The sequence below is a fragment of the Arvicola amphibius genome, chromosome 11 (genome assembly GCF_903992535.2).
Source record: "Arvicola amphibius chromosome 11, mArvAmp1.2, whole genome shotgun sequence".
Taxonomy (NCBI): domain Eukaryota; kingdom Metazoa; phylum Chordata; class Mammalia; order Rodentia; family Cricetidae; genus Arvicola; species Arvicola amphibius.
Window position 1 is genome coordinate 69,868,363 of NC_052057.2, and position 72,089 is coordinate 69,940,451.

The window sequence follows — 72,089 nt, forward strand, 5'->3', positions numbered from 1 at the left end:
AGCTGTAATATTGATCCTTAGAATGAACAGCACCTCACATAATTAAGCGTGACTATAAAAGTCACACAGCCTGCTGAACGAGAAGAGTTCTTTTGGTGTTTGTGCCTCAGCAACAGCAGAAGCAGGATATTACCATCCATGGATAAAGGTAAGCATGTTTTGGTGGCGGTGGCTCTCTTTTTTTTTTTTTTTTTTTTTTTGAAGGACAATGAAAATATCTCAGTTGTCAAACAGCATGAGGTTTCTGACATATAAAATAAGTATAATTACTGCTGTCTTAACATATATAACAAAATGCAAGTTTCAGTTTCAACTCTAAATTCATAGTTTCCCATCTTATATTTACTGTCATTTGGTTTCAGGGTTATTTAGATTCTAGTGTAATTTAGACAAGATAAAAATGTTGCTATAAACTTGCTTCTATTTGAATTGTTTGAGTTATTATGGTGTAAAATATTTTTAAAGGGTTTTATACAAACTGGGACAAACCCAGATATTGGATAAGGAGAATTTGAAGTAGTTCAACCAGAAAGTCTCTTTCGACTGCGGACAGACTTTGAACTCTAGAGAATATGGTGTTAGCAACTGAAGACAAACCCAGTAAGACATGTCCCTGTGATGTTTAACCAGCTCTGTGGCAAGTACTCCTTTCGAGGAACAGCACCGGGGTAGATGCCAAGAAAGAGCTCCTCTTTCCAAGCAGACTTCGCAGTTGATATTCTGTGACTATGGATTATATGAAGAACTAATAACATTGCCATGCAGAGGAGGTTTATAATCAATGGGTGTCTCCAATTGTGCTTTCCAATACTATCAAGCAATACTGGAATTAGTAGATAACATTCATATAACAGTTGCTGAAAAACATTATTAAAACATATTTCCAACATAAAGATAAATGTCAAAGTCTGATTAATGAAATGTTTGCATTTATAAGCATTAACATCAATAAACTAGATTTATTTGTCTTAGTTCATTCTAAAACTTGATATGCTATCAGCTTTTCAGTGTCTGGAGGCCAACTTAATTAACTTTTTTTTTTAATGCCTCACATTTGAAATGAGCTGACCAGATTTGCATTGTTATTGACTGTTGTAGTAGTCGTTCGGAGCACCGATTGAGTGTTGTAGTAGTCGTTTGGAGCCCCGTAGCTAAGGGACAGGCTGCTGGCACTGGCTTGGATAATCTGTATCGCTTAGGTTTTTGTGAAGTAAAAAGAGGGCAAGATTTGCGTATGTTTTCTCTGGGATAGGTACTAAATGTTTCTCTGCCCCTTGGTAGAAAAAGGGAGTGGTTGTGTCACCGTGATTTTGTGTCTGAGCACTGTGTGTGTGTGTGTGTGTGTGTGTGTGTATTTGTTCATGTTTACCCACAGTGAGCAGAATTTTCCAATCGGCACTCAGTTTTTACTAAACTACAGACATAGCTTGAAGACTTACAGACTCTCAATGAACCTTATTCTCTGCTCCCTTTTGTTTGGTTTTCTGTTTGTTTGTTTGTTTGTTTGTTTGTTTTTAAGACAAGGTTTCTCTGTAGCACCTGTCCTAGAACTAGCTCTAGTAGACCAAGTTGGCCTCGAACTCACAGAGATCCACCTGCCTCTTCCTCCCAAGTGCTGGAATTAAAGGTGTGTGCCACCACTGCCCGGCCTTCTCTGCTCCCTTTCTGACCTCCCTCAAACACTAAAAGGGCAGCAGCATATAAAGTATTTCTCTAGTTCCTATCATTTTTCAGAAACAGAACAGATTTTTTTTTTAACTGTATAGAAGCCAAGAAAGCACAGCTGGCTAGAGACGGTGGTCTGAACACACAGGACCATCACAGATCTCATCCCAAAGTCTGTGACAATCCTGAAAAAAAAAAAAAAACAAAAACATTGTTTTTAAGAGCCTGTAAATCTAACCCAGAACAGGAAAAAAACTGTTAATGTGCGGAGCCATCAATCATCAGGAAATGTCTAAGAATTACAGAAACAGATGATGATAAAATAATGTTCATAAAGTTATTAAATGAGGCAAAAGCCAAGTTAAACATAGAGCAAAGATAACTGTGTTTAGAAGATAGGAAGGAAGGCCCGGCCACAGCGCCAGTGGCTTTAAGTGTTTGTTAGAAATTCTTCCTTGGGGAGAGGCAGTCAGAGCTGATGGGTCAATACCACGCTCCTTAATGGTGGGCATGAAACGATGCTGGGTGCTGTTGGTCTGTGGGCTGAGGGAGCTTCTGGGCCAATTGATATCTGCAAGGAGTCAGTGCTCCAGGCTGATGAAAACAGGGTAGAGACTACCTGGATAGGAAGCTTCTGCGCGCTGAACGGCCCCCAGCATCACCTAGGTCTCCCTCCCCCACACACCAGAATCTGACCCTAGTAATAGATGAGGCAAGAGAATAGAATGTAAGGCACTCAAATATGCAGATGGATTACTCAACTTCTGAAGGAAGCCAGTACATTAGAAAGAGAAAGGGGAACGTGAGTGCAGAGGAAAAGCAGGGACAGGAAGTGAAGTGGGTGGGAGAACAGAGCCAACCAGAAGGCTCTGTGGCTAAGAGGACTTGACATTAAGTCTGTCCGTGTGTGTTTGATCACTGGGACACACAGAAAGAGTGGGGCACAAGTGTCCTAATGCCAGCACTCCTGACACAACAGCAGGACAACCACGGTGAAGAGAAGAGGCAGAGACAGCAGAATTACCCTGGAGTCCCCGGTTCCAGTGCTGTTAAAAACAACATTAGAGACCTGCCTCAGTAAGATGGAGGCAGTGTCACCTGACACACGCATACACATAGACACACACACACACAGACACACACATACACACACAGGGACACAGACAGAGAGACAGAGAGAAAGACAAACATGCACACACGTACACACGCACAGATACACACAGAAGACAGACACACACACAGAGAGACAGACAAACATGCACATATGTACACACGCAGAGACACAGACAGAGAGACAGAGAGAAAGATAAACATGCACACATGTACACACGCACAGATACACACAGAAGACAGACACACACACAGAGAGACAGACAAACATGCACATATGTACACACACAGAGACACAGACAGAGAGACAGAGAGAAAGACAAACATGCACACATGTACACACGCAGATACACACAGAAGACAGACACACACAGAGAGACAGACAGACAAACATGTACATATGTACACACACAGAGACACAGACAGAGAGACAGAGAGAAAGACAAACATGCACACATGTACACACGCAGATACACACAGAAGACAGACACACACACACAGAGACAGACAGACAAACATGCACATATGTACACACACAAAGATACACACAGAAGACACTCACACCCACACACATGCACACACACAGACACATAGGCACACAGTGCACACATACACACATACAGAGAGACAGACAGACAAACGTGTACACATACACACAGCAAATAAAAATTTAAAAATGTGAAAACATATCACCCTTGTAGACACTGGATAAAAGCCTTTGAAATAAAATTTTTCATAAAATGAAAAGATACAGATATTTGGTAGATGAAGATTAACTAAAAAATGAAGCTGTCCGCTACATGATCAAATTAAAACAGCTTCCTATAATACAGTACAAAAGGACAACCATGTTCAGAAACTCCACGATGGTAATCTCTAAGTGCAAGAAAAATGGGCTAATAATTTTTAGAAAAAAATTCAGTATAAAATTTAAAATAATTGAAAAAAAAAAAACTCTGAGAAGCAGCAGCAGTGGCAGAGTCTTTAAGGATGAGCTTAATTCCAGAAAAGTTAAATCCCGGCTCTAAAATGGATGGCAGCTGAAACAGGCTGCACCAGAGAGTCTAAAATGCCCAGTGAAACTCAAAACTGCCCAGATAAAGATGCAACAAAATGCAAATTATACTCCCAAAGAGAAAACTGTGGGGAAAAAGAGACATAGTCTGTGAGTGTGTAGACATTAGATTCGACAGTTAAATATTTCAAGTTAACTAATATGAAATTTCTAGAAGATTGAAAAAAACATATCTAAAAAGTAAGGGAAAATATGGTATGGTATCAAAACGTGATTTTAATAGAGAAAAGAAGAGTAGAACAAAAATCCAAAAATGATATTTTTAGAGTTGAAAAAAGTTCTAAATGTTATTTTCACTAGTAGACTCAATGGACAGCAAGACGGAAGGAGAATCCATGAACCAGGAAATAGCTCAGTGAAAACCATCTAAAACAAAAAAAGAGATATTAAAAGTTGATGACAGACTCGTGAGGCAACAGTAAGTTTGCTAACACATATCACAGAAGTGCTGAAAAGGGAAGAAGAGAGAGAAGGGGAAAGAAAAACAATTTGAAGGAACAATGCTGAAAAGTTCAAATTTTATTTAGCAGTATTACTCTGCAAACTCAAGATATTATGAACGTGTCTCAGACAAAACACAGAGATCCACACTTAAGCATGTTCTTTACAGTCAAGATGATGAAAAAGAAAGACATGGTTAAGGGGAAAAAAATCTCATTTGTTGTAAGACAGAAGGATAGAACACTTTAGCATTTCTTTAGAAACAGTGATGGTCAGAAGGCAGCATGGTGGTACTTTAAGTGTAGGGAGAAAGAAAGAAAAGAAGCAAGAGAAAAAGAGAAAGTCACCTAATCTGCCAAATGAAACCTTGATATCAAGCACATAAATAGTGTTTATAAGAAATCTGGAGAGGGCTCAGCTAAGAACACAGGGGGACCCTCGGAGAAGTGGGTACTGACAAACTTCAAGGAGGAGAGCAATTTTCACAACCATAGTGAGAATTCGAGTAACCAAGCACAGTATAGAAAATGACCAGGGATATTGGAAACATGAACACCCTTAGTCATCTTCACCTGAATAATGTGTTTGGGGTCTTATCCAAACAACAGCGGAACACGTGTTCTTCTCACATTCACACTGACTAATCTCCAGGATAGACCACAAGCTAGCCATGAAGCAGAAATTTATAAACTGATATTTAAGTTTATGTCCATTTAAATTGTACTAAGTGTATCCTCTGACCAAAAGGATACTAGATTAAAAATTAACAACAGAAAGAAATGTGCGGAAATCTTATATACTTGGAAATCAAACAACACACTCCAAACAGTAATTTATGAGTCAGTGAAGAAACCACAAACGAAAGCATACTAAGCAGGATTGATGGCTGCAGCTGTGCAGTGCTCGGCCTCTGTTTTGTAAGTGGGTTTTCTTCTTCCAGAACCTCCTGCATGGCAGGCAAGTTCTCTAATGGTGAGTTACACTCCCAGACCATAGTCTATGATAATATTGTTATATCGGAAAAGATCAGAAAGGAAAAAACTAAGTAGGAAAATAGTATGAGAAAAAGAAACTTAGTAGTCTGTCCTTTGAAAAGATAAAATAAAAAAAAATGATAGTTAGCTAGAAAAGAGAAGCTACATATTATTTTTGTTTTTAAAAAAGAAAGCCACAAGAGCCATTTTTACAGAACTTAGATCCTGGAAAATTTTGTAAACAGGTTTATGTCAAAAATAAGCAAATTTCTCAAAAACATATTACCAAAATTCGCACAAACATAAACCAAACTAATTGTATAAAAGTTAAGAAAATAGAATTTGTGATTTATACATTATTTTTCTTATTGCTATGGCCAAATACTAGACAAGCAACAGAGGAAGACAAGTTTATCTGGAGTGGACCTAGGATCACAGTGTGGAAAGCATGCCAGCCAGCAGCAGCTTGATATGGGGCTGGTCACATCGCATCCATAGTCAGGAAGCAGGAACAGACAGGAAGTGGGGCTGGCTTATGAAATCTCAGCATGTGAATCTCATAAAACCTCAGGCCCACAGCCTGTGAGTCACTTCCTCCATCACGACTCAGCCTCCCATTACTAATATACTATGGAACCTTCCAAAACAGCACCAGGACTCTAACTGTTCAAACTCTGGACCCTAATCTTCATGTCTTCTCAAGTGTGCCAGTGTGTGTATAGATTAGTTAGAGGTATAGAAGCGAGTATCATCATAGGATATAACAGTTGGTTTCTGTTTGGTTTTTCTTTTTTATAGACAGGGTCTCACCATGTAATTCAGGCTGGCCTCGAACTCCATATGCATCCAAGCCTGGCCTCAAACTACCAAACCTGCTGCCAATGCCTCCTGATCACCTACTAGGATCACAGGTGTGTGGCACCATTCCTAGCTCAGGCAAAGGCGGCATGTGAATTATCATCATCATCATCATCATCATCATCATCATCATCATCATCATCATCATCATCAATTGTGTATAAGCTCATGGGTGTGTATGCTTGCAGATGCTTCTATTATGGGATCTGGGAATGTCTAATTCAGATCATCAACTATCAAGCACTTTTACCCTCACTGGCTTTCGGTGTCCATTTATATGCATAAATTTCCTGAGATTTTTTTAAAAGAAACTACTAGGATTGATGAATAAAACTTGTGGTGTGTAATCAAGACTTGTATGAAAATTCCATTTTAATTCTCTATAATGACTTCAGACCATCTCAGAGAAAAGGTGACAAAACTATTCTATTCCAAGTCATTCAAAGCTAATAAAGTATTAGGAACACATCAGACAGAAATGCTCATGACTAACAGATACAACACTAAAACCTGATGCTGAGAGACTTGAGATGTATCTGTATATATAGGGAAAATCTCATGGATCAGAACACCCAACATTCAAACATGGCATTTTCATTAATAAGATCGATCCATAAATTCAAACATAATCACTTAAAAATTTTAGCATTTTTATGGCAACTGAGAAGCTGACCTTTGAATTTATATAGAAACAAAAAGGATTTAGAATATTGAAATCTAGATGGAAATGAAGAAGAAATCTGGGTGATTCAGATCATCTAACTTCAAATTTTACTATTATGAAGCTACAAAATCAAGGCCAAGTAATACTGTGTTAAACACAGACTTATTGTATTGATATATGCAATCGAATAAAGTAGAAATAAACCATAAAATTTATGATTAATTAATATTCTAACAATATTTCCCAGGAAATTCTATGTAAGTATAGTTATTTTCAACAAATAGTATCAGTTGTGCATCTAACTTAACAGAAAGAGCATAGGGCTATACCAAACAACATGCTAAAAATGGATTTACAACAGTGCTAAAACTATATACACTTTCAGAAGGAAATATTGCAGACAACTTGGAATCAGCATAAGCAGACATAGCTACATATGACATCCAAAGAACAATCCATTAAAGACTCACTAATTAGAATTCTACCACAATTTAAAATTTTGATATTGAGAAGATATCACTGAGAAAATAAGAGTCATATATTCTGAAAGCATTTACCTAAGAAGAATCATATCTAGAATGAGGGCCTCTATAACTCAATAGTAAGAAGGCAATTTAATTTTCAAAGAGAGACAAATTTAATAAGTGTTTCATCAAGAAGACTAATGAATGACTGATAAATATGTGATAACATGGACAGCATTATAAACCAATGGGGGAAAATGCTAATTAAATGGTGATGTCACCACATGCAATGCTATTAACATGACTATAATAAAAGTTGATAATGCTAAGTTTTGAGAACATGGAGTAATTGGAATACTTCTGCAGTGCTAGGAGCTGTATGACGTGGCTTAGCCACTTAGTAAAAAACAATCTGTCAACTTCATGAGACTAAACATATATCGTACAAATAGATAATATCATTACTATGTGTCCAACCAAGTAAATGAAAATGTTTTTCTGCAAGAAGTTCTGTAAAATGGTATTCAGAAATAATCAAATGACCATTAACTACCAAATAGATCAAGAAAGATAAGAGGGAGCCCCACAGTAGGGTACAACTGAGAGTAGGAATGAAGACTCTTTATACTCAGGGCTCCTTTTGGGGATCCCAAGTAGTTTACCCTAAGCAGAAGCCATAGGAAAAGCCTTCATCCGTAGCGTGTGATTCCATGTGTCTGACGTGTCTAGCAAAGAAACAGCTTTAAAGACGGAAGCCATCGGGGACAGCCAGGTCAAAAGTTGGTGAGAAGGAGGGCCAACTGCCTTTGGAGTCAGGGACTGTTTGTATTGATGGGGGCATTCTAAAACTGGAGCACGGTTGTTGTGCAATTGTACAAAAATACATCAAACTGTACACTTACCACAAGGAGATTTTAGGTATTTTTTAAAGATGCAATAAAAATTTTGCATTCCTCAGTAAGTTGGTTATGTTTAGATTAAAGTAGCCAGATTTACTTTTAATTGTGGGTACTAACAAAATAGATTTGAAGGTAATTTCTGAAAAATAGAAATATTTTTTGTAATTGGCCAAGTGAAGCAACTTCGTTGGAACAAAATAAAGACAATTTTGGATGATCTTGTTAGTTGTTTTACAGTTACCTTTCATCTGAAATAGCCAGGGTTTTCCTGGGAATTTAAGTAAAATCATTTAGCTTTCTTTTTTGAATAAGGCATTATCTAATGTCAAAGCATAATTTGCTAATAAAATACACCTTCTGGAAGCATCTACAAAGTTTTTTCTGCTAATAACTATAATTATTTTGAAATTATCACTGGTAAAATAATTCTATTTATTTATACTCATCAATAATTAAATTTCAAATGAAATAAGAGCCTAATTGTAAGTGGCCAGCTAATGTCTTAGTCTGGCCGTATTATGTGTCTTAAAAGTTCAGTATTTTGCAGGAAAGGAAGCTCCATTTATGAAAAGAGGATTCTTGTTTTGCTAGACAGGAAATAATGTACCAATTAGTAAGAAATGGCCACAGAAATTCCTGATTGAAAAAGACATGAAGTAGACAAGTCCTGCAGAAGATAAAAAGGGAGATTACTAAATATTTTGATTTCCTAGCAGGAAGGAGGAGATTAGTCCTATCATGCTAACCAGCTGTCTTTCAGCATTAAACCAGGAATGGGCAAGACCCAGTCTTTGGAGGACCTTGTCTGACTTTGAGGATAGGTGTGTATAAATGGGGAGTGCCAGCAGAAGGTGTCATTCTATAGGAATTTTGTCACCAAGGGATACAATAAAAAAATGATGGTGGCTGTTGGTGACCATTTCTCCAGCATCATTCCTTTGCTGGAGTTCCTTGGCTCCACATTTTTCTCTTAGGCTGATAGCTCTCTGATTTTTCTTACCACCCTCCCTCTGCCTCACCACCACGACCACCACAACCACCACCACCACCACCACCACCACCACCACCACCACCACCACCACCACCACCACCACCACCACCAACCACCACCACCACAACCTACTAAGCTACATTCCTTTGTTCTCTTTGAACTTCTGTTACACTTTATGCCTTGGGATAGAAACAACTAACCATGGTCATTCATAATAACAGACAATCTTGTTCGCTCAGAGAGTGGACCCTGTATGCATACGTTTTCCTTAGTTGGGTTTTCCATATAAATTTTGTTTATCACCTACTTCAGATAGATCCCTCCTGTGCTGTTAGCAGATGCTGGTGTGAAGCTGGGCATGGTGAGGTTCAACACCTGCATCCTCCACCCTTTTCCCAGCAATCATCATCCCCAATGCAGGGATGGAACTGGTCATAACTTGCTGTGTGAATGAAAAGACTTGGAGAACAAGCCTTTTCATGATTCCTCAATGTCATTAAACCTATTAGACTCATCACTAAATTCAGTCCAATAGAACTAGGTCAAACAGACGACCTTTCCTGGGTGTAGCTTTGTGTTGTGGCTGGCCCTGCTTCCTCTGGGTTTTGGGATTAGGTGGTAGTGAACTATGCTGGTGTGAATCAGATGCTCCGAAATCTTGAAGTAACTGAGTGTGTTAAAGCAAAAGCCAGTTAAAGCAAAATTCTGTCCTAGACAAACTCAGCTCACTTTGACAAGATGTTATCATGCCTTCTCGCCTTGGGCAAGCGGCAGCAGCGGTCGCACAGACTCCCTGTGTAATGTCTACTACAAAACGAGCCTCTTTGATGGGGCAGACACCCTTCTTTGTCCACAGTTTACACCTACGCTGTGGATGAGTGAATTCAGGGCAGACCCATGAACACAAAGCCCTCGAACAATGCTGCTGACAAACCCTCTCCGCAGATCAATAGCAGCTTATAATTAACCTGACATTTTTATTAACCAGTCTTAAACGTCAAAACCGCAAAGCATAAGGTGGCTTTAGTACTGTTACCTACAGGAAATGAGATCTGAGTTCCGAGTTTAGTACCAATTCTAAAATGTAATCACCTTTCTAGGAAGAGAAATTTTGCTGGAAATCTTACTTCCCAAAATTCCGGAGCCCTTTCCTTCACTAGAAGGTGGGGGGGGGGAGGTATGGGAGAGCCCCAGAAGCTTTGTTGTACTGAGACAATCTCATGTAGCCTAGACTGACTCCAAACTTGCTAGGCAGTCCAGGGTGACCTTGAACTTCAGAACTTTCTGCCTCCATCTTCCTAGTAGTGAGACTATATACAGGTGGTAGGATTGCGAGGGGAACTGCACCATCATGCCGCTTTTATGCCCAACTGGGATGACACCCAGGACTTCCTGAAGGTTAGGCAAGCGCCTCACCCATTCGGCAACATCCCAAATCCAACTCCAGACGTTTAATTGGGGGAACTTTTTCCTACAAGTTCGGGATTACGTTCTCTCTCTCTCTTCTTCCCCACGCTTTCCTGTCCCATGATTTCTTCTCCACTCCCCGCCACTTCTTTGATGGGTTGTTTCATTTTTTTTTTTAAACAATTTCACTGGATTCGCACCGATTTGGAATCTCACTGTGTTCCTCCAAAGACGCAAGTCCTGGGCAGATGCTCACGTGGTTCATTTCTGGATTCCTGAGCCCCGCCTAAGCTGCTTGCTCTACAAGTAGCCCTGCCGGGGAGAAAACTCTTTACAGAAGTTTCCTCCTAGCCTGCAGCAGAGCTGGGCTTTGGGTGCTGAGATCTCCCAAACAGAACCCCAGCGCAGGTCCCAAGCTTGGCTCCAACTCACAGTGCCCTGTCACCAGGTGTCGCCTTGTGGGGAGCAGCTGCACCAGCTGGCGTCCAGGTGGAGTCAATGAAGTGCAGCCTGCGGAGGATGCTGCGCCCAGAGGAGAGGAAGGAGATCCAGGGTGTTGCCTATTGCGGCGTGAAGGAAGACACGGACTGCTTTAAGGACTCCTTTAAGGTACTGGGAAATCAGTCGGCGGTCTGGAGAGTGCTAGGGCAGTGTGGGAGGAGGGAGGCTGGGGCTTTCCTTGCCTGAAGTATTTTGATTTATTGGCTATACAAGTTCAGGAAGCAGTGAGTGTGGACAGCGCAGGAGACCATTGTATCAGGTACTGAGCCCCATGGTAAGTGATGCTTAAGATTGTGGACCCTGGAGTCATACTAGGAAAGTGCCAGTCACCACGCTGCCAGATGGTCCTTTGTTTTGCTTACTTGTTTGCTTAACCCCATCTTGCCAGGAGATTGATTGATGCCAGATACGTTTCCCTGAAGTACTTTTGATATGTAACAGAATTAGAATCCCGGGACGGCATGAAGCCAGGACAAATGTGGAGGGTGTCCCGTTCCACTTGGACGTTTAAGCGGAGTTTTCCTTTGAACTGAGGTGAATGCTACAGCTGAGGATCTGGTAGTCAGTGATCCAACAAGTGTCTTGGGGTGGAGAGGCAGTTTTGTCTAAAAATGAAACAGAACTCAGCGCATAGCAGTGGGTGTGTCTGGGTTCTCCTCACGGGGGAGACCTAGTGAGGATAGCTGTGATGGGGGCTTCAAAGAGTTTTCAGTTCGCTGGATGCTCTGACTTACAAGAAAGTCACACACGACCGACCAAGCTGATGCTGAAGCCGCCACTCTGCGCTGAAGGGTAGAGGCTGGCTGTCCGCTGCCCAGAAAAACCAGTAGATTTCCATAGCTTGATAGCAAGGAAGGAAGGGGTGCTTTTGAAATGTCAAGATATTAACTGTGGTTTTTCAGCACCCATTGCGAATTCCTCTTCACCGGGGAGCCATGGGGAGCCATGTTAATGATTCCTTTTGCATTATTCAGGGGAAAACGAAATGCTTGTGCAAACACAAACTTTCACAAAGCTTTCTTTAGCTTTCAAAGGTATGAGCTCACAGACACTGGACTTTAATTCACATTAAGTAAATTTTAGAATACTTTTCAATTCAGTACTTAGAAAGTTGCTTTAAAAAAAATAACCACTTTACAACATTCAATTGTGGGAGGATCGCATCATGTTTTATTTAACTACTTATATACTGATATGTACTTCAGTCATTTTGTTTGTTTTGCTGTTTTATTTGGCTTTGATTTTTTTTAAATCTATGACTGTAGATGTGGTTTCTCAATCTGTATGTTTGTCCATTGACAGTTTTGCCCTAACAGAGGCAAGAGTGTCAAAACAGATTTAGTTTCAGCAGACATTGCCCGACTGGGGTCTAGGATTCATAACCTCCAAGTCAGAGGCGTCCTACCTCACTGAAACTTATACGCAAGGCTTCCAGATTGAACACAGCTCCCCATCCCACGTAAACTTAGCATGCCAACCAAGGCCTTTTGCTTTAGTAGGAGGAACCACATCATGGGTGAATTTCAGTAGTAAGATGTTATCATTGCAATTAATGTGGGGCAGGAAGGAATTTTAAGATTTCAAAAAATCCTTTATGTAAGTTCAGTTTTCTGGAGATCTGTAGAGGAATTTCTGCCATCCAGTCCCGATATTTTCTTTATGTTTTTATTTTAGTATCTTTAGGTTCATTGATTAGCTCAATGGATTAACTCAAGTTAATGCTTTTTCCCGGTTTATTTTACAGTCCAACCAGAGTTCTCTCTCCCCCTCCTCCTCCAGCCCAACCCCCATCCACTCCTCCCAATGGGGAGACAATAAAGCCTGGAACACTAAGTTGGGCCTGGACCAAGCCCTTCCCCTACCCTCCTGCATTAAGGCTGAGCATGGCATCCCACCATAGGGAATGGGCTGCACCAAGCTACCAGGGGCTTAAAAAAATATTTTGGCATTTAACCATGCTATATATAGTTTCTCACTTTAATTTTCTTCCCCTTTTGGTTTATTTTGATTAGATATATTTCATTCAAGCAGACTAAAATAGATGGACCTGACGTCTCTAATTTGAAGGGCTTGACTTCGAACTGATTTCTGTAAAAATAATGTAGTGCCTAGTGTCTTGAGTATAATCATAGAAATCAGAATTCAAGAGCCTAAGAGCTTAGGGAGTACTCAAGACAGGAAACTATACTAGATTAATTATTATATGTAATCCACCAGAGGCTTAACTATATAAACTAGGAAGAAATAATGAAACCACATGGCAGTTCTGGGATAACACTGAGATTAAAAGGATTTCTTAGTGTGCTTTCCAGATTTGAAAATATGCATATTTTTTTCAAAGCTATCTCTTAATAAATAAATAGCCTGTTACAAAAAGCAAAAGCAAAATGTACTACAAGTCAGTAGCATTAAACGGTTTTATTTTATATAATAATTTATCTATGAGTATCTCAGGTGTGTCTTACAAACTTTCTTAAGGAATTTCCTGATGACAGTTTAGGTTCTGAATAGAGAGGGTTTAATACACTTCATGAATTCCTGTGACATGTTTGTAGACTGTTTTGTCACTGTGAACTCAACAGTATCTTTAGAACCTTTGAAGCTAGTCCTTCCTCTAAAGAGTGTGGAGACTTATATCAGTTACTAACCACACAACAGACTTGGAAACTGCTCTTTTCAGCACTGGTGATGGGCCATAATATCCCATATTAGCATTCAAAGAAATCTAATTCAAGCACTAAAATACTTTCAAATTGATTTAGGTGAGCAACTTCTTTGAGAAGGCAAGGCATTAAGGGGAGGAGGCTCCATTTCTTCAAGAACCTCAGTTTAATTATTGATTATGTGTAAATCTGAGAATGGCTGGATGTCTCTGGACTATTCTATAGTCACTAAGAGCACTGGAACTGGTTTTCAGTTGGAAAATGCCACATTTTTGTTCAAGATACTGCCAATATAAAGTGTTTTTGTTGTTTGTTTCTTTAGGTTCTATCATGTGACTAGACGAATAAAAAAGTGGGAACTGTAGATATTTTAGGTTCTTCAGTCCTTACATTTAGTGAATTAATCTTAACATGCCAAATCCATCACTGCTCTATTTGATAATTTTTCTTTGCAATAGTGAAGTGTTGCAATTTTCTTTAAAATTACAAATTATATTTGACAGCTGTCTTATGAGGCAAAGGTGACCAGTCATAACCACAGGAAGAATTCTAAGCAACTTTCTTGATCTTCTGTTTGGGGACTATTTCTGTGGTTTGAGAAACATTTATCATGCTATTTTGGTTCTCTGCAAAGCTGCTGCCTTGTGGTTCATTTGGGTCTTTGTAATGAAGTAGCTATTGAGAAAGAGCTTCGGAAACAACTTAGGCATATTTTCCTTCTTTCATAATTACATCACAGCCTCAGTTTCCCTCCTTGCACTCTGCCCAGTCTTTCCCCCACCTCCCCTGTCCCCCAGATCCACTCTTCCTCCTTTTCCCTTCAGAAAAGAGCAGTCCTCCAAGGACATCGACTGAACATGGCATAGCAAGTTATAATATGACTGGGCACAGACCCTCATATCAAGGCTGGATGAGGCAACCCAGTAGGAGGAAAGGGTCCCAAGCATGGCAAAAGAAGGCAAATGTTTTTACTTGGCAGTGTGATTATAAATCATTTGAATCTTGGTGTTGCTCCAGAACTACAATGGACTTCTGTGAGTTCTTCCTGTTTTTTTTTTTTTTTTTTTGCATTTAAACCTCTAGGAAACTAAAACTCACCAAGTAACCCAGTCTGCACAAAAGTATGTATTGAGCTGAGGTGTAGCCCCTAGAGTACTTGCCTCATGTGGATGTAGACGTGGGTTTGCATCTGAGCCTAGAAAAGAGTTAAGTGGTTGTACAAGCCTGCAATGCTAGTGCCCAAGAAGGAGGAACAGGACAATCAGAAGTCCAAGGTCAGCCTCAGTTATATAGCAAGTTTGAGGCCAAACCTGTCTTACATGATACCTGTCTTAAAAAACAAGCAAAAGTCTTTATGTCCCTCTATGTTCTTTGTGAAGGCTCCTCTCTTCCTCCATTCCTCTCTGGAAAAGAAAATTACGCATATGACTATATCATGGAAAATGAAGCATACGATTGTGTGGCCAACACTGAGCACGGTGAACAAAATAAAAGAGGAGGAAAGAATAAGAGAGCTTCTCAAACCTTTGTCTTAGAAGCCGTTTGAGTTTGAACACTGTCTGGGAGAGAGCCTGGTTGTGTGAGCTACAGCTACTGTGTATTAGAAAGTGGATACAACCTTAAAACATGCCCTGTGTGGTGGCTCACATTTACAGTCTGAATGCTGTGTAGATAGAAGGGGATCAGGAATTTTCTGTCTTCCTCAGTGACAGAGCAGGTTCAAGGCCTCAACAAAGGAAGGAGGGTGTCATCATTCACTTGCAAATACCTCAGTAATTCTAGATGCAACTTTGAATGGAAATCTTGTTCAAACAATCGGGGAAAGTTAAATATTTCTGTAATTATATGGATTTTTAAAGTCCTCCATATTCTGTGACAGGCAGATGTTTACAAATTTCAAGAAGCCAAATAAGACAACTGCTTGTTGTCGTTATGGATATATGGTGGAAAATCTTGAATTTGGGCAGGAATTGCTTGTGCTCAGGAGTAGCGCTGCTCTTTTAGATCCCTGAACAAGTCCTTAGGCAACACTGCCTCGGGATGATCCTAGCTTCAGAGTGTAAGGAAGGAAGGGTTTGTTGGAGACTGACTGCCGGCAGGAGGAGCCAACAAGGATGAAATACTTTAGATTCCCAGACTTTACAACCCTCACATTCCTAGACTCCCCTTCTTGTTACTTTAGTCAGGGTCTACTGAGTACAAAATAAGGACTTTCAGATACCACTTCCACACATGCTTCACTATGCTACGATCACTCTCAGCCCCGCCAGTTCTTGATTCCTCTTGTTGGAACTGAAATACATTTTGCCCAGCAACGCAAAACCCTCTGTAGTTTGTAATATATTATTTCTCAGCACATTTTGTAAATTTCCTTCAAAACTTCTCTTGAGGCCTTTGTTTCTAGAACATACGTAAGATTATGGTTGGAAAAATAGAGCATTTGTTTAATGTATTTATCAATGCATAGGCATTTACCTACTTTATATCTATATGTACTGTGTTCTTTAAGAAAGCTATTTGCTATAAGCATGGCAGTTTGAATATTAGTAAAGTCACAAGGATATTACAAGACTGATTTTATATTTTAAAGTTTTGTACATGACTGTTTGAGGTAATGGACTTTTTATGCTCCTCTAGGTGGACATGGAAGGAGATACGTATAGACTAGAAGACTTCATGAAGAACCGAAGAAAACTAAGCAAATTTGAAGATGAAAATATCTCCCCTTTGCATCACGCAGCAGCAGAAGGGCAAATTGAGCTCATGAAGATGATTATCCATGGGTCTTCTTGTGAAGGTAACCAAGTGCCGCAGTGTGGGTCGGTAAAGCGGTCAACTTTTTAGGTGGGTGGACGACTAGGAAATTTGGCCCCGGGACGTCGACTGTGCTTATGAGTAGACTGAAGGTGAAGAGCAGGTGCGTGGAAGCCAGAAGTGGACTCTGTGAGTTCGATTTTAAGAGATCAGGTGAACAACTTGACCAACCAGACCAAACAGGAACAAAATCACTGTGACTGTGTGAGATTTAATTACTCTGAAGTTGCATATTCTGGGTGTGTCCTCTTAGAAATGTTATATGCAATCAGAACTGCAGAGGATGGAGTCATCGCTCTAGGATCTTGCTTTGAAAAGACTGATGAGATTGAGGACATACATGGACATCGTTTAGGACCAGGAATTGTGAATAAGAGGTAGCTAGGGGGACTGACAAGGAGACCAATGGCAGAGGTAGAGCAGAGTGGACAAGAGGGTGGTGGGACACAGGCAGGAGAGAAAGTCACCCAGATGATAAGTTTGGGAGATCAGTTGTGACAAAGACATCAAGTAGAAAGGCGGTCACAGGAAAGTCCTGCTTTAGAAAGCCCCCATGGTTACAGGAAAATAAACTGTGAAAAGGAGTCAAGCTAAAATCTCTTCCAAGTTGTGTATTGGCGAATGAAGCTGTTTAACTGTTTGGTGCTGAAAAAAAATTGTCCTGCTTAAGCAGAGTGGGAGTCTAAGGTGTATTGGGGGAGGAGTGGGTTGAGAATTAAAAACTCAGATGAATGAAAGGAATAGAGAAAGGAAATTTTAGAAGAGAGAAATAGGAAACTTGGCTGCCTCGTGGTTCCTACTGCTGTTGATTGTTACCAAGTTCGATTCATGAGTGAGCACCTTTCGTTTCTTCATACTTACTGTTATACCACCATGACTACTTTATCACAGTCACGGGGCAATGCAGGATGAGGAACAGTCTATTCTCACACGGCGTTCACAAGGCGAGTCACACCACGTGTCTACCTGTACAAAGACATGGAAAGTGTGTCCACCACTAGGGGCTCAAAAGCTAGCTCGGCAGTTTAGTAACAACCTGCCACTCTTCTCATGAATATATTTGAAATCCTTGCCATAGGCCACACACTCTAAGATATTTATAGACATGACCCAATATTATTCTCCCCACAGCTTTGTAAGGAATGTGTGTTTCTATACTTACAGATATATATTTGGATATATGCTTATATGCTTTACCAAGCTTGGCTGACATAGTTGGGTGATTTATATAATTCCTTAGTAGCAGTGTGCTTCTTTCAGTTCCTCTAGGTTTCAGCATCTCCATCTTTTTGCCTATTTGTCTTGGGGACATCTTTGGGACAATTGTAAACTTGATTGAAATCATAGTCACATGGCACCTAGTTAGGATATGCTCTGATATAATTTCAGAATTTTGTTACAGTTATAAAACCAATATACAGATAAGAATTTAGCAATACGAGAATCTGTTTTTATAATTATTACATAAAAATTAAACCCAATTTGTAATATCTGTACAAACTTTCATATATTCTCCAACAGTGTCCATTGGATAATTTTGAGAATTAAAACTATATCCTATTTCTACATTTCAAGACAATGTAGCTGGTTTTATAAACACTCAACAGTGAGTTTTGAAGTGGGTAGTTACCCGGGAGGTGTTAAAAAAACATTCCAAACACAATCTGATGCCTATTTTGTTATTTCTTTAGTACTGAATATAATGGATAGTTGTGGAAATACCCCACTACACTGGGCTGCAGAAAAAAACCAAGTCGAAAGTGTGAAGTTTCTTCTTAGTCAAGGAGCCAATCCAAACCTCCGAAACAACACCATGATGGCACCCCTTCACATAGCCGTGCAGTACACGTACAACGAAATGATCAAGGTGAGGCTACTGGCCAACTGGGAGGAGGGCTGATCTGACTTGTTTCAGAATAACCAACTTCGAGTGTCATGCAATGGCAAATGGAACATAACAACAATGATGCTATTTCTCACCAATGACGGTGAGGAGGAGGAGACGGAGAATCCTAATGGAGACGCTGTGCTGATGATGACGGCCATAGGGAGGAGAATGGTGACGGTGACAGGAGTGAGTGGGGGAGAACGGAGAACGGTGCTCATAGCGGTCATAGTTCAGCTTTGCTTGAGTTTACGTTTATGAGACATTTAAAAAAAGAGCTTTAACTTCTCATTAAAAAGTATAAGTTAAGACTATTAGTATCTCTATTCCATAGCTGAGTAAGAGGCTCAGAGAGAATTCAATAACTTGCCTGCAATTGCACAACTCCAGGTCTAGGCTTGGCTGTTTGGGTCTCTTTTATTCCCTGACTGAAATGCAAAGGATGACTGGAGACTGAGCGAAGGCAGGACTCATAGCTAGGACATGCCAGTTTTGTTAGACAAACAGTCTGTAAAAGACAGGTCAGCAACACGTACAGAGATCGTAGGTGGAAATTTTTGATTATCAAGACTTTAGTTGCATGAATTAGAGGAATCCCTGATGACTACTTGGGTAGGATTAAGCCCATCACTTTTCGATTATACTTCATAGATTCGCAGGTGCATTGGAAAGCCAATCTGCCTCCTCAAACAGGAATGTTATAAACAGATCGGTTATGTTCTAGAAAAGTTGTTATCAGGTTGGAGCCCCTTTGTGAGGTCACATATCAGATATCCTGCATATCAGAGATTTACATTATGATTCACAACAGTAGCAAAATCACAATTATGAAGTAGCAACCAAATCATTTTATGGTTGGGGGCACCGCAACACGAGGGACTATATTAAAGGGAAAAGTTGAGAACCACTGTTCTAGAAGGTGGTTTTGAAGTTAGGCTGTTTGGAACTTAGCAATAGATGTTTCTGTGGACAGAAACATCACTGAAGTGATGTTTCTAGCTAACGTGCTAACCTATGCCCAAGCCAATTGTTAATAAACCACGAAAGAGAGTCCAAGGCTCCTCTATCATAGAGCTTTCTCAGCTCTTGGCAAGGTCTGAAGTCTAGCGCGTGGAGTGAAGGGGAGTCCCTTTCATCATGCCCACTGTGATTTGGTTTTGAAGTCCTACCTTAATTTTTTGTGACATGACAGTATCATTAAATGTTGGTGTGCCTGTTTCCCAGCCGGCTAGTTATTTCTGAAGGAACGACAATGTCTTATTTGTCTGAACAAAATTGTAATTCTTGACACTGTCCTGATAAATGGTGATTATTTGAGTGAAATAGAAAAATGAATGAGCAGAGGAGGTGGCTGAAGCATTGGTTATTGTGAAGACTGGGCAGGACCCCTGAGAAGGGGCTGGAAAATGTCCATGGAAACAGCTCTTTGCCTTCTTCCTCATGCTTGCATCAGCCAAAAGCCAGATGCTGCTCCCATTATTAGTAGCTGCAGGGCCCGCCCGGTGGTGCCTTCTATTTTCTCACAGAGCGCTGGTGCATTCCCTGAAGACTCTTTCCATGAATCATTTCCATGGTCATTAGCTTCATTTGTCTTGTCTTTCAAAGTGTGTTTTGGGAGTTTGAAGGCAGGTAGTTGTTGAGAAACTACTGTTAATGAGGAAACTCCTCAGACCAGTTGTAGAAATAAAAGTTCAGAAACAAAGCCCACAGCTAATTTGTGAAGTCAGTGTATAGATAAAACAAAACAAAACAGCAAAAACTAGTTGTCCTGAACAATACAAAATCAAGAGAGCTAGAGAGTGGGGTCGTTTCTGCCTTAGACGGCCTTTGTTTTCCCAACCATAACCACACATTAGAGTGTTCTTATCTGCCTATATCGTGACAATAGGAGGAAGAGGAGAAGATTTGCTCATAGACAGTAATGCTGTCCCCAGCCTACCTTCTCTAGCCTTGCCTATGGTCTAGCCTAACCTATGCAACCTTTCCCAGTCCAAAAGGCTTTTTCGCTGTTTGCTCTACCAGCTTTCCCCTAGAACATCCACCATTATCTATAAAGTAAAGAAGTTTTAAAAAACCAAAACCATCATCTATGAATCAACTTGAGTTCTTCCATAGGCAGTATTCTTAGGGACCATTCACCAAGAGGCTTGGACATTGCCTTATTTCTTTATGGTCTTTGTCCTTGGGGCTTAATTTGTCTCAGTAGCTTAAGCCTTTTCTTAGATTTTCTTCCTTCTTATCAAAGGACCCGGGAGAGTCCTGTAGAGCTTCTCTACACATGTCTGGTCATGACTGAACGGGAGAAGGTACATAGTTAGGTTGTTCTCTCTGTGACTACTGCCTCCTAGAATTTAACTCAACCTTTGAAAGATTATGCTTATGACGGTATAGTAATTACATGCTGCGGATATGTGGTCTGCAAACGTGAGGGCAAGGATGGGGAGGATGCTGCTAGCAGACCTTGGTGGGTTCCTTTGCATGTGAAACTGGATTTGAAGAACAGCCCCTGACGGTGCCTGAAATCTGTGGAGAGATCCTTCGCTTCTATTTTCTCTTCACCTAAAAAGAGCTCCCTGTTTGTTCTTATTCACCAAACCGCAGCTCAAGCTTTCTCCTATGGACTCTTTGGTTAGCTAATTCATCTGCTGAGGGTCACGTTGGAGTACACCCTGTCAGAAAGGAGTTCTGATAGGAAGCTGATGGTTTTGAAGAAGTAGAGATTTTAGGGAACAGCTGGTTTAACAGCTTTAACACGTAAACCAACAACAATACCAAATCCAATTTAACTGCTAGGCCAACAACATGGGTTTGCCATCCAGCGGTCCAGGGGTTAATGAAGAATGGTAGGAAATTCAAGCCTTTGCCTAACTTTGCCTAACACTGCAAAGTAAAGACAATCATGGGCAATCCCTGTCTCAATCTTGAAAATAAATCCACAATTAAGGCTGGGGGAAATGACTCAGTAGTTGAACATTGTCCAACAAGCATGAACAACTAGGCTTAGTTACCAAAACTGGAAGAAAAAGATTATTTCGAATTTTAACATAGTATTCTATATATTATGAATTTTGTGGAAGAGGAATTGGAAAAGACGAGTCAGACATGGTGTTGGGCAGTCATGTCTATGGAGGGATGTGATCCTATTTGAAAGCTAGCTGTCTGGCTCTTTAACAGTGTTATTTTCCTCTTGTACAGGTCTTGACGGAGCACAGCACCACTAACATCAACTTAGAAGGAGAGAATGGAAACACAGCGTTGATGTCTACATGTGCCAAAGACAACAGTGAAGCCTTGCAGATTTTGGTTGGTAAATCTATCACACCCTGTGGCTTTCTTTCTGTAAACTGGTCATAAACTGTTATTTAAGAAGCGTTTCCCGGTATGTGCTTAGCAGAATAGAAAACATAGAAGGCAGGTCTAAAGAATTTAGATCTCACTACTTTTTATGTGGATACAGCTCTAGGGTCCAGTGCAAACCCTAGATTGTACATAGAAGACTAAAAACAGAGCATGAAAAAATAAACAGAAAAATCAAGGTATAAAGAAAATCTAGGCAGGGATTAAGATGGATCTGGTAGTAGGGCTAGAATATAAAACCAAAATACGGCAACCTGCATGACACTAGAGACGTTTGATCATGGGGTTGAAGAGATGACTCAGTGGTAAGAGCCCTGGCTCTTCTTCCAGGGAACTCGGGTTTGGCTGCCACACCCACAAAGTGGATTACAATCTTCTGTAACCACAGGAGATCTAACACCCCTTCTAGTCCGTGTGTATCAGGCACACACATTGTTTACAGACATTCGTATAAATAAAAACATCCATATACATAAATTGTTAAAAATTAAACCATTTGATTTTGAGCTTTTAAGTGTTCAAAGAGAAAAAAATTAATACAGTCAGTTATAGAGTTATTTGACTCCTAAGGTGGAAGCAGAGGAAAAGCACTGCATTTCCATTCTATGGCACTGTTGCCATGGTTTCTCCAAAGCCTGAATCCAGAAAGTCAGGCATCTCTCTGTAAAGTCACACCAAGATACTGAAGATACCTGTCTGGGGGATGGTTTCTGTCCAGGGCAGTGCCCCTGTTGACGGCATTACAGGAATTTCACCAAATTAGCTTTTTCAACTGTTTCTGAGTTACTTACCTGCTATTCAGAACTAAAAGGATATGCAAATATGTCCTGATACGTACATATGCAAATATGTGTTCCTATTTTGCTTTTATTTGAATATTGGGTACTAACAACTTAGAGCAACAAAACACTGTAGGAAGTGAAGGCATATAGAGTATTCCAGTCTTTGAAATTTTAACATAGTGGGTCATCATGCTTCAGACTTTCCCATAAGTGATGGCATCTAAACCGCCCTTACTCATCACTCTAGGTACTTCTGCTGGCCACAAGCAGCTATTTTACAATGGAAAATATCTCTAGGACTCAAATAACCTGCGTTTTAAAAATTAAATATTTCACATAAAATGGAAAAAATGTATCTTGAACTTGTTAGGAGATTAAGACTGATATTTTTGTGCATGTGTATCTTCATCTTTTTAAGACATAAGGTGTGTCTATTGTAGTTTTACCCGGTTCTGTATTGTATTCTTGCCCAGACTGCGTGTCTACAGAGCTTTCTGCGTCGTCTCCCACAGGCTCTGCTAGCTGGAATGGCCTGCTAGGAGCACAGAACGTCCGGCCTATCTCTGTCACTGAATTAGTGTCCCTGATTTTTTTTTTCCTCCTTTACCTCCAGTTAGAAAAAGAAGCTAAACTGTGTAAATCCAATAAATGGGGAGACTACCCTGTCCACCAGGCTGCATTTTCGGGTGCCAAAAAATGCATGGAATTAATACTAACGTATGGTGAGTTGATGTTTTTTATATTCTCCATAGTAAAGAAACCTTTATACCGTCATCTGAAAAAGGATTGACTTTCTACGTGGGTCTTTATATAGTTCTAAATGTCCGGTCTTCAGAATTCTATTTTTTCATTATTCATCTTAAATGGTGTTTTCTTCTAAAGGCGAAAAGTGCGGCTACAGCAGGGCGACTCACATCAACTTCGTGAATCATAAGAAAGTCAGCCCGCTCCACCTCGCAGTTCAAAGCGGTGATCTGGACATGATTCAGATGTGCCTGGACAACGGCGCACACATCGACATGATAGAGGCCAGTGTTCCATCTGTGTGGCGCCATGACTTGAGAATTCCCATCTAGTATTTCCCACATGTTTTGTGGCTCCTTTATACTCGGGCAAGATTGGGAATACATATAGCACAAAGAAATTTTGTTCCTCTGTCCATTCTGAGTATAATATTCCAGAACTTTACAAACGTCAACACTCCAAAGCAAATGACAAAGCAGATGCGGTAATAGCTCACCCTTCTTAACTGCACGAGCTGTAGTAAGGCCTAACCTCAATAATAGCAGCAGCAATATTCCCAGCCAAAAGCCCTGACGCCCATTCATGTTCTTGTCTGCATCTTTTAACCAAGGGTCACCTAATTCACTTCTAAGGATATGTATGTAAGAGGTGTGACTGAGTCTGGATCCTGACCTGATGATAAGCGTAGACTACAGGGACTTTTCCCTCGAGTGTTCTGAGTCAGTTACCGTAAGGGCCTTTTCTTCCTAAAGGACGCAGAACTTGGTTATTAATCACATGAAGCTTCTTCCTATTGCTTCCAAATTCTTGGAAATAGAAATGACGCTATTTGTATGAAGTCATTTCATTCAGCTGCTGCAGTAGCCACAGAAATGAAAGGGACTCATATTCCTTGAGCAGAGAATGGTATTTAAGTAATGGTGATGGGAGTGTGTGCCAAGAACACTCGGTTGCTAAGAAAAGTCTCCATGCTCATGATTTTCAGTAAATCAAATGACGCAGTTCATCACCTTCTGACATCCTAGATCTGGGAAGAATAAACTTACTGCTGAATTTACTTGTTTTAGGTCCTTACCCTGGGATCTAAACTAATGCTGACATCAATCTTGTTTATAGAACGGCAAATGCATGGCCCTCCATTTTGCTGCCACCCAAGGGGCCACTGACATCGTTAAACTCATGATCTCATCTTATACTGGAAGCCGTGATATTGTGAATGCAGTCGATGGCAATCAGGAGACTTTGCTTCACAGGCAAGTAGCCTTTCACATGTTAAATATATATTGCTGAAAAAAAATTAGCCAGTATGGTAGTTAACGCTCTAAAGTTGAATCATTCATCTCAAATGACAAGAAAGCAAAGGAATTTTTCAACAAACCTGTAAGCAATACTTTTGCAATGGCTAGAAAAAAAAAAAGATAACTGTTATCATAAAACCATACCCATAAACAAAACCTATACATGGAAGATAAAGAATCACACACATCAGAAAGTGAGAAGATCCCAATAGTGAATAAATTAATAGAGGCAAAAATGAATGAATTTTGGCATTTCTAAAAACATACAAATCAAAGGACAATTACCAAAATGTCAGGTGGAAAATTATGCCTAACAGTAAAAACTTGAGTAATAGATGAAATTCACGAGCCAAATGACATCAACAGGATGAATCATAAAACAAGATTCCGCAATTCACTTTACTGGTAAACAAAAGTGTAAAGGACACATGATGATATTAAGATGCAATCAAGCTGCAGTAGCTATATGCCTTTCAAATGAGTCAGGCTTGAAGTCAAACATGAAAGGGACACAGGTCAGAGGAGAATTTATTGCAATGATGGGTTGCAACTAGGATCCCTAATGTCCGGCAGGAATCGAAGTAAGATGGGAAACAGAGCTTTACAGAAGTGCAGGTACATACTCTGGGTCAGTTGTTGATCCTCTAGGAAGGGCTAAAGAAGCCCACACGTGAGATTATCTAAGCCGTTTCTAAACTCAGTTATTCAGGTGTGTTCTGCTGTGGTCTCAGTGATGAGCAGGGAGCAGATCCATGCAGCCTCTCCCTTTGTTTCTCCTCTGATCTCTTCTGCCTTCACCCACAAGTAGACATAAATGTGAAGCATCTATAGGAAATTCTCTAACCAAGGTTCCAAATAAAGAGAACTGTTTCGGTGGTGGAGGATTCCTGGGTGCTGGGCAGGGAAACAGGAAGTGTAGGTTGGGATTCGATCCCATTGGGAAGACAAGGATTAAATATTCCTTTTGTAATTGATAGCATTGTTTCTCTGTACCCATCTCTTTCCCTCTTCTCGTCTATAACTATGATTAAGTAGAAGCCTGGAGTGACAGAAGAGAGACAGTAAACTGGAGCAGGAAAGCTGCATCATCTCTCCGGATAAGAATAGCAAGCCAGCAAAATAAGATGTACTTCTGAACTGGGAAGTGGGAAGCAGTGATAATATCCAGATGAGCAAGACCACTAGCCTGGATCGGATATGCAGGCAGGGTCTCGCATAGGATGAATTAGAAAATTAAAATTCCAAAATATAAGGGGGAAATATTTAAAAAGCAAAACAAAACAGCAGATCTCCAAACTAGCAAAAGATTTATTTACTTTCTATGACATATAAAGTACAGAGCCAGATTGAAAGAATGACAATCAAAATATTTCAGTTCTTCAAACATTTGAAAAAAATGAATGATAGATTATATGATGACAAAAGAAGATTATAGAAAATGAATGAGCAAGACTTCAGGAGTGCCAATACAGAAGAGTCCAATAAAAACCTTAAAACCAAAAACGTAGGGCTAGCAAGAGATCTCAGTAGAAGGTACTTGCCATCAAGAAGGATGTCCTGAGCTTAACCATAGGATGTGTGTGGAAGAAGAGAAATGACTCATGCAAATTGTCTTCTGACCTCTACATGTGCAATATAACACACACACACATACACACACTTGTATACACACACAAATAAATAAATAGATAAATGTAATAAAATAAATAAAAGAAGCAAAAAATTGCTGCACATAAGAAACACACAAGAGCTTAGGAGTTCCCAGGGCTGATTCTGAGAGCCCAGAGTCTATTAGAACCACTGGAGTGCGTTCAGACATTGTTTAGAATTCTTTGATTCTAAGGTTCAGTTATTGGACACCCAGTGACCTCCCATAACATAGTTTAGAACACAAATATGCCAAAGAAACAATCATATTAGGAAAATGGGGCCTCCATGCTATATCTTGTGAACTTTAGGTAACACTAAGTGTGTTCTGAAATTTAGGTATGTACATAAATTATGTATGTATGTATTGGCTTTGCTGAAAAGGAGCCCCGCTCATCCCCCCTCCCCGCAGACCTTCTGAGTGCTACAGATACAGTTTAGGCACATCTTACGTGATACCTACAATCACAGCAATGTCCACCAGTTCTTTCATCTCAGTTAAAAGGTAGATGGTGCTACTCACTTCAGAATGAAGATTTTATAGGGAGACAGCTCATTAAAAAATGAGAGAGTGATTTTTGTGCTTTTTCCTCATTCTGACACTCAGAATCTGAATTCTTTAATATAACATTGTGTTATTCAGTGTACCATTAAACTTATTTCTGAATGAAGCAGCTTTAGTTCTCCCATTTATTTCAATAGAATCTTAATTTTTTTTTCCAGAGCCTCATTGTTTGATCACCATGACCTGGCAGACTACTTAATTTCAGTGGTAATTATTCAACTGGCGGGCCTAGTTTTCTGAAACTACTAGCTACACTGAAAATGTCATTTAAATATATAACATGGGTCTTCTAAAAGAAACCGCAGTTCTTCGTGTGTACTTCAAATTTAATAGATATATTTATGAAAATTAAAATTATTTTAATCTTAGACTCAAACTCAAGTATGATAAAATTTTTGAAGTGCAATTTTAAATCATGACCATAAGAATTTTTCTAAATAATTGCAATTTATATTAAGAAAAAAAAGTATGTGGGGCAGGAGTTAAAGGTTTGCTGAAAGGAAGTACAAAGAAATTATGGGCAGTTGTTTGGCAGCCAAAGTTTTCAGAGGACTGACTGACACATTTGCAAGGGTGTGCTTCCTGTGGATGCACAGTAGTCGGCCTATGGAGTTAAAAGAACCGGGGTGTATATTTTGATGTCCTTTTCAATTTTTTGTGCTTAGCATCATGGGTCTGTTGCCAAGAAAGCCCCTTGGAGGGCTGTGGATGGGTCCTCTGAGGACATTGGGTGCAGACAAGTCAGTTGAGTCTTTATAATACTGCTCTCTTGGGAGAGATAGAGGGCAGGGCATCGATGTTACTTTCATCTTCCAATATAAGCTCTTAGTCCCACTTTCTCAGCATCATCTTCCAAACCATGAAAAACCATGAAGTTAAAAACTATGCTGAAGAAACTCTGCCAACGAAAGCATGTGATACTCTTCACTTGGAGAAGCCAACTTGGCTGGCTCCCCCTGACTGGCATTTTTACAAGGCTGCACTTGATTGGTTGTGTGATAGCTTATTATCTCCATAAGATGGACATCCAACAAAGCTTCGCTCGTAGCATTTGGCCTTTCTTATGGAGCTAGCAGTAGCTACTGAAGTTGTGATATTTACATAGCAAGCTTTGGAGGAGCGTCACTAGACACCATGTTTTTGTATCATGTGTGCTTCTTGCAAAAGTCCTGGCAGGAGAGTCATGGCTGACCCTCACTCACTGCTATTACCTTCCCATGAGGGGGCTGCTGCTATTGGCCCCGTGCTCTGCAAGAGCAAAGAGAAAGGACAGACTCAAGCAAGGCAGCTTATGCTGATTTTACTACTCTGCCCAAAGGAGAGAATTTGCTCTGTAGAAATTTTAAGACATTTTGTTTCTTATCATATGAGATATAGTCTCATAACACAGAAAAATAATGAAAGTAATTTTTAAATGTAAATTTTTATAAGTCTGTTTGGCTAAATTCTTACCTTCATGATTTCAATTCACTTGTCTCGGTTTATCTATTTCAAATAAAGTAAGTATTTTTAAGTGTGTGATTCCTTATTAATGATTTAAAAATTACACTAGAAATAAGTGTGGAAAAACTCAAAATTAGAGACATTTAAAAATGATGTTTGTTAGGAACTAAAATAGTGTTTTAGGTGAGAGACTTTTGTTTTTAAGAACTTGAGTAGTAATTGATCTATTGACAGATGTTAATCAAGAGCCTAACATGGGAAAATAACTTCGTTGTTGAAATTATGAGACTGTCTTGATTTCTAATATTATTTGAGTTTTAGGAAAATGTCATGGAATCCTATGATTAGTCTTTAGATCGAGTGCTGGAGTAATACCGATACTCTCCATTCGTTAGGCATTGCAGAGGCAGCTGCTATTTTGTCTAATCTCGTTGAGTGACTTGCTTTGTTTTAGGGAGCAGACATCAACAGCACTGATTCTGAAGGACGCTCTCCACTTATTTTAGCAACTGCATCTGCATCTTGGAACATTGTGAATTTGCTCCTCTCTAAAGGTACCAGCCGGAAGCAAGCCAGTTTCCTTAGATAAACATTTGTCAAACATCTGTCTCCTGCCAGACACAGGGACATATTCTATACACAGAAATGTTAATAGAATACAGTTCATGCCTAGAAGAGTGCTCAGTCCAGTAAAAAATATTGAAAGGATAGTTCATAGCAGTTATGTGTAGTGTGTATCAGACAGCTAATAAGCACCAGGAGTTTGTAGCTTTCTGTCACCGCAGATGTATGTATAACTGATGTCCCTGTCCCCACTGCAGACAAGCCTGGGCTATGGGAACAGAAGGGGCTGTCCATAGCGTCTCCTTTCTTTATCACTCCATATTCTTATTTTATATTTAAAACATAAGGATTCACATAGAAATGTCAAGTATCAGATTTTTCACCCCTTTACTCACACACAAACCCATACATCATAAAGTAAACTTGTTTTTGAAACATGTTCATTTCTTCCACCTAAGTGTAGTTGCCTCTATGTTAAAGACTTGGAAAGTTGAAAGCCCACCAAAGGCTACATTATGAACACAGGAACAAATTTTACATTTCTTGCTGTGCTTTTATCCAGGTGCCAAAGTAGACATAAAAGACCATCTGGGGCGTAACTTTTTACATTTGACTGTACAACAGCCTTATGGACTAAAAAATTTACGGCCAGAGTTTATGCAGGTATTGTATATCCATGAGTTTTTGTAAACTGAGTTGTGTTCAATAAAGAGTAAACTGGGAAGCTGGAGAGATGGCAGAGAGATTAAGAGCACTGGCTGCTCTTCCAGAGGTCCTGAGTTCAAGTCCCAGCAACTACGTGATGGCTCACAACCATCTATAATGAGATCCACTGCCCTCTTCTAGTGTGTAAGGAGAAGATTGCATACATAATAAATAAATAATCTTATAAAAAGAGTGAACTAATTTTGCTGCCATTTATATGAGAGTGAATTCTAAGAATTCTGAAACTGCTTTCAAATAAAGAAACTTTATTTCCATTATAGAAGTGGGGATGGTGATAATTAGTTGTTAAGATAATCCAAACTGAGATTTGAAAGTTGCAGGGGTTTTGTACTCTGATCTATAACTGGGACCAATGGATAATCAGTCATTTTCTTCACTGACACATTTCTGTAATTGCCCATGAGCAGAGAAACCAAGCATAAAGATGAATCAGTAATGTTCTGCCATCAATTAAGAACAGTCCTCAACACATTTGAGTCTGATGGCAGGACCATGCTTAGTGAGCCAGTTCATATTTGCTACTTTACTATTAAGTGCATGTGATGCATCGTATTTCACAGAATAAGTAGTTTTTCATGTTGTTAGTGTGTTTAATAAAGAGTCAAAATGCCAATGAGCTTCAGCTTTTAAAACCAAAGTAAATGTTTATGACATAGACTAACTTACTAATTGCCTTTTATATTCTCATTTAATCTATTTTTTGAAATTAAGTAAAAACCAATTTCAAGACCTCCATCTGTTTTGTTTTGCTTAACATAACATCTTAGGTTCTTAAGTGTCATTTATGGAAACAGTGAAAGGAGAAGCCGAGGGGACCCAGGTCACATAGTTTGGAGAATGCATTTTCCCTAAGTGCAGGGTCTCTCCAAACCCTGACGTGACACGATAGAAGGAAAGCACAAAACCTCATCCATATTTACTTTCCTCTAGCTGCTCTTTACATGGTTTGTAGATTTACCTTCTCTGAATAGATTAGAAGCTGCTGTGCTACAGAGTAGATCGAAGCCTACCCTAGGATCATGATGGCAGTTCTATGAAAGTGCTTCTCTTCCCACAGATGCAACATATTAAGGAGCTGGTGATGGACGAAGACAATGATGGGTGTACGCCTCTCCACTATGCGTGCAGGCAGGGCGTCCCAGTCTCTGTCAATAACCTCCTCGGGTTCAACGTGTCCATTCACTCCAAAAGCAAAGATAAGAAATCGCCCCTGCATTTTGCAGCCAGGTGAGGATCAGACTCCCAAAACATGAGTGTATCTGCATCTGTCTTACGTTTTGTCTCATGCATATGCACCTGACCTTTTCAAGCTATGGACGCATCAACACATGTCAGAGGCTTCTACAAGACATAAGTGACACAAGGCTTTTGAATGAAGGGGATCTCCATGGGATGACCCCTCTTCATCTGGCAGCAAAGAATGGACACGATAAAGTCGTTCAGCTTCTTTTGAAGAAAGGTGCATTGTTCCTCAGGTGAGGCAGGAGTGCGTGGAATGGTGTATGTTTTAAATCTAGGCATTTTAGACTGTTTTCTGTAATATTTTAAAGTAGGGCATGAGACTTTAGCCACCTATACATAAAAACTAAATATCTCATTTAATCTTTCAAAACATACATAATTTCTGAAGCACCAAAATGGTTTTCAATATAATTCTCAAATGCCAAATTAAGTGTATAGATTTATGACCTTGTTGTCACAGAATAAGTGGCTTTGGACCTTTGAAATATTTTTTGTATTCTATGTCATTATTCTTTCATCTTCTTGTACAAATCACAAATACAGAGCTACACTTGTGTGTTTGAGTACATGTATGTGTAGATGTGCACACATACAAATACAGAACCATCCAGGAACAAAGGTTTTTCCTTCAGTCTAATAAATGAGAGATGCAAAAAAGTGGCCATGGGCAACATTCAACCTGAACTGAACTCTCTTATACTTAAGGGGAGTTAACAAGATTAACAAAGCCAAGTTAAAAGAAGAAACAATAAACCATGTATAGTAATTGAATACCATCTTCGTAAAAAGAAAAAAAAAACCCTAGAGACGCTTCTCCAGGTACAACGAGCTATCTTCAAGCTCCCCTGAAGAGGCAGAGAGCAAGCAGGTTTTTAGGCTCATGTCCATGAGCCAGGTTCTTCATCAGTCTACTGTAACATGAATGACAGTTTTGATCTGAGTGCTTTGCCCCTCTTCCTGCTTCTAAGGGACACAGAACATCCGACCTGCAAAAGAAACACATGCAGATCCAGCTCCATAGTTACTGTTTAATTATAGTACTACTGAAATAGCAAGGTGGCTCTCATAACCTGAGCAATTATCAACCAGTAACAAAATTAACTTGTGCAATTTCCTTCCTGTACTGTAGTTTGTAAAGTATCCCCAATCTGACAAGCTTCCATTAGATTTGCGTCTTTAATTTCTGGAGAAAGGGGATAAATGCCTTTGACAACACCAAAGAATGTAGAATGGAATACTTAGAAACCACATTAACCATCTTACAAGAGTGCAATCACTGGCAACTGTAAGGACAACGCACCTATTATGGAAACTCTCCTGATACAATGTTCATGGAGACAAGACTGCTATGCATGAAGCCCCTCATAAACAAACATGAAACACTGAGTTGTTACATCTCATGCCTGGCCATCGGCTCAGGCTACAGCCAGCTTAGAGGCCTCACTTTCCACATTTGATCTGTCAGTGTGTTTGCATGTCTTTTCTTACCTCTTTAACAGTGACCACAATGGCTGGACGGCTTTGCATCACGCCTCCATGGGTGGGTACACTCAGACCATGAAGGTCATCCTTGATACTAACCTGAAGTGTACCGATCGACTAGATGAAGAAGGGGTAGGTACTAGATCTTCTGACCAAGTAAATCTTGACATGAAACAAACTTCCATGCTTGCTAGAAAGCATTCTTCATTATCCTCTTGCCATTCCTCATTCTGCTCTTAGTCTTTTGTTGAATTTTTTAAAAAAAGTCGTCTCATGGAGTGAGGAATAAGTAAAGGAGAATAGATGTAGAGAAGAGTGGGAATGTGTGTGAGTTGAAGCTTCCCCTTCATATCTACAGAGTCTGTGATTTCACCTTAAAATTTTATCTCTCCCTGGGAAGCCAGAAAAATAAAGAAAGCAGAGCCTGGTGTTCGTTCCTAAAGAGAGGCGTCTGATATAAGTTACAGCGATTTGAAAGGATTAACTTTACTGATTTTTATTGGGGTTTATTCTAGAGTTTTTTTCTTTTTCTGTTGCTATGATAAAAACATCCCGTCTACTACTGGGGCAGGGGCGGGGCACATGAGAAGAGAACTCAAAGCACCTACACATCACATCCACAACAGAGCCAGGAGAAAGGAATGTGCTTTTGCTGCTCGCTTTCTGTTCAGAAAGGTTCTTCCAGCCCACAGTGGGCAGAGTCAATTAACACTCAAGACAATGCCCACAGGCTGGTCAGATCTAGAGTGCTCCTTAATTGAGACTCTGCTCCCAGGCTAGGTTGACCCTAGTCTGTGGCAAGTTGAAAATCATCATAATCTTCCGCTTGTCAACTTGACATACAAACTTGTAAACAATAGCCTTCCTTTCCTAATATTTAAGTTCTCACGTTAATATTATATATAAAATATAATCCAATGTAAAAAGTTTCCAGTCTTTATAAAGCCAACTCTTTAAAAATTCAAAGTCTCTTTAAAAGTCCAAAATCTCTTAAGTGTGGGATTCTGTAAAAAATAAATTACATACTTAAGCATGATCAGTCCAAAGAGAAATGTGCTGGCTAGTTTTATGTATACTTGACACAAGCTAGAGCTATCTAAAAGGAGGAAAACTCAATTGAGAAAATGCCTACATCAGATAAAGCTACAGGACATTTTCTTAGTGGTTGATGGGGGAGGGCCCAGTCCATTATGGGCAGTGCTATTCCTGGGATGTTGGTCCTGGTTTCTATAAGAAAACAGTTTGAGCAAGCTTTGATGAGCAAGTCAGTAAGCAGCACTACTCTATGGCCTCTGTAACAGTTCTTGATTCCCAGTTCCTACCCTGTTTGAGTTCCTGCCCTGACATCCTTTGGTGATCAACAGTGGTATGGAACCATAAGTCAAATAAACCTTTTCTTTTCCAACCTGCATTGGTCATGGTGTTTCATCACCGCAATAGAAACCATGGAAGAAGTAGATCATGGCATCTAAGTAAACCCAAACCCCACCAGTTGGATACATAAATCTCATATCCCACTGCCCAACATTTGAGATCCAAAGGGCATCATAAACGTCTCCAGCTCTGCTGTCCACAGGACACAGTTTCTGTCCTAGGCCTGGGCCAGCCTTGCTTCATATCTGCATCTGGCCTTGGTGGATATACCACAGTATGCCTTTCTCCATGCAGCAGAGTGTTCACCTGAACCAGTGGCTTTGTGAGGACTCTCCAGGTGGATTCCAACCCTGTTACAAAGGGTCATGCCTCAACCACTCCATGATCTCCTCAATCTTTCATTTGTCCTATCTTCAGACCCCCATACCCCCATGGGCAATGTTTTCACTACCAGTTCTGCCTGCCCTCACCCCACCAGACCACAACTGTATTACTTTCCACGTACAAAACCTGAGGAAATGTTTTCCTATTTTCTCAAGATGGCTTCACTGGGTGTCTGTGACCTGTTATTAATTACAGCTGATTCTTTATCTCCAGCATGATCAGCATACAGATTCTTAGCCAAACATCACACAAATGGCCCCCATCTCTGCTATCAATAAACTCCCTCTGAATCATGATCTGGGCCTCCACTATCTGGAGGCCACTTAAGCATTCTTAACGTCCAAGTTCCCACTCAAGAATTTCCCTTTAAGCTCTGAGCACTCAATGTCTTTTCCAACCTAAAGTTCTAAAATCACCTACAATCCTCCAACAAAATAATTCAAAGCCATAAAAAAATCATGAGATCATGTTCATCACAGTGACAGCCCTATCTCTGTTAGTGCCGATTTCTGTTCTGGTTTCATTTCTGTTGCTGTGATAAAGCACGCCAACAAAACACAAAAGAGGGTGTATCAGGCTTACAGTTCCATGTTCCAGCCAATCACAGAAGGGAGTCAAGGCAGAAACTCAAAGCAGCTAGCTGTATCGCATACACGGCCAAGAATAGAGATGAGTGGATCCTGGCTTTCTGGCTCCCATATGGCTTTCTCCTGTCTTTTCTAGTTTAGGAACCTCTGCCAATGATGCCACCCACAGTGGACTGAACCCTTCTACAACAATCAACAATCAATACACACCCCCTTAGACAGGGCTATGGGCCAACCAGATCTAGACAGTTCTTCGATTGAAATGCTTTCCTAGGTTGTGTCAAGATAACAAAGCTACAGTTTTTCCTGATTTGTTTAGGGAGTGTTGAAATGTGCATTTCCTCAAGAAGTGACTGAGATAGGCCACCATGATTTCTGTTTCTATTTTTAAAAATATTTTTACATGGGAAATTGACAGATTGGCAACATTATGCTAGTTTCTGATTTCGTAATGAGTTTGTAGAACCCCAAAGTCTGGAATCTACAGTTCTAATAGGTGCTAAGTCCTCAGGGGCAAGTGCTTCTGTGTTTACTATGAGAGCCTTACTTCAGAAGCTTCTCATTTGTCCTTGGAGGATCATCTCACCACAGAAGCAACACAGAACACCATAAAATAGCACACACACCCACACACATACACAGTCTTTGGGTGATAAAGCCATTGTTTAAATCTTTTTTGTGAACATGAGGTTTAAACTGATATGCTTGTTATTAAGTAGTTAGAGCTTTGTTGATCGTTCTTTTAAGCAACCCAGCAATGAAACAAGGCAAGGACAGCCAAAGGGCTTTACCACTCTCAACCCACGTATGTGCTCTGCTTTTGTCTGAAAGAACACAGCGCTCCACTTTGCAGCACGGGAAGGCCATGCCAAGGCTGTTGCACTGCTCCTGAACTACAACGCTGAAATCCTCCTGAATAAGCAGCACGCCTCCTTTCTTCATATCGCGCTGCACAATAAGCGGAAGGAAGTAGTTCTCACAACCATCAGGAGTAAAAGGTGTGTCTTCCTGTCTCCCTTGTAACCTGTGTCCTGAGGTAACAAAGGTGTGTGTCTTCTGTCTCCCTTGTTACCCACATCCTTGTGTAGCAAAGGTGTGTGTCTTCCTGTCTCCTTGTAACTCGCATCCCCATGTAACAGAGTGCACCCTGGCCTGAGGACAAGTGAGAGGGAAGGAACAGGCTTCAGCTCTGAATCAACACATGCAAATGCCCATTGTTCAGTTATCGCTAATGATGGGAGCATTTGCTTCATCCTCAGTCTTCCTTTCTACAAACCAAACGTGACAGCCCTATACTACCTGCTTAGCCTTTTGTGAGACCCTGGGGTCCACACACAGGGAATGTTTGGCACCAAGGTCAAGCAAACTCTGGCTTGCCTTCCTGGACTTGCCCTACCAACACAAATTCCTGAACTGGTTGCTGATGAAGTCAGGTCTAGGAATAGGGAGCTTGCCCATCAGCCAGGCTACCTGAGTTTGTTCCTTAGAACACATACATAGAAGGAAAGAACTGACTTCCACAAGTCGTCCTCTAACCTAATAAGCACACAGCCAGTTCCATGGTGCATGTTCCACCAGAAAAATACAATAAACAAATACATGCAAGTAATAACACTATGAAAAGTATAATTAAGATTACTAATGGCATTTAATGAAATGTCCCTTTACAACATGTGACCTTTTATAGATATCTTTGTAAATCATTCTCTAAGGAGTTTACTCTTGTTTTTCAAATATTTATTTACTTAATGTTTTTTTCTACGGGTGTGTATATGTCCCACATGTGTACATGGTGCCTGCAGGTGTCAGGAGAGCATGTTAGTCCCTGAAACTAAACTTGTAGGTAATTGAAGGCATCATGTGGGTGCTGGAAATTAAACCGAAATCCTCTGGAAGGACAGTCAGTGATCTTGACCACAGAGCCATTGCTCTGGCACATACAAAGAGTTTGAATGATGAAGTTAGGTGGTGGTTTTTCCAGTCTTCAAACAAAAAATCTCTATGGCAGCACAAATAAATATTCAGACAACTTCTGTCACCCATTTGGGGACACAAAGAGACCAAAAATTCATATTCAAGGCAGCAGATCTAGCCTGTTTTGGAGCTTGTGGAGTCTTGAGAAACACCAGTGAGTCAAAGTGCTTAGCCATCTTTTCTGATAACAGAGCAGATAATTCCACTTGAATTTTACTCATGTGTTGATAGTAGTACCATCAAGCTCATCTTTCAGGTATTATCTTAGAGATAATGAGTTCATCTTTGCTTCTTGTTATAGATTTAATTTCTCTTTGGAATACTAAGTACCTTCCAGTCCCATCTCTTTAGATGGTTGTAAAGAAACAGACACTCTGTAATGTTATGGCAGAATCTACCCTCACTACTATATTCCAGATTTGGTATTTTTTCAAGTCAATTCAATACATCACATGTATACACATATATGAGTCAAATATGGATGCCATACAAAGTTTCTGATTCAAGTAAGTGAACATGACTTTTTCCACCTAACACAATAACCTCTGAAAATACTTTCTTAGCATGTCAGAATTGGAGGTGGGAACTAAGACAAAGACATGCCTTCTTTAAAAGACATTTAAAGAAAGAGGCAGAACAGTGATGATAGCAGCCATTCAGAACGTGGCCCACATTCCTAATCCCCATTAATGGATTAGTGTGATGTAGATGAACTGATCTGGGCTCACATGGCTCCACTGCGGTCAGTCTGTGAACATGATGCTATAGAATACAGCTGGTGTTAGGCTTCCACTACAAGTATATAATCTTCAGTTTCAACTACAAAGCAAAAGGGTGATTAATTATTGTACTTCTCTGTAGAAGGGATTCCACTTGTTTGTTTCCCGGTTGCCCAGACTCCCAAAATAACCACATAGAAACTGTATTAATTAAATCACTGCTTGGCTAATTACTTAAGCATATTGCTAGCTAGCTCTTATATCTAGAATGAACCCATCTCCATTATTTTATATTTTACAACAAGGCTCGTGGCCTCCCTGCAAGGTTTCAGTGTGTCTGTCTCTGATGGCGGCTCCATGGCTTCTCTTTGACTCTGCCTCCTTTCTTCCAGCATTCAGTTTAGTTTTCCCTGCCTAGTTAAGTTCTGCCTTGCTTATTATAGGTCCAAACAGTTTCTTTATTAATCAATGGTATTCACGGCTTACAGAGGGGAATCCCATATCACTTCTCTTCTGTTTTATTTGCAGATGGGATGAGTGTTTTCAGGTTTTCAGCCATTATTCTCCAAGCAATAGATGTCCAATCATGGAAATGGTGGAATACCTCCCAGAATGCATGAAAGTAAGCTCCCTAAAGCAAAAGTCTTTGTGGGTATGTGCTTGACACATAGTGTAAAAGGAGGGTTTGCCCTTAGGACCATAACCTTGCAGGAGCAGTTCTATCTTTGCAGTTTCTAATTTTCAAAGACTAGCAAATAGTTAATGAGGGCCTGCTTGGAAAAAATAATCCTAACAATTATTTCCTGTAATATAATAAAGTCTGGTAAATAGATTTTCTTCTTCAAATAATTCAAATTTAGAGCAGAAATACAGTGGTATTTGATAGTTGAATGAAAGCTCTTCAACCTTGCATTTGTTTCTAGCATTTATATCTAAGGTTAGGGTTAGGGTTGGGTTATAAGGATTCAGGCACCTGACTTCCTGTAGGAATCAAAAGACCTAGGACAGCCTTCTCAGACAGTAGGAATTGCTAGCTTGAACACCAGCTACTTCTGAGTGCAGAAGCCTCTCCCATGTAGCATCCCCATTTCTTCCTTTCGCATGCTCAGTTAAGTGGCAGTGGTCATATATGATTATTCTTATGGAACTGCTTTTTTTGTACTAGGAAGATATTGTTCAATATATGTGACTATTCAAACATGAAGATAACAGTTTATGGCTAGATCAACAATGAAAAACCTGTTTATAAGGCTTCTGCACCCCAGATGAACATATAACCAAAAAGACCATATTAATGACAGGAAGCAAATTCATGGTATTAACTTACTGTGGCCTTTCCTAGAGCAGCAGTGCTACTAAGAGAAAACTACTAATTCCTTGTTATTCCTGGAGAAGGTTAGTAAAGCAAAGGAAAACACGGAACCAGCTTGTATATTATTTTAGAGATGAAATAAAGTACTTTCTCGTGTGTAGTCTATTCCCCCAACATCAGCTGGGTTTTCTTTCTCAAAGGTTCTTTTAGATTTCTGCATGATACCTTCCACAGAGGACAAATCCTGTCAGGACTACCATGTAAGTTTATTTTATTATGATAATCTGAAGTGTATTTTATAAAAATTCCTTGAAATATGAAAGTGGTGCTATTGTAGTTCTACAATTTATAGCAGATGATGAGTATTGGCTTCATATTGTATTATTTATTTATGAGAGAATATTCTCTTTACATTCTGTTTCCCCCAAATATTTAGTTATTTCTAATCCCATCAGTTAGTGTTGTTTCCAATGTTTACACTTACTTGTATATTTTATGGGAAGAGTGAATATATAAGAAACTAATGTCTCACGGGGGTGGTTGACCAGTTGTCCTGGAGCTTCTTAGGCGTATGTAAAGCTATCTATAATATCTTGTTATTACTGGCTCTGACAGTGTGGCAAGCAATCAGTTTTTCCCTCAGGATTAAGAATCTAGACCACCAGATTTTGGGTGACTCAAATCATTTATATTAACAGGGAGCCTAAACCATATAATTCATTTTTTCTTATTTCTGTAAAGAAATTAAAAAAATACCTTTCCAATTTATTTATTTTTGTAAATTACATAATTAACTTGATTTTCTTTTCTCCATTTGAAATTACTACTAGTTATACCAGTTGACTTTCAGCAAATGTTTAACTTTTTATATTTGATTTATAAAGAAGTGACAGGGGACTAGACAGATGGTTCAGTGGTTAAAAGCATTGGCTGATTTTCCAGAAGACTGGGGTTCAATTCTCAGCAACTTCATTGTAGTTTACAGTCATCTGTAACTCAAGTTCTGGGGATCAAATCCCACTTCTGGAATTTGTGGACACTAAGCACGTATACACTATGCAGACATACATACAGGCTAAACACCTATACATCTAAAACAAACAAATAAATCTCAACAAACATTTTAAAAAGAAGTAGTTGAAGATCTTTACTAGACTGATTATTAGACTAATACTTAAATTTATGTCTTCCACAGATTGAATATAATTTCAAGTATCTTCAGTGCCCACTAGCATTGACCAAAAAATTAACACCTGTCCAGGATGTGAGATATGAGCCTCTTGCGATCCTCAATGTAAGTTTAGTGCTTGTATTAACTGATTTTTTTTCCCCTTGGACTCTGAATTGATTGACTGCAACATGATGGATGGAAATGGAAGTGCTCTGGGGAGACAGTTTTATAGTTCAACGTCCATACCTACCATCTTCTGTTGCCCAAGCCTGTATTTTTTCACTCTGGGCTTTTCTAGGATTCATCTGCCCTTTAAGATATCCTTTCTAGGTAAACATGTTCATCGGGCAGGAAGATCCTCCTAACTGAGGTCTCTATTGCTCACCAAAGTAGTGTGGTCTGTGTACGATGGTAATGTCAGTGTTTTCATAAATGACAGAGGATCTGGTAGGTTCTCTTGTTCCCTAGAGGTTATTAATTTTTCTTTATATAGGTCTATGATAATTAAATTATAATAATTTTGATATAGATACTAGTAGTTACAAATAACACCCCCCAAATTTATAATGTATAAATTATTTTAACTGCTTGTATGTGCCCTACTGATGAAATTCCTTCTAAAAAAGCAAGGCTGAATTTCTTCAATGACAAAATAAGGGTAAACTCTTGTCATTTTATCTATAATTTCTATTTCTGCTCTAATCCTATTTCAGATCAATAAAATTATACCATATTATTGGGACAGAGATTAAAAGGACAGACTAAATCAAGTGGCTGTACTTGTATAAAAATAGTGATTCTCTCTCTCTCTCTCTCTCTCTCTCTCTCTCTCTCTCTCTCTTGCATTTTTTGAGACAGGGTTTCTATGTATAACCTTGGCTGTCCTGAAACTTTCTCTGTAGGTCAGACTGGCCTCAATTTCACAGAGATCCACTTGCCTCTGCCTCCCAAGTGCTGGGATTAAAAGCATGAGCTACCACTGTCTGGTGTATTTTTAGTTCCTGTGAAAGTTTGAACTTCTCAGAATTTTTTAAACAAGCAAATGTTGCACTCACGGTACCATAATAACATTATAAATATAAAAACAAAACAAAGCAGAAGGCCCAGCTCATCCTCAGTTATTTAACACCACTGTGTTTTTATTGCTCTTTCCTTGTTCAGGTCATGGTACAGCATAACCGCATAGAGCTCCTCAACCACCCTGTGTGTAAGGAGTATTTACTCATGAAATGGTGGGTACCAGCACTTCTGCTTAAGACGTTGTTACCCTTGACTCGACCCAAAGCCTTCTCAATCATTTTATTGTAGTTGTATTTTGTTGTTTTAGATATTATTATATTTTAGAATTTAAGAAGAATGAGCATTGAAGATAATTTTTGTCATTAAAAATTATTGTTTATCTTCAACTCTAATACACTTTGAATGTACGATTTTTAATGTGAGACAAATCACCCTCTGGGTCATGAAGTTTAGTGAGCAGTGAGACAGTAGGGTCATAGTACAAAAAGGCTCAATTTGCAGCTAAGACAAACGGATGAAAGACTCTTGTATTTTATGAGCTAGTGAGACATTGTCATGTGCTCAGCAACCGAGATTCTATCTCTGAAAATGAGGAACGTAAATTAGAAGAGCTTTTGGTTGTAAAATACAATGAATTTATAAAATAGATGTCTGAAATAGATCGTTACTATTTTCCATAAATATCTGTAAATATTTTTATTTGAGATGACTCAGTTATGACTTATTCATTTTTTGTAGGTGTGCCTATGGATTCAGAGCCCATATGATGAACCTAGGATCTTATTGTCTTGGTCTCATACCTATGACCTTTCTTGTTGTCAAAATAAAGCCTGGAATGGCCTTCAACTCCACTGGAATAATCAACGAAACTAGTAATCATTTGGAAACAGTAGACACTCTGGTATTTCAAAACTTCAGCATTTTAAAATTAAGGATTGTAAAAATGTGTTTTTCTTTAGAAATAACAAGTCTAAGATAAAGCTGACATATCAGGACATCAGTTATTATGAATAGAACTTATTTGTGGTCTAAATTTCTTCTAAAATATTTTTTGAGTTGAGAAAAAATATTAACAAATGATCAGTAGAGGAATTTGCAAATGGATTGGTATCTAACTAAAATGTTAAATGTGAGAATTTTAAACTTTTCCACAATAACATAAATTTGTCTGTGTGGAGAATGCAAGAAAACGGAAATAGGAAGAGCTAGCTCATGAGTCCAAGCTTTTAATGAAAAAAAATGGGAAAATGTTGGAAATAGTGGTGGTGATGATGTAATGATATGAATTATTTAATGATAGAAATTATATTTCTATAGTGTAAAGAAGTATTTAAAGTGTAGATTTTTTAAAGTGACAAATTAGGAGAGGCAGTGAGATGGATCAGTGGGTAAAAGCACTTTTTGTCAAGTCTGATGACCTGAGCTCAATACCTAGGACCCAAATAATAGGAAAAGAGAACCCACTTCTTCAAATTGTCCCCTGATGTCTACCTTCATCCTATGAGATGGGTCCATGCATGCATGTGTCACACATGCACACTAAATAAAGTCACAAATATATGCAATAAAACTATAAATCAATAAATTTTATGATGAGTACTTTACCACATTTTAAAAAAATATGTAGATTTGCAGATCTGTGTCCCTTTATAATTCACTTGACAATCTTTGAACATGCAATATTGGGGATGTTAAAAACGAGTATATTACCTCTACTAAATGAGACAAGGATTGGCATGATGAGAATTTTCAGTTTAATACAATTGTGGGCAATGCATACAAATGAAGCAAATATAAAATAAAATTTAATAGTGGAAAATTATGGTGCAAATAAATTTTGTCTGCTCAAACTCCTCATAATACTTTCTGTTTCAGAATTCATTTCCAATAAAAATATGTATGATTCTAGTGTTTTTATCAAGTTTATTTGGATATTGCAAAGAAGTGGTCCAAATCTTCCAACAGGTACATAATTCAGTTTGTATTTCTAAGCTCTAATTATTTTAATATAGAGAATTAACTAGTAAACAATTATTTAAATGGCATTTGGCATATTTAATTCACAGTGTGACTCGTGTAGAAACTTCAAACTATAGAAATAACATAATTGTTGGTAAGGTCAATCTGCTTTTTGATACACATGAGAGAGTTGCCCCACCATTCAGCCACCAGGTGGGGTCTGTCTGTCCAGTGCAATCATTATAAATGACTTCACTGTGTTTGTTCTTGTATTATTTAAGGGATTTTGCTTATAGTCAATTTTAATTGTAACACTATAAATCCAATTTAAAAATTGAAATATAAGCATTTTTAAAGAACTTCTCCAGACCCCATTTCAAACAGGTCTGTCTTTGAATCACTGCCATAAGAAGATCTTTTTTCTTTTTATTGAAAACCAAATTGCTATAAAATTTGGAGCCCTTTTTTGAGCTGGAGTTCTTCCTCTGGCTGAATCTGGTCTTGAACTCATGGTCTGCCTGCCATCACCTCTGAAATCCTGCAGTTATCTGAATGTGCCAGATTCATGACTTGAAAATTATTCATGGCATTTTTTTTTTACTTTATTCTTATTTTAAGGTAATGAGACAGGTTAGGTGTTTCGCTTAGATATACGAATTACATAAAGTACCCAAAGATCTTTTCTTTAATTGGCAAATGATAGTCTGTATTTTTTAAAGGTTTATTTATTAATTACATACACAGCATCTGCCTGCACATCTCCCTGAAGGCCAGAAGAGGACACCAGATCTTTTTATAGATAGCTGTGAGCCACAATGTGGTTGCTGGGACTTGAACTCTGGAAGAACAGTCAGTGCTCTTAATCCCTGAGCCATCTCTCAGCCCTGAGACTCTGTATTTCTAAGTATATAGTTTTAAATTCTCATTTACGGATTTTGTATATTTTTGAATATTTTATAAATATCTCTTTTATAGCAGCACATTTTAAATTATTTTCTTTGTTATATAATGTAAGTTCATAGATATCTGTATTAAAGACTAATGGCATTAATACAAATTTGCATTCACTTCCTACAATGCATCACAGATACTGTCCTGTGCATGTGTATTCTTTTGGTCAGTGAATTGTCACACTCCCGAGAGTTAACCTGCATTGTTGTTTTACCTTAAATGACTTAGGGCTTCTCATCTTCTCTCATCTTACTAACTTTACATTGCAATTGATAGTTTAAAAACTATAACATTACACACATCCTCTGTTAGAGTTGATCTCCCTCTTTCTGGTTTATGTTTCAATGGTCTACAGTATGGAGCATTTAATGTCCAGAACAATCCACCAAGCACCCCATTGTGCTTCGGCTTTGTTCTTTCACTTTCAGCTCATGTCTCAAATTTCTTTATCACTGGACTTACTCACAATGCCTGACCAGAAATGTGTGCCCTAAGAGGCAGAAAGATCTCAGGAATTATGAGACCAATCTGCAGTTCTTTAGAAGTTCCCTGAAGCTGGGAGGTGGTGACACATGCCTTTAGTCCAGCACTTTAGAGGAAGATGCAGGAGGATCTCTTCCAGGACAGCCAAGGCTACCCAGAGAAACCCTGTTTTGAAAGAAAAGAACAACAACAACAGTAAAAAGACCAAAAAAAAAAAAAGTTCCCTTAGGAGGGAATATGCCATGCAACACAGACAGGGCAAATAAACAAAAGACTGTAACATTTTCTTAGTTATTAGCTGCCCACGGGACTAGGACAGCCAGTGCCTCAGCTGTCTCTAGCACTGACTATAAGTCACTCCAGAATGACAGATGTGACACTGTCTTTAAAGCATAGATAACAACCCAACGACCCCAGGTTTCCCCATGTGGTAATTCTCCATCCTTCTCTAAGCAGAAAAGGAACTACTTCCTGGATTACAACAATGCTCTGGAGTGGGTCATCTACACAACCAGTATCATCTTTGTGCTACCCTTGTTTCTCAACATCCCAGCCTATATGCAGTGGGAATGTGGAGCAATAGCAATATTCTTCTACTGGATGAACTTCCTGTTATATCTTCAAAGGTAAGACCAGTTTGGATGATTTTTATATTCTCTAAACCTTTAATATCAAAGAAAGACTATTAGAAGTGATGTGAATTTGAAACTTGCTTCTCCCTGTTTCTAGTTGTTTAAATGTGAGGATTTTAATATCTTAATCCTGAAGGGTTTAAGAGCCAAGTGTGCAGACTGAGGCTTTAGCTCCTCAATTTGGGACCATTAATTATTTTCGGTGCACATCAGTGTGTAGAGGGAGCGGTTCTGCATATGCAACCACGTGGTATGTAGTGAGCAATATTCCAAATGTCTCCCCACTAGACACCAGCTGCAGATCGCCATCCTCAGTGTAGCAACCGAAGGCATCCAGACATGGCCACAGCCCCTGAGTGCCAAGTCTGCCTTCATCAGCAAGCCTGTATCAAACACGGACAGAAACCAAAATGAAAGTATTAGTTACTCTTGTTTCATCTGACATTTGGTAAAATTTACTTTGGGTTAAGATACTCAAATTAACTGAATGAAAGTAATTTAAAAACAGGGAATAAAATAATCTAATTTTTAAAATGTAGTAAGTGATTCAAGAGAGCGAAAGTAGCCAAATTCTTATCCTAACAGTTGCTGGTGTTGAGTTAAGCATCTTTTTTTACACGTGTTTATGATAACAAGAAGTGAATGGCACTATCTGCATTGCATCAAAGAAGAAACTTAAGCACCGAGTATGGGAAATTTACCAAAGTTCAGCTAGTAAGTTGAGAAATAGTTTGGACCGAAGTATTGGGTCTCCAGGGATATGCTTACTCTACTTTGTGTACATCTATGCAAATAGTGCAGCCATGCTGACTGAGGTGTGGGCCCTTGGAGAGAAGGGATATGGTTTGGGGAAAGAACAGTGACCCAGAAGGAACACAGATTCAAATCAGCCACTATCGGTGATCTCATCACATTTCTGGTCCTCTTTGGGAACATAGCTAAATTTCCTTTCAGATTTTCCAAAAAGCGTATGCTTTGATTCTGGTATAAATTAAGTAGTGGGATTTTGTTACATGCTATGATTCCTTCATCTGAGAACTTTTGACAAAGGACGAATGCAAGCTCGTAGCCAGATGTTGCACTGTGTGTCAATCATTTCATAGTATAGTATGCTAGGGATGGGTTGTAAGGGTGGATGAGTGTAAATGTGTACATTGTGCCCTGTCGTGGGGACTTCTGAAAATGTGATCTTCTGTAATTGATCTCTATTTGATCCATCACAGGATTTCTGTCCCTAATGCCTTTATTAAACAACTGACACAATTTTCTTTTATTTGCTTTGTGATGGTTTCTGTTTATTACTTAGAGAAAACTGCATCACCTTGGTCAAGTTGTAAAACGATGAAAGATGGCAAATATTATATTAATAAGAGAGAAACACTCTGCCCAGAGCTGCACAGAGAAACTCTGTCTCAAAAAAGAAATGAAAGGAGAAAAAGAAAGAACGGAGAGAGGAAGGGAGGGAAGGAGGGAAGAAGGGAGGAAAGAAGGAAGGAAGGAAAACGAATAAAAGAAAATCAGAAGAGGAGGAGGAGGAGGAAGAAGCAGTCCAATAGTCAGTTTGAAAAGAAGATTTGGTTACTTGTAGATTTGCATTTATTTATTTATACCAAAATGCCTGGCTTTAGCGATTTCATCTATCAAACCTCCTATCTGACTTACTCCACAATAAATACTGAATGAAGTGCCCTTTGATACCAGAGTGATCAACTGCTTTCGTCCTTTTGCTTTTCTAGGTTTGAGAACTGTGGAATTTTCATTGTTATGTTGGAGGTGATTTTTAAAACTCTGTTGAGATCGACGGGAGTGTTCATCTTTCTCCTATTGGCTTTTGGCCTCAGCTTTTATGTCCTCCTGAGTTTCCAAGTGAGATATTTACATCTCTAGTTGACTTCACTACTAGTAATATTGGAAATAGATATTTACACTTAAATCCTAATGGCTTAGTAAATTAATAACTGTATTTGAATAGTTAATGTTAAGTTGGGAGTGTAGCCCTCAGACCCTGACATTTATCCCAGCCAACCTGGCCTGGTTTGATTTGACCTAATTGGATTTCTTGCACTGGCAGAACTGCCCTTTTCTTATTATTTTTACTTAACAGTTTATATCTTATATATCTTTATTGAAAAAAATATAATTTTATCAGATTTTTCTCTGGTTAAGAAATTTATATTCAAGCACTAAAATGTGTTTTGTATTTACTTTTGTTGATTGTAGTTAATAATACTTTTCATGACTGTATCTTAAGAGCTACATGTGTGAATTTTAAAATATTCTTAGTATAGTTCTTATCACTTGGTCATCAGGAAACCCTTTTTCATGATAGGAGGTTTTCATTTCCTGTTTCCTTTCCTTCTTTTTTTCAGGACGCCTTCAGCACTCCGTTGCTTTCCTTAATCCAGACGTTCAGTATGATGCTGGGTGACATCAACTATCGAGATGCCTTCCTAGAACCATTCTTAAGGAAGGAATTGGCATATCCAGTCCTGACCTTTGGGCAACTTATTGCCTTCACAATGTTTGTCCCGATTGTCCTCATGAATTTACTAGTAAGTGGCACCTCATCGCTCATGCTGTCAGTTACTTGGAACATTTTACAGTACTGTCTTAGTTAGGGCTTCTGTTGCTGTGAAGAGACACGCTGACCAAGGCAACTCTTATACAGAAAACATTAAATTGAGGGGGCTCGCTTACAGTTTCAGAGGTTCGGTCCATTATGATGATGACGGGGAGCATGACATCATGCCGGCAGACACGGTGCTGGAGTTGAGAAGGCTACATTTTCCAAGCAACAGGGAGTCAACTGACTGTCACACTGAGGGAAGCTTGAGAAAAAGAGACCTCAAGGCTCACTCCACAGTGGCACACCCCTTAATAGTGCCACTTCCTTTAAGGGCCATTTTTTCCCCAAACCACCACAAATACTAAGGATTCTTAACCTCTTTAACACTTTTTTTCTGGGGCGGGGGGATGTATTAGTCAGCTTTGTGTCACAAGAAACATCAGAAGGCAGCAAAGTTAGTAAGATAAGGCTTAATGCCTCCTGGTTCCCATGGTCCAAAGGCATTGTGTCCAGATCGTGGAAAGTTTCTTAGTTTCTGGCTCCCAGCCCGTGGAGCCAGAAAGTCTTCTTGACTACCACAGCTCCCTCCACTTGGCCTGCATCTTCACGGCCCTGGCTCTGTCACAGCAGTCGCTGGAGGAGCCTACTATCTCATTTCTCTGCCAAGTGATCCCTACGCATTGTCACTAAAGAGATAACTAACCCAAAGCTGATCATTTCATTTTAAAGGTGGGCCTGTTACGTTTGTTTTCATGACTCCTTAGAAGCCTTAATCCAGACCAGTCCCATCTGTTCTGTATGCTTCGTTCCTACCATCTTGATCTCACCCAACTCCCATCTTCCCCAAGACTGTTCCATTTTTCCTTCATGCCTCCAGAACTCGTGCATAGGCTTTTTTTTTTTTTTCATCCTAGAAAACCCTCCCACCACAAGCTAACTCTTTCTAATCTTTCAAAGTTCAGTCCAAGTGCCAGGGCTTTGGGGCGGACTTCCTTAACCAATGGTTCCATCCCCATCACTTTAGTCTGAAATGGATGCTGCCTCCTTATCTTATGCCACTGTTCCACTTTGGCAGAGATCTTGACACGGTGTGAAAAAGACATGAGGGAACTCGGTATGACCTTCAACCTTCATGCCCGCTATTGCTTGAGAATACATAGACAACACTGTGTGCAACACTGAATCTGCTAACGCCATCATTTTAGACTTCCTGACCCCAGAAATGTAAAGAGAAAATTCACATTGTTTATATTATATGATTTGGCCCGTTGTGTCTAGTTGCTTATATACCATTTAGTCAATGGTATTTAGTTATTGAAGCTTGAGTGGAAAGTAAGACTTGACTAATTGTGTTGTTTGTTGTGCTATGTCTGATCTTTTGTCTTACTATAGATAGGTTTGGCAGTTGGGGACATTGCTGAGGTCCAGAAGCATGCAGCATTGAAGAGGATTGCTATGCAGGTATTATCATTATTAAACATGTATTGAAACCAACACTCTCGTGATTCCTTGTATATAAGAATAGCTGATTTTCTAAGAGCACTGTCACTTAATGTGGCTATTTCTCAACATGGAGAATTGCTGCCTGTGCCTGTTTGTGTGTTCTCTGTTACTCTTGTTATAATCAATAGATCAGAAAAATCACCCTGGAATAATCTACTCAAAAAAAATAGAGAAATTGTTTGACAACTTGTATCAGGTTAAGGTATGATAAATTGAAGAAACCAGATTGATTACATGCCAAACCAAAACCAACACTGGTTTGAGGGTGTGTGTGTGAATGTATCTGTATACATGTATGTGTGTTTATGTCTCTATATGTGTGCATACAGGTGTGTATGTATAGGTGTTTGTATGTGTGTATCTATATATATGTATGTATGAGCATATGTGTGTATGAATGTGTGCAGTGTGCATGTGTGGATGCATGTCTGGATGTGTATGTGTGTATGTATGTGTGTAGGTATGTGTGTAGGTGTAGGTGTGGTGTATGTGTGTGTGTATGTGTGAAGGTGTGCAGTGTGCATGCATGGATGTATGTAGGTGTGTATGTATGTGTGTAGGTGTGTGTATGTGCACATGTGAAGGTATGTATGTGTAGGTGTGAGTATTCCGCCAGGCTGATCTTGAACTCTCCTTGTCACTGACTTTGGCCTTGAACTTATGATCCTGTTGGCCTAGCCTCTTGAGTGCTGGGCTGATAGGCCTGAGTGCCACCATAATCCAGTATGAGGAATTCTTTCCTACTGCAGTCCAAATGTTCAGCTCAGAGGTTCTCCTGCTAGTTTGCCATGTGACCACACAGTCCATACACATGTTTTATGTTGAAGTTCTAACTAGATTTATGAAGCCTTGTTTGAGTTCTCTGTATTATTTTGTTAGGCATTTTAATATAAAGTTCTTCAGAGTCAAAAGACTTGTGGATGGGTCTTTGGCTACTAAATCTTGAGGTAGTTTAATGTTCTTAGTGTCATTGTCTTTAAATTTCATCTGTGAATGGCACCGTGGATGCTTCAGGAATACTTAATGATCAGTTGAATATATGCAACTAGAAACTTATAATTATACTATAATTATCCCCAAAACACATATAATTAAGTACTCATGGTCACGGTGTGATTCCACCCACCATTGACTTATTTCTGTCTTGGCTCCGTGTTGTTCTGCAAACTGGTCTTACAGGTGGTGAAAACCAAGTGAAATATCTTCCTATCATCATATATGCTGCTGGCATCAGGACTCCCCCCTTTCCCTTTTCTCAGAATGCAAGCTGACTCCAGTGTTTGAACAGTCTCAAGGCCAAAGAGGCCTGGGGAGAGATAGTGTTCCTCTTTAAAGGAGCTTCTCTCCTGCCAGCGTGTCTGCACTGCCTAGAGGAATGGGTGACTGAAGGCTGAAAGGTTTCAGTAGACAATGAGGTGGGCAGTGGGTAATGATGACCTGGAGACATAGCTCTATGGTAAAGGCTTTGGCTAGCATTTCAAGACAGGGGGCTTGATCCTCAGCAAATTATCATAAAAATCAAAACAAAGATTTAACCAGCATTGTAAGCAAAGCACAATACAGATGTTTTGAAACAGAAACGACTTTACAGTCTGTGGAGGGTGAAGTAAATCACAATAGTAAATGGTAAGCCACATAGTCAGTGCGTCCTCCTTGGGGCACACTTCATTTGAGACACTTTGCTCAGGAATGTCTTTATAGTCGGCTATTTCTAAAAGTCATTGAAATCCTAGGTATTGAAAAGCAGTGTGGTCTTAGATTAGAATGTGAGTACCGCTATGCAGTTATCACAACCACTGTTTCCAAAGAGACACCAAGCCCCTTCTGTGTGTTTTTCCTTCTATATTATCAGATACAGAGAGCTTTACTCACAACATATACTGAATATAACTTGTTTTTGGATACATTATTACCTTTTGTTTTGTTTTGTACATTTCATACTATTCGCACTTCCCAGCAGTGCTGAACTCTTGGCACTGTAACCCCCTAAGAGTACAGACTCTGCCACCCTCCTTGTATCTCCAATGTGGATTACAGCCCCAAAACACTAACCACCCACTTGCTGACATTATGTTCTTCAACCATTTCTTCTACTTTGCTTGAAGATTGCTTTCTGGCCTCATGGAGGGTGAGGCAAGGGAGGGACAACTAGGTGCCTGAGCTATGGAAGGTGGCGGGTGAAGGAAGCCAGCTCAGTCACTGTGTATGAATCAGGACACAGGAACTCATTTTTATTCTGCTCTTGAGGTGATAGTTTTAGATACTAATTAGCAGGTCTGTCAATAAACCCAATGTGCATTTTAGGTGGAACTTCATACCAACTTGGAGAAGAAGCTGCCACTGTGGTTCCTACGGAAAGTAGACCAGCAGTACACTGTCGTGTATCCGAACAGACCTCGGCATGGCAGGATGCTAGTAAGTACTCCTAAGGAAAAGCATACCAAGAGATCTCAAGGAGGCTTTGGATCTACTCTGCCTGTGGGAAAGACGTGCTTCTGTTTTTGCAAGTGCATTAAACCTATCAAAGAACCAGGATGTCGGGAGGGAGACATATGATCATACACAGCATCATATCCCCGTGAGCTCAGGCAGACACATGGAGAGCTGGACCCTTTTTGTAGCTGTCTAGCAGGGTAGGCGTTCCTCATCTGCTTTTCCTAATCACTTGCCACATACACTTATGTGTACATTTATGTCCAGATGTGTGTGTGTGTGTGTAAATGCAAATACGGAATGCAAAATAGAGAATACACATGACAGTGTCTACTTTAGAAGACATGAAAAATAATTAAAGGCCAAGCCAGGTCAGTGCACTGTAGGAGAGAAGAGCCATACTAAAAGTCACAAGCTCCAGACCCCAACTCTTCCACGCCCAGACTCCTTTTCCTGAGTTCTTTGTAGGTGAATTTTACCTCAGTTTAGGCTTTGACTACACGCTATCCCCTAAGCTTGTACATTTCCATCACCATCTCTACCCAGAATCTCCAGTAACTCGTCTCTCTAGCTGAGAGCTTACTTTTAAGATCCAGGTCCCCATGTTCAACTGACTACTTATTGTTTCCACTGTCTGTCTTACATTTAAATTTTTAAATTTAAATTTTAAATTTAGCACACTCAAAGGCAAACTTCACTTTCACCGTGTTTCACCCTCTCTTCCCCACAGTGAGAAGGTTCCAGTGTTTTCCCAATGTGCATTTCTGCAATTCATGTCCATGCAATTCGTCAGCCTGTGCGGGCCAGCCACCCTGGTTATACAGCATCCCATTACCGCTTCTTCTCCCTCTGGCCCGCTCTGTTTCTATACAGAGTTCACTTGAGTTCCTCTGTGTCCTGGACCCCTAGAATTATCTCATTCTTGGACATTTCACATCCACTCTCAACCTTCTCCAGTCAACTATGATATAAAGGGTTGAGCTGGGGTACAGCGCTAGGTTAAAGAGCTTCCTCATCGTCTGCAAGGCCCTGTGTTCCGTCCCTGATACCAGGAAGAAAGAGGGAACTAAGTTAAAAATTATGAAAGTTAAAACGTCTGTATGTGAAATATTGTTCAGTAGTTGAGTTGTGACGACTAATGAGTCAGAGCATTTTCAAAGAATAAACACCTTGTATATGGAAGAGTACTGCACATAGTGCAGAATGGGCACTTGTATATGGAAGAGTACTGCACATAGTGCAGAATGGGCACTTTGCACAGGTATTTGTAAAATGGTACAATGAATCCCTTTCTTAGCAGCCCCTATTCCCGCTTCCACTTATGCCTTCTATATCGTTTGCATTTTAAAATCTTTCTCTTATAGATAACTTCACTGTAACTTTTGGCCTGATGGTTTCCCAGGTAGACCAGGAGTTTTGTGAGGCCATGGTGGTAGCCTAGGAAAATTCATTCTGCTGAGCTTGACTTGGGGACTGAATTTTTGTGCATGCTCATGAAATAGTTCTAAATTTAATTCACCTTTAGTAACTATTATGTTTTTACCCACAGCGATTTTTTCATTACTTTCTTAGTACACAAGAAACACGGCAAGAAGCACCAAACACTGACATGTGTTTGGAAATAGAAATATTGAAGCAGAAATACAGGTTTGTATTTCTCCATCTACCTTCATATGAGAAATCAGATTCAGTTACATTGTGATACTGGTATTTATTTTGTATATGAAATTAAGCTTTATTGAGGGACATTGCTCATGCAGTGAAAATCAAGAGACATTTTGTAGGGTTGAATTTACTTGTGACAATTCACCAGCCAGTTTGCCCTCCAAGAATAAATAGGTGAGAATTAAATGCTGATTTCCTTACTACTGGGTTAATTATCATTAACTGTATTCTTCATGAGCCATCTCAGTTCATATAAAAGAAGCATAAAAAGACTGGGAGGATCCCTTGAATAGCTACCTATTGGACAGAAGTTATGCAAGAGGGCTCTACAGTTTATCTGAGTTTAGATTTCCAATCAACTATTTAGTAACTATGTCCATAGGAAGACGGCTTAACCTTTCTATGCAGGTTTCATATCTGTAACTGGAAACAATAGCTAGAAACAATAGCTAGTCACAAAAAAGACTGGAACTTAGGGAAACTCACTCCAGCTTCAGGAATGTGCTGGCAACTATGAGGCTACAAGCCGAGCACAGGTACTTGATATAGAACATTTCTAGTCCCTAGTCCTTGCTGCGGTCAAGGACTAAACGAGGGTGGGGAGATTGAAAATAAGCTCATGACACACATGTGCTCTTACAGACTGAAGGACCTCACTTCTCTCTTGGAAAAGCAGCATGAACTCATCAAACTCATCATCCAGAAGATGGAAATCATCTCAGAGACAGAGGACGAAGATAACCATTGCTCTTTCCAGGACAAGTTCAAAAAGGAGCGGCTAGAACAAATGCAGAGCAAATGGAATTTTGTGTTGAATGCAGTTAAGAGCAAACCACACTAAATATTATTAGATATTAAATATTATAAATATATTAGTCCTAAGTGTTACTCAGCCAGGCCTTTAGTGGAATGCCTAATGGGAGTGGGGACTGCTTGACTTACTTCAGTGAATTTCAGTTTGGAAGTGCAAAGAAACAGGAGTTCGGCAGATGCCACTGCATGGGAAACTGTAGTTCCTCCAAATTATGTCTCTATATGCTCATACTTTCTATCAACCACTCTGTATTGGGAATATCCTTTCTGAACTGTTCAAGTTGGACTTTAATGAAGGGCAATCTCCTCTGACTGAGTTTGACTCATTTGAAAGCAAAGTCGTTAGAATACGCATTATGAAGGACAAGAATAAATGAAACTATTAAGCCAGGACACAAATGTCAATATTAGATTCCTATTCATTATTTATTGATATAATGTAATCATGTAACTATAGTTTATATATATGGTGATATAGCATAACTATATAACATGAGATGTCTATAGTTACAAGTATTAGATTCAAATTTCTACCATGTAAAGCCTTTGTGTGTTAGAACCTGTGGTGGGACCCTGTATAATCTCTGTCCCAATGTAAAGCCTTTGTATGTTAGAACCTGGGGCGGGATCCTTTAATCTTTGTCCCAATGTAAAGCCTTCGTGTGTTAGAACCTGGGGTGGGACCCTGTAATCTCTGTCCCAATAGTCCCACTCTTCATCTTCTTCCCATTAGCATCACTTTGAGACACTTAACTGAAGTCCTAATCAGTAAATGATGATACATGAGAATGTGACAGTAGCTGTGTGTTCCCCCTCTGTTTAGTCTGTTAATTGTGTTGGTTGTCAATTGTGTTGGTTGTCAATTGTGTTGGTTTAAATGAGAACTGTTGCCCATAGGCTCATGCGTTTGAACTCTTGGACCCCAGTTGATGATTCTGTTTAGGGAAGTTATTCAACTTTGCTTGCTCTCTACGTTCTGGGTGTGGGTAGAAATGTGATCAGTCAGATTCCTGTCCTGCTATCATGACCTTGTCCCCATTATGGATTCTTGCTCTGGACCTGTAAGCAAAAATAAACTGTTTTCCCTCAGACCGCGTTTGGTCATGGCCATGGTTTTGTATCATAGCAACAGAAAGTAACTTACATACCAATGGTCTTAATAAAGGATCATTCCTCAGGGACAGCAGTGTAAATTTTTATTGCATTTAGCTTTATGAAAATTGCAAATGTCCTTCATCAGACCCACACCTTTACTCTTTCTGTGTGTAATACAAAAGTGTGAATTCACATACCCTAGCCCCAAACTTCATATAGTGACTCTCACATTTATGCTCTCACCAACTCCAGAAGACATTTACTCCATGAGCGTGACTTTGGCTATGCATGTTTTTATGTTATATGTGGATAGTGTTGTTTCGAGGGTTCCTCCTTTTTTATTTATTTTTTTATAAAAGAAAACAAACTATCTTTTTTCAATATACATATCAATCCAAGTTCCCACTCCCTCCCTTCTTCCCGTTCCCTCCACTTACCCTCCTAACTCACCCCTACCCAATCCTCAGAGAGCGTAAGGTCCAAGGCCCTCCCTACTGTGTCTAGGCTGAGTAATGTATCCATCCAAAGATAATAGATTCTCAAAAATCCAGTACATGCAGTAGGGATAAATCCTGGTGCCACTGCCAGTGGCCCTTCAGTCTGTTCCAGCCATACAACTGTCAACCACATTCAGAAGGACTAGTTTGGTTCTATGCTTGTTCCTTCCCAGTCTGGCTGGAGTTGGTGAACTCCCATTAGCTCAGGTAAACTGTTCCAGTGGGTATCCCCATCGTGGTCTTGACCTCTTTGCTCATATTCTCATTCCTCCCACTCCTCAACTGGACTTTGGGAGCTCAGTTCAGTGCTCCGATGTGGGTCTCTGCCTCTGTTTCCATCTGTTTCTGGATGAAGGTTCTATGGCGATATTTAAGAAATTCATCTTGACTACAGGGCAAGTCAAGATCAGGCTTCCTCTCCTCTATTGTTTAGGGTCTTAGCTGGGGTCATCCTTGTGGATTCCTGGGAATTTCTTTAGAGCCAGGTTTCTTGCTAACCTTATAATGGCTCCCTCAATCAAGATATCTCTTTCCTTGCTCTCATCTCTGTCCTTCCTCCTTCTCAACTATTCTATGTTGAATTTAGAACAGATCTCGACTGCTCTAATCTTGACTTTTCATCAAAGATTTCAACATTTTCTCAGGCTTCTACTTCTGAAATTGACATGCATCAAGGTATGTTGAGGCATTCTTCCTAAGGAAAAGCTCTAAGGTTTTATAGCCACACTAAAGTAATATCATGCTATCTCTGAAGTCTCGAGTCCTTCCCCAGTATTAGTAACTAAAGAGCAGAGATCATAGAGACTTCTCTCCTCCACAGCAGTAACATAGCCTTCTTTATCTACTTTAGCCACTTGTGGTAGGGACTCACTCTTGGTTTAAAATGTTTGTGATTCCTCATCTCCCTCCTCTTACTATCTTCTGTGCAGCCTACTCCCCCTCCAACTCTTTCAGAGTTTACTTTCTGTGGTGCCTTCACAGAGAAATCCCTCTGAATTATGCTCCTGGCCTCTCCTACTTCTGCCCATGATGGTGACCATTACCTGTCTCCTACCCTTAACCAGGCATGACATAGATTTGTTCATGGCTCACTTCAGTCTTAGGTGACACAAACCAGGACACATTTCTTTCTTCACTTTTTTCATACTTCGTGTGGTTTCTAGAACAACACTTTGTACATAACTGGTGCTCAACAAACGCAAACACCAATCAATTAAAATCAGTGAAAATGACAAGTACAGAAAAAGAAGGTAAGGGAACTGCCCCAAAAGTGGCTTGTGCCCTTGTGCTATGTCCCTGTCCTGCTCAACAATAAACATCTTCCTGAGGAGTGCAAGTGTCATGAGAGCCACGTGGCTATGCCTTTCCCTCTCACTGCTTCAATCTGGGTGATATATATATATATATATACATATGTTTAAAAGTATATATATGTATATATATATATATATATACACACACATATATTTAACTATGGTTGGAATGAACAATAGAATGAGTTTGTACTTCAGAACAGAACTGTATGTGCCTGTGGACTTTAGTTCCTATTAGTTCAGAAATTGATTTTCCTCATCTCTGCATTGATGACAATAACTTACATTCCCTGTGGAACTGGCAAGATTAGACAATGTGTACACAGGATTCCTATCTAAAAAATGCTAATTTAAGAAAACTGGTGCAGTAGATAAAAGTAGACATAAAACTTTGGAAGTTTTTCATCCTGTCAATTACTCTTTAATTTTCCTTAAAGTTACTTATCATATTGCTATAAATTGAGGCTCCAAGATACTCCTAGAGCCATTTATCCAGGATATGATATAAATCACACATATCGTGAAAAAAATTTCATTAAAATAAAACTTCTCAACATTTTAGACTTATTTTTATCCCAGATGCAAATGAAGAGACGTTGCTGAGCACTGACCACAGCCCAGCATCATTGAGCGTTTTAAACTATCTTAGACATTTTGATACAATCAGGTTAAATAATGGTAACATGTAGATCAGACACTGTTAGAAACCCACGTCTTAACTCTTCAGATTCTCAAAACCAAATGTAGGAGCTGATGACTGCTTCTGTTTTATGAAAAAGCTTGCGATCCTTCCTGGTTGAGTGCCAGACCTGCAGTCACATCACTGAGACAGGGACATAGCCACACCTTTACAGATTTTGTGGTCAGTCAGACACCTACATTCTATCCTAAAACACAAACAAGAGAAGGAAACATTGTTCCACCAATGGCTCCCTGCTTAGGTTATTGAGTGGACTCAAGCAGGGAAGTAAACATTGTAATTGTTGGTCTTAGAAAGCTGGGAGATGACACGGGACATGCAGGCAATGAAAGCAAGATTGCAGGCTTGCCTTTTCAGAGACTGCCTAGCTCCTTCTATTCTGTAGCTAGCTGTTATATTAAATGATATCACATGTCTCACAGAGATACCCTAAAGATTAACTGAGCTGATAGCAGTACAATATTTGAAACAGTGACTTGACAAATAGCACTCAATAAATACTAGTTAGTACGGAAAATATATTAGTTACAAAGATCTGAAAATTATGCATTTATTTAAAGATTATTTTTCTTCTAGACAAAGGAAAATAAAAAACCATGCAAATCTATCTCAAAATTTAATGATGGTATTATATTTTACAATGTTTTCCAGCTTGGTTCCAGATTTCACAAGCATAATTTGATTCATATACTCAATTCCATCACCATCTCATCAGGCCACAAGTGACATGTTGTAAGTTGTAAAAACTGAAACAGGCAAGTTGCTTCTTTTACTGTGACTAAAATAGACTCTTAGTCACCTGATTCCAAGGGAAGATGATTCATAAGAAGGTTAAAATGGGGTATGGGGGTAAACGAGAAGAAAACAAAGAGAACATACAGAATTCAAGAACTAGGTATAAATATTAGTGCTTACAAACAATCTCCAGGTTCTCTGTCAAATGTATTTAAGTCACAGGCTTATTTGAAATGATCCTTTTAGGCACAATACTATTTTAAAATCCAGTTTAGACATTGTTGCATCCTTCCAAAACAATGAGCCATCGACTATGATAAGAAAATACTTTTTTAAATGATCCAAGTACTAAGAAATATTTATAAAACCACTTAGTCAGAATATGTGGTGAGAACTGGGACTTAGGTTTAGATGTCCAGCTTTCTACCAAACTCTGCTTGAAGATCTGAGAGTAAACTGAGAAAATCAGGAACTGAAGAACTTCCTGATCACATGTAGACAGGACGCCTTCTACCCAGCGATGTCAGAGTCCAACAGCAGAGGACTTGTTTCCAACTCCACAGAGCTTTCAATTTCATGATGGATGACGCTTCATTGTGTCATCTTGGACCACTGAAGCCTAAAACATCTTCATTGCATGTGTGTGCACATGCCTCTGGGTACACGTTCATAGGTGCCTATCAGGCCGGAAATGCAGTTAGAGTTAAATGTGGTCTATAACCTCAGATCCAAGGGCAAATTCTCTTAGCAAACAACTCACACATTCACAAGTTAGCACCACTGAAGCCCATGTCCCAAAGACTAAGCCAGTATCTTCCTGCTCTCAGGTTACATCTGCTCTATTGATCACTAGCAACTATCCAGTCAGGCTGTTTACATTTCAGTTACAAGGGGTGAACACCTGCTTTTCTTAGAAAAACATCAATTCTACTGGAAACAAAGTTAAGAACGCAAATAAATATAGAGAAATGCCTTAAAATTATTAGATAATCAAGAATACATTTTATACTGAAAAAGGCTCCTGCTAGTACACACATAAACATACACTATGAATAACTAAAATTATTAAATAAACCAGGACCCACAGAAGTCCTAAAACATAATCAGTACTGCATAAACTAAAGTTGTCATTTCTGACAAAATTAGGAAAAAATGCAAAAATAAAAGACAAAATTGTCTCCATTTGCATTCAGGAGTGGTTTCCAGACTCTGACTTAAGCTATTAAAGGTAGATAAACAAGGAAGTGGACATAGCAGAAGTACCAAAAGGAATCTAAAGCAAAAACTCTAAGGAAAGTACAAATTTCGATGAAATTATTACTTACGCTAAGGGGTGTTTTGCTGACAGAGAAATCACGTTATCAGCCTTATGTTTTAAGTAAACTAACAAAATACGGTACTGGTGGAGCTGAACCGTATGTAGAAAAACGGAAAGTGTTATCACGCCTGCACTGGTCTGACCCATCCTCTACGCTTACACACCATTCCACCCGCAAAGGTTATCACCATTCCTGTCCCTCTGCCTTGCAAGCTCAGGCTTCCCAGTGCACGCTTACTTAATAAAGGACGCCTCAAACCTACAGGGGGATGGCAAGGTTGTATCTCAGAGGCAGAGTCCTTGCCTGGCATATCCTAAATTCCAATTCCAGCACCACAATCAAAGCTGCACAGAGGTGTTTCCAGAGCTTTCCAGCCTTTCAGTGAGATAGCTAGTAACAATCACCATTACTCGGTGAACGGACATCTATTATCTAGTCTACCGAAGCCATGACAGAAAGCTGGTACAAGGGTAAATTGACTCTGCTTGAGCAGAAACATCCATTTTTTTTTTTTTTTTTGCCATCAAACATTGCTCCTCCCCCCCCCAGCACTTGGAGCTTCAGGCTCAAACCACAGCGTGCATCATCAGTGTCCTTGTTCCCTGGCCTTTGAGTCTGGAATGGAACCACTTCCCTAGTTCTGTCAGGCCTCCACAGACAGCAGATCTGGGAAGCTTTTCGTCTCCGTAGTCACATGAGCCAGTACCTCATGCTATGCTATGACTTGTTCTATGCACCTACGCATAGCACCTTGCGCATATTTCTCTGGAGAACCCTGCTATAGGAATGAAAAATTGGACAATGTTTTCATCCATTCTTGCTACTGTAATAACACCAGGGCAGGATATATACTAATAGACGGAATTATGTTCCTGGGACCCTAATTGGAAGTCTGTTGCCAAGGTGCTAACATTTGACAAGGTTCTCCTGTCTCCATCATGACTTGGTGAGACAGAAGGTGAGAAGGTACCAAACACATTCTTTTACAACAGCAATTATCCCACTCCGAAGGTGTGAGACCCCGTGGTCTAATCTCCTCAGTAAGGCTCCACCTCTTCACTGCTCCAAAGGAAATAGTTTTAACAGGAGTTTTAGATGGAGGGAACGCACACATCATCGTGGATGGAAGTGTTGTCTTTAGGAAGCATAACTCTGGTTTCTAGAAGGTGAGAACGTGGAGGCAGTGTGAGCAGATCAACTGAACAAGAGCTTGTCCTTACCCATTAACTTTGTTAACAATAGAAAATGGCCTTCCATTAAGTGATGGGTTTGTTTTCCCCACCTATATCCAGAAAGAGGAATTAGATTCAATCTACAGCACTCCAAATCCAGAAGTATGGCAATAATTTTTATCTTTGATACAATGTGATATTGAGTGTCATGTGTCTTACCTTCATGTCTATGAAGTTATTATACAATTGCTCAATATGAAGTCAGATAGAGCTCAGAATAGTGTTTTATAAGAGCAGATTACAAGCCGGGCGGTGTTGGTGCACGCCTTTAATCCCAGCACTCGGGAGGCAGATCCAGGCAGATCTCTGTGAGTTCGAGGCCAGCCTGGTCTACAAGAGCTAGTTCCAGGACAGTCACCAAAGCTACAGAGAAACCTTGTCTCAAAAAACCAAAAAAAAAAGAGCAGATTACTTATATTATTAGGAGTAAATGCTTTTCTTTTTTCTGGTACTTTTGATATAATATTGTACTGATATTTTTTGTACAACGAGCTCACTAAGACATCTGTAATGGAATATGAGCAATTAAGTAACTAGAAAAGTTTGAAACAGAGCTCATTTTTTATTGATTTGAGGTGAACAGCTTACTACAGTTAGAGAAGACTCAAGAGACAGTATTGGGTAAGTATTACCTAAGAAGATTTGGAACTCAAATATATAGCTTTTTAAATTCTGCCTCTCTGCATCTCTCTGCCTCTGTCTGTCTCCCCCCACTGTGGTGTGTGTGTGTGTGTGTGTGTGTGCGCACGTGCACGCGTTTGCGCCACACGCCAATGCACATGCTCACACGCACATGCAGAGGATAACCTCCAGTATCAGTCCTGTTTGAGACTGGGTCCCTTCTTATCCTTATGTGCTCTGTATACCAGGGTCACAGGTTAGTAGCTTGGAGGGACTCTCTATCTGCCTCCCAGCTCGCTATAGGCACACTGGGATTACATATGCATACTGCTGTCAGTTCACGTGAGTTCTCGAGAGCTGAACTCAGGGCCTTGTACTTCCATAGCAGGTGCATCTCACACTGTTTAATCTCTCTTACAAAACACGGAGAAGTGCCTTTCTTAATTATGTCTTTAATTTGTCTGTGAATTATAAACTCTCTGTTCAACAGCTCATACATTTGGTCCTATGAGACTGTCTGAAGACAAAGATCATGAACCAGGCTGGTACTAGTGACAACAGCCTGTGGAACACAAAAAGAGATTGACTGGGGACCCTGAGCTACAAATTGTGCCTGGTTTGGCATAAACCATGTATTTTCAGGGTTTAGATATCATAACATGACCCTCAACATGCCAGAGAGATGGTTCATATATTCCATTTTAAACCAGATGTGCAGGTCAGGAAAACTGCCGAGATAATATAGAAAAATCAATTCATCTGGCTAACACTAGATGGCAGTGATTGATAATAATTTTTTGGAAATGAATGTTGAGTGTCATTGATGGCATCACAGATGCATATAAAAATGTCCTTCTTCTGGACAAAGGAAAAAACTCTACCTGATCCATTCTTGCTATTTTTACATTGTTTTTTCTATTGTCTAGTGTCATTAAGGCTAGTTCAGACCAGGCCCACTGTCTCCTAGGATCTCAAATATGACTATAATAATGACATTTATATTTTTTATACATAACTTCAGACCATTTCCAGCATTTTTCTAGTAGATGTCTATTGCTGTAGTTTGAATTCTGAATGTCACTGAAAGGCCAAGTGATGGAAGTTTGGTACTACCCTGTAGTTCTATCAAGAGGTGTTAGAACCTACAAAAGGTGAGGTTAATGGGAACAAGGTGTGTCATAGCAGCTATGTTCTTACAGGGGGATTCTAGGCCCCAGACTTCCTTCTGTCCTTTTTGTGTCCTGAATACCAGGAGATGAGCAGCCTCCTCTGTCAAGCATTTCTCAGATATTCTACCTGCTGCAGCCCTAAAGCAACAGGGCTGGCTGGTCGTGGGCTATGAACCAAAACAACCCTTCCCTCAGACAGCAGAAACCACTAACAAATAAGTGTCAATTATCAAACAGAGTCATTTTCATCTGCAAAGTCTTAGGAAGATAGCACCAGATAGCCAAAATTTTCCTTGTTTTTTTAAAAAATGCAATGTTTTGTTAATTCTTTGAGAATTTTTGTATGCTAAGCCCAGGTCCCTCCCATTTCTAAATGTCACATTCTATACATATCTAGTCTAGCTTAGGTTATCTTCCTGTGAGTATAGTTCCATCTATAAATGAGGCCTTTGAAGGACTTGAAGGCAGCGGTATAATAACTACAGCTCCACAACACCCAGAGAAAAGAGTGGGCTGTAATTCACCTGACTGTGATGGAAACAGAACAAAGGCATCCAAAGAAACAATGCGCAAGGGCCAGCAACATAGCTTAGCTGATGGAGCGCGTGTCCAGGATGCATGAGCTCCTTGGTTCAACCACCATCCCTGTACTAAGTACATCATCCTACTACTTAAGAGGTGGAGGCAGGAGGGCAAGAAGTTCACTTAGATAGTTATACAGTCAGCCTGGCCTAGAGACTTACCTAAAAAGGAAAAGGGGAAGAGGAGGAGGAAGAGTTCCCAGTATGCAGTGTCTCTCTTGATGATCAATATTTTTAATCCAATAATCTATATCCAGGCTTATTCTTGTGTTTGTTGTTTCATTACTGAATAGAGGTCTTTTGGGGAGGCAATTTTACAAGGTGAAAGTGTCTGGCCCCCTTCTGTGATATCCGTGTGTGACCCATAGAAGCATATGATCCCACATGTGGTTCTGCTGCTTGCCCTGTACTTCGGCATTTATGACTTCAGAAGTGTATTTGAAAGCAGTGGTGCTCAGTGGAGAACAAAAAGTCGAGGCCACTTGACTGTGCCAAAGGGATGAGGGAACATTACTTGCATCTAGGAAGCTTGATGCTAATATCCAACAGTATATGAGGCAATCTTTTGCAATAAGGAATATTCAACAATGATGCCAATGGCCCCAGGGTTGATGCAACTGGAGTAGAGAGGGACAGCTTTCAGGACTCCAGGCAAGTGTGTGATGGCCTACAAGGGTTAAAATGAGGTCACAGAAAGAGAAACTGTGAAGGGCCATCAGCTAATTGTTCTCCAGACTTTCCACCCAATCTGACCCATTTATCTCCAGCAACCGTGCAAGGACTTACTCATACATCTAGTCAGAAGATTGCAAGACACTCTCAGAATGTGTGGGGGCTGCCCACATCAACATATCCCCCAGGTCAGGGCAAAGTCTCCTCTCTGCCGTCTTAAAGGACCTCCTTACTTTGCATTTCTAAAGGTCTGACCACTCTGACACCTGAAAAGAGAAAGATTACTCAACATCACATCAAAAATAGCAAGATTAGTCAGAAACGAAAACTGAGCATTTCTTGGGTAGTTGCTTTGGCCACAAAAGACTTCATTACTCCTAGGTATATTCTGAAAGGCATTGTAATACAAATACAGGCCACTCTTTGGACCCAGTGGGAGAGAGGGTTGCGGTCATGGGGGGCGGGTATGAAGTTACTGCGAGGCTCAGCCCCACTGGTTAAATTGCTAAAACACTAGGCAACTGACATTTCATTTCAGTTTGACTAAACTTAGACTCAGGGACATGAGTCATAGATGATACACTTAAGGATACATAGAATTGCCTTATTTATTTTATAAATTCAGACCTTGTCAGCTGCGTGTTTATTTCAGCTATTACCATTGCTGGGCAATACAAAGACAGCAGATGGTATAAAATGGGAGTCAATGTGTGCAGGAGAGGAGAGGGTGCAGCGGTGTGCCGAGGAGAGACAATGCAGGCAGCTCTGGTCATAGGATTTGGTGTTGGAAGAAATATGTAAATAGAGCGAAAGAGCGCAAACATGATGAAGGAAACTGGCAAGGTCAACCCGAGGGAGTTAGAATAAACAATACTTGTTTAAAGCAGAGGGTCCCTGGAGCTTTAGTTCCTGTGGATGCAAACAGCTTAAGCCGGATTGCAGTCTGAGGTAGCAGCACTTTTACCTTGAGTAAACAGGAAATTACAATCACGAAATGCACTGGAAGGCGTTTCATGCTGCCTGGTGACTGCGGACAGAGATTTCTGGGTGAATACCTCAGCCTCTAGACAGTCCACCGGAGGGTCTGTTTATCTCAGCATCGTGTACTTGGGGATTAGGCAGAATGGAGGAGATAACTTACCGTTATACTCGAGACTGTGAGTGTAAATTTGCAATACCAAATTCCTCTCCTTGGGAACTGTGAGAATCCCTGCTATGTGAACTTCAAATAAAACACGGAGCTCCTGGGTATGCAGATTAAAAACCTTAAGAGCATCTCATGCTTCATCACGCCTGGGTTCTGTATGACAATGTCAAAAGAAGCCGACTTGAGCAAAAGACTTCTTCTCTAGGGCTCCTGATGCCTGGATTCTTCCAGAATTTGTCTTTCTTCGGGAGAGGAGCTGTCAAACACTGGCCCTATACTTCTGTTCTGAGCCTTTTATGGGGGAAACTGTCATGGGGGGATCACTTGGGGAAATAAAGGCTCAAGTTGATCCCTGTAAGGTGTTTGGGAGTTCTTCAGACCAGAGAGACTGGGACGGACATTTTGGCATTTTGGGTTTTTTGATTTTAAATTCAGGGTGTGTCTGGTTTTTTTCTAGCTAATGACCAATGTTCCCAGATGTCCGCTGCACTCATATGCCTCCATGGGACCAATGTGCTCGTTTCCATCAGCCTGTGACTTGAAACCACTAGCATGTGAAAAAAAAAAGCTATCCAACCTAAAGAAATAGCCACGTGTATTTGTTTTGTTTTGTTATTTATTTATTTATTTATTTTAGAACAAAGTTTCACTGTGGCTTTGGAGACTGTCCTGGAACTTGTTCGGTAGACCAGGCTGACCTCGAACTCACAGATCCCCCGTCTCTGCCTCAGTGCTGGCGTTAAAGGCATGAAGCACCACTGCGGGGCTTGCATATCTTTTTGAAAGCCTGAAAAAGTGGACTAATCGCTCCAAACGAACTCTTCAATACAGCTTGCCATCGCTTTAGCTATGTGACCACAAGCAGCACTCAACAAAATCAGCAAAACATGTGATCCAAGAAACACTAGCAGCATCAGACAAACTGATTGAAACAGCTTCAGAAAGCATTTCAGGTCCCCAGATTATCAGCACAGTCCAGGCTGTTACCACCCATCACCTCGGGACCCTTCCGTGGAAGGAAAGGAGCAGCCCCTACTTCGCTGGCCAGGAAGATTCTGCAAGCTGCCTCTGTTACTTTTTTGCACCGCACAGGCATTCGTCCTGCTCTTCCTTGCTCTCAGCTTCGACAGAGTGACACTGTTTACCAGACACAAAATGATGAGGTAGCTATAAGCCATACCTATCTGAACCGGGCCACAAATGCAAGAGCACTTTGTGAACCTCTAGATGATTTTGACCTTTCCTTCTCCCCCTGATCCTTTAGTAGTGGACTGGACACGTTGATTATATATCACAGATGTTTGCCATTGACCCTTCTTCTGGCGTTGAAAAAGGAAAGCAAGCGTGACTGAGAGCGCCGGCCTCATTTAGACAGCACCTCTGCCATTGATGAATCTTTATGGAAGCCTTATCTTGTATTTTTAGCAGTAAAGCTCGGGATCTGTTTTACTGAAGCTGTTTATGTATCTAATCAGAGTAGATCAGGAAACGTGGCTGATAGCACGGAGCTGCCTGAGACACACAATATTTGTGGGCCGGCATTAAGGGGACCGTTCAGTGTGGAGGTATGATCGATGAAGTGTGTGTGAGGCTCTGTTTAGACTGAGAGGAACAGCACCCTGGTGGTCACATTCATCCTGAGCAAATCAGTTTCCCTCATGCGGGCCGCTGCGAGAAGCTTGTGGACAAGACCGACGAGAGGATTAAACAGCTCAGCTCTCCACATGGCCCTCACGTGGCTGCGGGCCTCAGGCTGGGCGGGCTCCAGCTTGATAAGGGGTGGGGTACAGACGGCAAGAGTAGCCCCTGCTCTGCCTACATCAGTGAGCTGAAGGCCATGGCACAGTATTTCGCACCAGAGAGCCTTTGTGTTATTGGTTATAATGAGGGTGTATTGGGGTTCTCCAGAAAAACAGGAGCTAGAGAAGAAACGTGGGTGAGGTCCAGGCATGGAGAGTGAATTCTGTTCAGGAATCAGGGCTTGCAGTTGAGGACTTTGACAAATCTGAAAATGAGAGAGCTGGCCTGCAGGCGACAGAGTCAGAGGAGAGCTGTGTGACAGTTCAAGTCCACAGGCAGCACAAAGACAGAGTTCCTTTCTCATGACCTTTCTCAGTCTTGCCCCTAAGACCTTCCCGCTGATTGGAAGAGACTCAGCCCAATATGAAGGGCCACTTGGTGATCCAGCCTTGACTAACTTCAATGCTTCCCTTAAAGTTTGTGTTTGTTTGTTTGTTTGTTTTTGGTGGGGATTAAGTCCAGAGGTTTATATATGATTAGTACATGTTCTGCCCCAAATATACACTCCCAGCCCTTATTGACTAAAGTTTAATGTCTATAGCATTCCTGTGTAGCAAAATCTGGACTGACATTTGACAGATACTGGATGAAGTGGGCATCCTGACCAGGCACTTTGAACAACACACCAAACTAACAAGGGGTTACAATAGTTCACTCGGAGAAGTTTTTAGAAAACTAAGTACTGATATCTATAAAATATAAAGATAACAATGGGAATCAAGTCACTCAGTGACTGACCCTGTGCCCTAAGATCTGGGGTGCAGCTAATGTAGACTTTAAGTTTTAAAATCCTGGAAGCCATGGGTCATCTTTGGATATAATTCAGTGTTGGCATCTGTGACAGATTCTCTCTCAGCCACATTGTAGCAGCCTTCTCCAGTGAGCCTTGTGTGTTCTTGGAAATGGAAGCGATGCATGCTTTGTAGAGGACACGTGTTCATTAGTGGCCTAGGTTTTACCTGAAGCTCACCTTCTGCTCTTGAGAAACAATAAAGGACTTTGTGGGTACTGTTATGAAACGTTTCATGCATGTTTTCATGCCCTGTGGCCCCAGTAACTTGGAAGGTGCAGGAAGTGGAGGGTTCGTTTAATGCTGTCTCGCAAAGTGCTTGCACCAGGGTTCGAATAGGCAATTTAAGAACGTGGCTTCCACGCCCGTCTTTTCCTCCCTGGCACAAAACTCAGCCTTAAAGAGGACTTCATTGTTTCTATCTCAATATCCTTTTGTGAGAGGGGAAAACTGGCAGGCAGGGGTGGAAGGCTACCTTTCTGAGATTTATTAGGCGTCTTGGAGGGCTGGGTAAACTGGGAAGGTAGCTGTGTTATCCTACGGCACTCAAGACTGATTTAGTTTCGTGTCGGTCCTGGAACTGCAACCACAATATGAGCTGTAATGTTATGAATTGCTCTTTGGAGCAGCTGACCCTGCAGGTGCGGGAGTCAGAAGGTGGAAGAGCAGAGGAAGCCGAAGCCTGGTGATTGCTACACCCCACATCCACATTTCACCAAAGCACTTGAGTACTCATTTGTCCCCAATTTCACCCAAAAAGTTCCAGTCCTTACCCTGTGTTTCTTTTCTAAAATAGCCTTTCTCCTTCAATATAGAAACTGGATTGTGCTGCTACGGCATTTGAGGCTTTTTGTTGAAATGGTTACATAAAGTTTGCCCAGGCAAAGCTCAAAATAAGCTATGGAAAACCTCATCACACCTCCTCTCACAGAAGAACTCCTGAGAGGTGTGTTAAAGCAAATAGGAAGCACTGAGTCCTCATAAGAGTGACAGGCTGTGACTCAGTTTCTAGCCCTTCTGCCAACATACAAAATTAAGAAACCTCTCTATCATGAGTATAAATCAACTCATGGGCAATCCTCATACTTTCAGTGCACAAATGTAACACAAACCATCCTTTAAAGCCTATTGCAATTAAAACCTGGCTAACCAGATTTCCATGTAGGCGGCTAAGGGAGAGCAGAGCTGCCTTCTTAAGGTTTCTAATGCTCTGTATTGAAAGAGGGTGACCGTGTTTGTTGTTGTTTGAGTCAGAGCTTCTCTGTAGAGCCCTGGCTATCCTAGATCTCACTCTGCAGACCAAGCTAGCCTTGAACTCAGAGATCTGCCTGCCTCTGTTCCCAATGGGATTAAAGCTCTCTGCCACCACACCTTGCTAATTCTTTGTCTTGACACCATCTACCTTGTGGTAGGAGACTGTAGTAGGGTTAGGATGAGCGACAGAGCCAGCTCCACCAGCTGATGGTCTTTTAGTGGGTTTGTGACTAAAGCCTATGTATCCTTAGGATTTCCATGGGATGTGACATTGTCAAAGAAATAAGCAGAGAGAGAGACAGACAGAGGCAGACACACATACACACACACACACACACACACACACAGAGAGAGAGAGAGAGGGAGAGAGAGAGAGAGAGAGAGAGAGAGAGAGAGAGAGAGAGAGAGAGAGAAACAGAGCATATGTGTACAGGGCGGCCTAGAGGAGCCTCACACACCCGATCTCCTCAGTCACTTTCAACCTTTTCTCTTCCTTGCACGTGGGCACTCTCATTCTCTATCAAAATTCATCAGTGTTTCATACAGAGCTTTAGGTGGCTTGTCCAAAAAGACATTTGTCTGTAGAGATGAGATGAAGGCCACCAGATCTCTGCCAGCCACATGATCACAGGTATGAGTTTTGTAATAGAGAGTTGCTGAAGAGCACACTTAAAATGTCATTTTTCATAAACGTCTCCCCACATCCAAAGACATAAAACCTTGGCTGGATTTATTTGTAAAACTACAATTACACTCAGAGAGCCCTAGCTCACCTCTCCACGACAACCAAAACCAATTGGGAATTTAAGCGCTGTGAAACTAGCGAATATATTGTTGGACAATATCCTATGCATCCCAGAGGAAACGTTGAGAACCAGGACCTTCTTGAAGCCTCAGTTCTGTATAAGTAACCTCCAAGTTCAGTTTGGTAGCAAGAGGTCCAGCGTGGGCTCAGCAAGATTAAGGCTTTAGGTCGATTTCAGCAATTCTGCTCTTAAACCAAGAAGGAAAAGCTACCGGAAGTTGCTTAGAGGTCATACCTGATCCGCTGCATTCTGAGTTCGCTATCACTCAGAATGCACAAGTAGACCTTTCCCCCGCCCTACTCACACTGGCATCGCCTCATCCTCACCTCCAGGAGGGGATGAGTTCACAGTTACCAATAAAACAAACCCGAAGCCTCCGCAAGGCCACGAGGCCCCCGACCTTCTGTGGGCCTTGCTCATATATCATCAACACAATTAAATCTGTCCCCACTCTTTAAAGCTGCTTGGGTTTCCCCGATAATCTACTCCTGCAGGGCCTGCCTTTAATGTTCTGACTCTTGCTCAAAATGAAAATGACTGGGCGCCCCGCTCTGTATACGCTGAAATTCAAAGGAATCAATTAAACTAGCCGTATTTCCACGTGGGAGGGGCACTACCGCTGCTCCCCACACAGCTTAAGCTGTCTTCTCGTAGTTTATGATGTCAGCAGGAGCTCCCGATTGAAATATAGCACGAAGGCCTGGCCCACCCCCTTGCTGGCCCGCTGTCTGCGGTATATATTATATTCCGGTGCGGGTTCCGAGACAGCTGTGTGAATTAATGAACTGGTGTGAGAATCGGAGTTGGCCTGCAGCCCCGTTTAAAAGTCATGTCGACGACTTCAGAAAAAAAAAAAGGCAAAGAATGCTTAGGAGAATAAATCCAATTCTTAATAACTCAGGATGCCCACATTATTCAGAACCAACATGTAAAATGATTATTTCATAGGAATGAAAAGTTCCCATGAAAAAGACATTTAGCCAACCCAGGCAACTATAAACTCTAATTGGTTTTTCACAGTGCAGACCAGTTTGCTCTCTAGGGAGTGTAGAATATCAATCTTGCACCTGTACTTTAACTCCAGACTTATAGTATTTCAACCATTAAACATTTTTCATTAAAGCACTTCATATAGAATTAGTCTAATCTGATTTTAACAAAAGTATTCTCTGTTTGCTTTTCCACACTGCATTAGAGCAGATGAGGTTAGAAGTAGGAAGGCCGCCCTTTTGTTCCCTGGTAAAAAAAACAAAAGGCCGGCCTGGCTCCCCTCACTTCAAAGATGGCTCTCAGCAAGCTGGCTGTCCTTTGAAATAAGCACAGTGTTTGTAAGTCAACTTCTAGGCTCCAAAGAAGCTAGACACATGATCGAGGCTCTTAGTGGGCTGAGAAAGATGGGGCATTTTTTTAGAGCAGTCGGGACCTGAGAAAATGTGTGTACAGTTGTATCTCATGGCTCGGGTTTTATAGCCCCTATCCTGCTGGTGATCTTTGGTGAACAGCTGCAAGGTCTTAGGATGCATTGAGTTTAGCTTCAAGGAAAGACGCTGGGAGGGAGACAGTAGCATAGGGCTAACTCATTGCAAACCTCCATCAAAGACGCAGACTTTCAGACAGAACAGCGGCCTCTGGAAAGCTTCTCCCCAAAGGGTGAAGAGCAGCCTCCTCCAGAGAGTCCTCCCCAAAGCGTGAAGAGCAGCCTCCTCCAGAGAGTTCTCCCCAAAGGGCAGAGAACAGCCTCCTCCAGAGAGCTTCTCCCCAAAGGGCAGAGAACAGCCTCCTCCAGAGAGTTCTCCCCAAAGGGCAGAGAACAGCCTCCTCCAGAGAGCTTCTCCCCAAAGGGCAGAGAACAGCCTCCTCCAGAGAGTTCTCCCCAAAGAGCAGAGAACAGCCTCCTCCAGCGAGCTTCTCCCCAAAGGGCGAAGTTCTGTTCTTTAGCTCTCAGGATGTGGATTTGTCAGAACTGAGAACAGCTGGTGCAAAGGAAAGTGGCTTCCCATGAGAACGACTGCAAGTTCCAAGTGAGCAAGTTCACTTACACTTCCTGACTTGATTTGCTTGGGCTTAACAACTGTTTAAGAAATTTTATTGTAATTTCTTTTGTTGACACTACAACTTGACACGAAATCAAACTCATGGGGGTAGTTGACAGGTCATAGCTTGCTTGCTAAATAGTGCTAGACTTAACTTTGGCAATATAAAACTCAGTTTGTCGATCAATGCTGGCCTATAAAATATGATCTAGAAAGGTTTTCATTATGCCTATTAAAATATTGGCCCTTCTAATATAGTTTGATAAAATTTGCCATGATCAGCTTCACGCGACACAGCCAACTTCTCCCCACACTGCCCATTCCCTGGCTTTGGTAGTGCACACTGGTTTAGGAAACTGTAAAGAACACATAGGTTCTGATATTCAATTTCTTGGCCCACAGACATGGCTCTCAGTGAAGACCTCACACAGTTTTTTGAAGTCACTGAGAAAAGTAAACCAGTGGAGTGAACCACGGCTAGGTAACAGAAGGCTCCATCACCCAGAGCTCTGGGTTAA

At 40.3% G+C, this 72,089-nt stretch overlaps 1 protein-coding gene across 1 annotated transcript; it reads left to right on the plus strand.

Moving 5' to 3' along the window:
• The first annotated feature begins 11,046 nt into the window (after window positions 1–11,046).
• Trpa1 (transient receptor potential cation channel subfamily A member 1) lies at window positions 11,047–53,835 on the plus strand. Its single transcript, XM_038347110.1, has 27 exons — window positions 11,047–11,157; window positions 16,350–16,509; window positions 18,218–18,393; window positions 21,607–21,714; window positions 23,164–23,272; window positions 23,433–23,578; window positions 24,411–24,547; window positions 26,963–27,011; window positions 28,702–28,801; window positions 29,374–29,474; window positions 30,595–30,764; window positions 30,848–31,012; window positions 32,279–32,393; window positions 35,438–35,604; window positions 37,828–37,921; window positions 38,812–38,871; window positions 39,807–39,905; window positions 40,944–41,014; window positions 41,541–41,703; window positions 42,678–42,767; window positions 44,652–44,821; window positions 46,564–46,693; window positions 47,197–47,379; window positions 48,786–48,854; window positions 51,201–51,311; window positions 52,879–52,976; window positions 53,637–53,835. The coding sequence occupies exons 1-27, from the start codon at window positions 11,047–11,049 to the stop codon at window positions 53,833–53,835; spliced, it is 3,351 nt and encodes a 1,116-aa protein (XP_038203038.1).
• Window positions 53,836–72,089: the final 18,254 nt, after the last annotated feature.

Excerpts from the sequence above, each read along its gene's own strand:
- Trpa1 (XM_038347110.1), top strand. The coding sequence starts at position 11,047 with ATGAAGTGCAGCCTGCGGAGGATGCTGCGCCCAGAGGAGAGGAAGGAG. Across the intron at positions 21,715-23,163 it reads GTGAAGCCTTGCAGATTTTG|TTAGAAAAAGAAGCTAAACT; the intron begins GTTGGTAAATCT and ends CTTTACCTCCAG. Across the intron at positions 46,694-47,196 it reads ATGTCCTCCTGAGTTTCCAA|GACGCCTTCAGCACTCCGTT; the intron begins GTGAGATATTTA and ends TCTTTTTTTCAG.